Genomic DNA, 60,948 nt, shown 5'->3' on the forward strand with positions numbered 1-60,948 from the left:
TCACACGGTGTGAGTAGCTGCACTGCAGTAACTGACTAGATCGACTCGTATGCTTACTCGCACCGTCTGAACCCGGCTTGAGAGAGAGAGAGAGAGAAAGGGGGGGAAGAAGCAAAAAGTTTATGGGTCTTGGGGCACGGACGGAATCTTGACATAGGACTGTGATTGTATGTAGTAATTGAGGGGCTTAGAAGGAAAGGGATGTAAGTGACTTGATCGTTTTCTTTTCATCAATTTTTTCTTTGGTTAGTAACTCAACTGCAAAAAGGTTCCAATATGTGTTTGCTAAAGAATCCGATAGATGAGGTTCAGACCTATCTTACACATTGTCAAATACAGCTCGGAGTGTGGTTGTAGCGATGTTATGGCCAAAAGAGAAAGTCGATGATGCCACTTACACCACTTTCATTTTGAGTCCCTAAATTGCATTTGAATTGAGGTTATTCATTGTTCAAAATCTGGAGAAAAAAACCGTTTTCTGTATGAACTTGTATCCTTTCAATGGGTTGGATAAGATAACGTGGTAGAATCAACATTCTGTTCATAAATGTGCACAAAAATACCATTAAAGCTATTACTACCCTTTTCTTCTGTTTATTCAATTATGCAGAAGAACACAAAGAGTCATCATGTATCATTTGTGGTCACAGAGTCATCATGTATCGGAGGAATGTGGTCACCCTAAGGAACATGGTCATTTCCTGTGTCCACATACCACTAAAATTTCCGTTCTTCGAAGAATATTGTAGCTCAACTAATTGTAGTTCAAGATAGTAAGCGGTTTTTATCATGAAAATTGAAAATAGTACATTTTTCATTATTAGAAAAAAGGTTGAAAAATCGAACATATTTTTAACGAGGTCACTCGCACATATCACGCTAGATGAGATAGATTTATACGTGTTTTCTTGGCCAAATTTGTTTAAATCATTATTGAAATAGTAGGTACATGTATGAAATGAGCTAGGCCTATTCACCTAGAATCGTAATTGAAATTTTCTCATACGTACAAAAACATAGTAGGAAACACATAACACAAACACAAACACACAAAATGAGGTTTGGTTTAGGTTGGGGTGGAATATTTTTCCTGGGTCAAAACCACAAAAGGGACCCCTTTGGGAGCAGAAGGTGATAAGGTATATCAGCTTTTGAAAACAGAACATTGTCAGTAGTAATCCTCCACTGACCAGGTTGCCCCCCAAATAACGAAATACGAAAAATGCGAAATAATCGCTGAAATTGAACAAAATATCTGTTCACCTCCCCTAGAATATGTGAACAGTCGCCCAAACTGTTGATTTCTCGCAAATATCATGTAAAATAAACTAAATTTCACTAGAAATTCCGCACAAAAAAACGGCCGAATGGCTGCCGAGAGAGCATTTTTTATTTTTATTTATTTCTTTACATGCGACAGCTCCACTGTAATACAGGGTGACTCAAAAGTCTTAAAATTCTTCAAACATAAGATGACTATCAATAGGGTGTCAATAGTCAATAGTTATACTACCAAACAAGCAGGTGACCACTTTACCCCCACTACCCCTATGCGTGAGTATACCTTTTCGATCTTCGAAATCAGCAGCCAGTTAAATTTATTAATTGTATTTTTCACATAATCAAATAACATGCTCGATATTATGACATCCTGGACCACAATTACATAAATTGTTAGTAGCAAGACCTACACAATAAAGACGTGAATTGAGCACGAATTGATTGGGCAACATACAATACAATAGGTCGTATGAATAAAAAAAAGTATTTACTTATTCTGCCCGTTTCCAAGTAAAGTAAACTTTCCTAGTATTTACTTGAATCCTTATGAATAAAAGTTTACTTTACTAATTTGATTTTCGAATTCGAACATAGTTTTTACTTTGTCAAACATCTATCAACTGATTGTTTAGGTTCCGTTTCAAAACGTTTTTTTTTTCGGACAAAGCGTGAATTCGCGATGAAAAAGGAATAGTGTCGACGTCTGGCGGTGACTTTCAATTAGGGACCATAGTTTGGGTCCCTATCTCGTTAGTGTAATACCTATGATATTAGAAAACACGAAGCCAGTTTTCAACTGTTTGAATTGTTAATGTTAAAATTTGAATGAAAATGTTCACATCAAGTTATTTAATCACTTAAAACACTTTTTTCCGAAATGCTAGATAAATTTCCTGTCTAATAGTGTATAACACAACATATGTCGCAATAACGATTATGAGTAATATGCGTTTGAAAACTCTTAATAAATCGTTACATTTTTCGTAGAGTAATCCCCCTGTATAGAAATCAAAGTTATAGTCCTATGTCAAAACTTAGCTGACGCCGACAGTAATGCGGGCGATTCCTGCTCAGACCAATAATGCCGGCGATTCCTTTCTTGATGAAATTACTGCTACGCTTTCATGTGAAATAACATGAGATATCGGCCCCACATAATTCGCGATAAAAATAAAACACTGGAATTTATTCTAATCGTGCACACGAGAATCGTACACATGTCATAACACGAAATCGCAGGAGCCGGCGAACGACCAAACTAAAACATGCACACACACATGAAGACGACTTGACTGGTGAACAAATCAATATTTTTCACGACGGTTTAAGGGTCAATATGCGGAAGATTGACATAAATCTCCCTGTAATTAGTTTATCGGGAAAGAGAAAACATTTTTTAACGGGTTTGAAACAACTCCCGAAACAAAAACGTTCGGCGAAAAAACATTTAACGTACGGAGCAGCGAAAACAAACTTCTACACCTGATGCCTGCTCGATCGAGACTCCAGTTTTTGATACATCCCCTTAAAGTCATAAAACTCCTTTCTCACATAAAAAGAATAAAATTATCCAGTATCACTCAGGAAGTAATAGACGATAATGTTTGATAAAAAAAAACCTTCTACGCATATGTTCGAATTTCAACAATCACAGAGTTATTGAACCTCTTGGTTTTGGTTTTGAGCTCTGTTAGCTTAAACTGGTTCTACTTCAAAAAGTACGCTACGTAGAATGATTATGTTTTTTTTCATTCAAACAATAAGAAAATTTATTACAGGATATAGTTGTGAAACATCTAAATTAATGGATTGAAATAACATTAGAGGTTAGTAGTTTCGAAAGTGTTAATACTAATTTTACCCCACAAATGGTTAATAAACATGTTTATTTCTATCAACCAAATTGAAGCTATCAAACCACTATATAAATTTTCCTTTGACACCCAACTTCTATGTTGTTTAAATACTTAGAAGAAGTTCTAACGTAATATTTCTTCCACAAATCTCTTTGCATTTTCGTCAAAACATTATCCATAATATCAAATCATTATCAGTGACAATTTTCGTTCAACATTATTCCGCACTTGCACGGAATGTGTTATCCTTTTACACAGAAGACATATTAGCGACTATCTTATTTTTCCGTAGAGTCCTTTTTTCTTTTATACATTTTGTTCTAAAAGCGTGTTCATTTCACCCGAAAATTCATTGCCATTTTCGCTTCACAAGAATAGTCAATTACATGGCAAGGTTGCCACATTTGCACAACTCGATTGAACTTGAGTGGCGATCCGCTCAGGTAATTCTGATTCGATTGAATTTCAGAATACAGGAGAATAATTGTTCGGTAGATGGATGTGGAATTCTCGAGGAAACTACTCTATTCTTTTGCTCAGAGCAAACGTGTGATTTTGTACTAGAGTTCATTAAAGACTTAATTTCTCTTGTTTGAACACACGTGCTGTTGTTTGAGCAAAGGCTGTGTCGGTGTTGCTCATGATAGCGTCTCGCAAGTGAATTTATTCTGTCGATTATGTCATGGGAATCACAATCGTTCCCTCTCTACCTTTGCGTATTCATTGACCATAGAATATTGGCACAGCTTAAGACATCGTAGAATGACGTTGTTTCGACTGCGTAAATAAAAAAACAACACAAATTAGAAATTAGAACAAATTAGAACAATATTAATTCAAAATGAGTGATGATATTGTTAATGATTGAAGTAACTGTGACGCATTGGATCTACACACGTTTTTCGTTTTTTTTTATCAGGATTGACGACAATAGCGTGGTTGTTATTTCGCATTTCGAGCATGTGTGTGATTAGAATAATTTCAATAATTCATTGAAAAACACTTCCAGCTCGCCGGCGATGCGCCTGGCTTTACTCGAATTGAGGTTACTTACGTATGTGTGGTGTGAAAGTTCGATGAAGAGGACGAAATGCCATCTGACATTTAACAACGCAAATAAATACGTCCTGTTTGAGAAACGAACCGCGGATCATTTACTTGGTATTGTTTATATAAAAATACAAATATCGCGATTAAAAATAGGAGTTAGAGGTGAATATGGTTTGATACGGTTATATGTATTTCTTAAATTTATGCAAAAATACAAAAACAAAAATATTCAGAAATTTTTGTTCTTGCATAGGACCACCCTAATCGGTATTAAAAATAGAATAATCGATATCCTAGCGGTAAACTATATAGTTTACGACCTATGCTCATGCCTAGCAAGTTTTTTGAGTATAATTTCATTAAAATCGATCGAGTCGCTTCGGAGGAGTTCGGCCACGAACATCGCGACATGAGATTTGTATATATATACTAGCTGACCTGGCAAAGTTCGTCCCGCCCAAAATTTGTTTTTTTTTGTTATCAATACCTTCAAATATTCACGTTTTCTTTCTAAGCGCAAGTTGATGAGTCCAATCGCAGAACTGTTCATTGATTGATCTTCTAATCGACCCCGTTGAATTTACCTTTTACTAAAAAAATTCCTAGTACTAGTACTACCAAAACTCATCATTATAATATCAGATTACTTTCAGACAAAATTCTCGTTCAAGATTTTTCAACCACTTGCAAATAACATGTTTCTCCGTTTCATGGAATAAATGTTTGATACAGAAAATATGATAGAATAAAGACAGACCCCTCCCCTCTTCTCCCCTTAGAGAGGGGGGAGGAGTGTGTATTCACCATAGAAACGTTTCGTGCCCCTAAAATCTTCACATGCGAAATTTGGCTCCATTTGCTTGATTAGTTCTCGAGTTCTGCAGAAATTTGTTTTTCATTTGTAAGACGGCTCACCCTAAGAGAGGGGGGAGGAGTTTCGAACCACCACAGAAACATTTATTGCATCCTGAAACCTCCACATGCCAAATTTGGTTTCGTTTTCTTGATTAGTTCTCGAGTTATGCAAAAATTTGTGTTTCATTTGTATGGGAGACCCCCTTAGAGGGGAGGAAGAGCGTCGAACCTTAGAAATGTTTCTTCCCTATAACACCTCCACATGCCATATTCAGTTCCGTTTGCTTGATTAGTTCTTGAATTATGCGGAAATGTATGCTTCATTTGTATGGCAACCAGGGCTTGGAAATATTGAGCTTGTTAAGTAATATTGAAAATATATTTGTATCAGTGTAACGCGTTTATTTTGCTTGTCGATGCTGCTGTCATTCATCCGACGGCAAACAAATCTACAACTGTGTTCATTCATATTCATTCTGTGCTATCTGAGCTTCCCTTAAAGCTCGAGTCATGAGAATTCATTCATATTTATTCATTACCATTGAATTGTCAGGAATGTTGTGACTGTTCATTTTCAATATCCCGATATGTGTGTGATTTTCTCATTGAGTCAGAGCCTTGCTCATTCAGTTATTTTTGAAGTTGCTCCGAAAGGGCAACGCAAATCGGTGGTGCAAGCGGAAATGCCAACAAAAGAGGAAGATCTGCATGCACACTCACAGCTAAGGATTGCATAGGCTTGGAGGGCGAGGAGGCATTATGCAGCACGATCCGGGTAGCGAATGCAAACTTTGTCAGCCAAAGCTGGATGTTGGCAATTTCATCCGCTAATCCTATAGCACAGTTTGATTCGTTTGCCAAAGAAAGCTCGAAATATTCCCATTGCGGTCGTGTCTTGGACACCACCATTTTATGTTCGTCTGTTCGAAATTTGGCTCAAAAACTAAATGTTTAAAATTTGAGTCAAGACAATATTTTTTTAGGTTAGAACAATTGAGTTTGTGAATTGAGTTAGCCAGTGGTGCGTTCCGTACACGAAAGCAAAAACGCGCCCCGACTGCGTGCACCGGACCACATACGTGAATAAGTGGAGTGCGCAAGCAAATCTCAGTCAACGAGAGGAGAAATTATTCCACAGCGAGCGCTGTAATCTTTTGTTCGTGCATCGGCATTGATTGCCCGTTCGACACCAATACACTGACGATAGTGTGGAGAGCGTGGTCAGCGGAAGCAGTCATTGAATCATACGCAGTGTGTGTAAATTTAGGTATAGTCATAAAAAAATAATTATAAGATATAGTTTTTTTTTGTTTTTTTCATTATTTTTATTTCATTATTATTTTCTATATATTATATACAAAAATCATAATTAGAATTAAAGTTCCACGTAATGGCAGAGGGTGGTGGGGAGTCTCCTTATGTGGAGATCTCCGACATGGAAACAAGTGACTCCCCCTTATGTATGAAAAAGGAAACAGGAAGAGCACTCAAACGCGATAACTCTTCCGGGGACGAGTCAACTCACCCTACTAAGCCCCCCTCGAAAAAACTCGCAAGTCTCCCTCCCCAACTTTCCGATTCTCCCACTCTCCCTCCTCAGCCCTCCAATACTCCCAGTCTCCCTCCCCCTTCCACGGTTTCGCTTCCTCCTTCTGATATTACCGTTACAACTCAATCCTCGTCCTCGTCTTCTCCCTCTGTTGTCTCCGCTCCACGTATCAGAGTCTATCCAGAAGATGCACCTGGAACTGGCCCGTGGGTTGTTTTCTTCCGGCCAAAACCAAATGGAAAAGGCCTTAACGTGATTCAGATCATGAAAGATCTGACCAGATACACTTCCGTAGAAGAAATTTTCAAGGTCAGACCGAACAAATTACGAGTTGTCGTGTCTGAACGGAAGGATGCAAACGAGATTGTTGCTGATAAGCATTTCATCCTCGAATATCGCGTATGGATTCCCTCCAATGACGTAGAAATCGGGGGGGGGGGTGATAACTGAAACGGGTCTGACGTGCGAAAACATTAGAAGTGAAGGAGTTGGCAAGTTCAAGAAGCTCCCTTCGGCGGAAGTCATAATCTTGAACTGTCGCCAACTCGGTAAAGTCTCCCAAGAAAAGGAAATAACAAAATTCACGCCGTCCGACTCGTTTAGAGTAACTTTTGCTGGTTCCGCTCTCCCGGACTACGTTATGGTGGACAAATTGAGGCTACCGGTGCGACTCTTCGTGCCAAAGCCCATGACTTGCCAAAAATGCAAGTCAGTCGGCCACACTTCAGCTTATTGTGGCAACAAGGAGCGCTGTGCAACTTGCGGAGAGCAACATGTGGGCGAATCTTGCAGTGCGACTGAGCATAAGTGTCCATATTGTGGGGGGACTCCACATGTGCTCTCAGCTTGTGAAACTTACAAGAGTCGCTGGGAGAAACAGAAGCGCTCTTTAAAGGAACGCTCGAAGCGCACTTTTGCGGAAATTTTGAAGGGCGCTTCTCCACTGGCCCAACAACAACAACAATCAATATCGACACACAATACCTTTTCCACGTTGCCAGTTGACGAAATGGAAGCGGACACAGCTAGCGGGGGCACACCGTGTATTTTCAAAGGGAATCCCCGGCGCAAAAATGTGACCACTCTCAAATTTCAAGAACAAGTCCCCCCGGTGAAAACCCCTGTTAGCTTGCCTAAAAAATCGAGTGCAGCGGACAAGCCAAATCAGGTTCCTCCTGGCTTCCGTGGGAATAGTTCACCTTCGAACGACCCAGCACTCGAGGGGACATCAAAAACCCCAAATGTCCCTTTTTTTGCGTCCAGCTCAACTTCCCAACCGGGATTTATAAAGTTGACTGACCTTGTGGATCAAATCTTCACGTGTTTTAATGTTTCCGACTCCATCAGAACCATTGTCATCTCAATGCTTCCAGTATTAAAGACAATTCTGCAACAATTGATGCAAACATGGCCCCTCCTTGCAATGATTATCTCTCTTGATGTCTAATTCAAATAGAGAGGTCGGAGATATCACTGTTTTACAGTGGAATTGTCGTAGTCTTATACCTAAATTGGATACGTTCAAATTTTTAATTCATAACTTCAACTGTGATGTTTTTGCTCTGTCCGAAACTTGGCTCTCTTCTCAAAATGATCTCTCTTTCCACGATTTTAATATTATACGCTTGGACCGTGATGACAGATACGGAGGGGTGCTATTGGGGATCAATAAGTGCCACTCATTTTTTCGAATTGACCTTCCACCTATTGGAGGGATCGAAGCTGTTGCTTGTCATGCAAACATCAGAGGCAAAGACCTCTGTATTGTCAGCTTGTATTGGCCTCCGAGAGCTGCGGTTTGCCGCAAGCAACTTGCTGACATGTGCTCACTCCTTCCTGAGCCACGATTGATCTTGGGAGACTTCAACTCTCACGGAACTGCCTGGGGGGAACAGTACGATGACAATCGTTCATTGTTGATATATGACCTTTGTAACAGCTTCAATATGACCGTTTTAAACACTGGGGAAACAACACGTGTTCCTAAACCTCCTGCTAAACCAAGTGCTCTTGACCTCTCGCTTTGCTCGAATTCACTATCGTTAGATTGCAAGTGGAATGTAATCCAGGACCCCAACGGTAGTGATCACTTGCCAATCAAAATTTCCATCACCATTGGGTCGAATTCTTCAGAATCTATAAACATGGCATATGACCTCACAAGACACATTGACTGGAAAAAATATGCGGACGCGATTGCTCTAGCCATCAATTCCAGAGATGGTTTGCCTCCATTGGAGGAGTATAACTTCATTTCTCGTTTGATATATGACAGCGCGGTTCGCGCTCAAACGAAACCCATCCCAGGCTCCACTATTCGTCGAAGGCCTCCCAATCCATGGTGGGATGGCCAATGTTCCAAGCTTTATCAGGATAAATCGAATGCATTTAAAGCTTTTCGGAAACGTGGAACCCCTGAAAATTTTCAAACGTATTTAGCCCTTGAGAATCAGTTCAAAAATTTGATCAAAGGGAAAAAACGTGCTTATTGGCGAAATTTCGTGGGAGGTTTATCACGAGAAACGTCAATGAAAAAATTATGGAAAGTGGCTCGAAACATGAGAAATCGCTCTTCATCGAATGAAAGCGAGGAATATTCACATCGATGGATTTTTAATTTTGCACGGAAGGTTTGTCCTGATTCCGCACCTGTGCAAAAAAATGTTCGAGGTATACCACAAGATAGGTACGATCTTGATTCCGAGTTTTCGATGGTAGAATTCTCTCTTGCTCTCCTTTCTTGTAACAATTCTGCTCCGGGATTGGATAGAATTAAGTTCAACTTGCTGAAAAACCTCCCTGATGTGGCGAAACATCGCTTGTTGAATTTATTCAATCGGTTTCTGGAGCATAATGTTGTTCCAGATGATTGGAGACAAGTGCGAATTATAGCTATTCAAAAACCCGGAAAACCCGCGTCCGACTTCAATTCGTACCGCCCAATAGCAATGCTGTCTTGTATACGGAAATTGTTGGAGAAAATGATTGTTTCGCCTTGATCGATGGGTTGAAACGAATGGCCTACTCTCAGATACACAATATGGGTTCCGCAGGGGCAAGGGGACGAATGATTGTCTTGCGTTGCTTTCTTCAGAAATTCAAATGGCTTACGCCGAAAAAAAACAAATGGCTTCAGTATTCTTGGACATAAAGGGGGCCTTTGATTCTGTTTCAATAGAGGTTTTGTCAGACAAATTACACTCTCGGGGTCTGCCGCCTCTATTGAATAATATGTTATATAATTTGCTTTGTGAGAAACATTTGAATTTTTCTCACGGGGATTCGACAGTAAATCGGGTCTCCTACATGGGCCTCCCCCAGGGCTCATGTTTAAGCCCCCTTTTGTACAACTTCTATGTAAGCGACATCGACAATTGTCTTACACAAAATTGCAGCCTAAGACAACTTGCAGATGACGGATTGGTGTCTGCCGTAGGATCAAACGAATCCGACCTGCAAGGACCCTTACAAGATACTTTGAACAATTTTTCAACCTGGGCCATTGGGCTAGGGATCGAATTCTCCACGGAGAAAACAGAGATGGTGGTTTTTTCTAGGAAGCATAGACCAGCAAAACCAAAGCTTCAACTTTTGGGTAAACCGGTCACTCATGCTATGTCATTCAAGTATCTTGGGGTCTGGTTCGACTCCAAATGTACTTGGGGGGCCCATATTAGGTATCTGAGTAAAAAATGCCAACAAAGAATAAACTTTCTCCGTACAATTACCGGCACCTGGTGGGGAGCCCACCCAGAAGATCTTATAATGTTGTATCGAACAACTATTGTCTCAGTGATGGAGTATGGCAGTTTCTGTTTTCAATCAGCTGCCAAAACACACCTCATTAAACTCGAGCGAATTCAGTATCTTTGTCTCCGTATCGCGTTGGGATGTATGCACTCAACGCATACCATGAGTCTCGAGGTTTTGGCAGGCCTACTCCCACTAAAAGATCGCTTCAAATTATTATCTCTTCGGTTCCTCATCCGGTGTAAGGTTATGAATCCATTGGTGATCGAAAATTTTGAGCAATTGATCGAGCTAAATTTTCATTCTGGATTCATGAGTTCATACCATGAATTCACCTCTATGCAGGTTGTTCCTTCTTCGTATATTCCCAACCGTGTTTATTTTCCTGACTACATCAATTCCTCTGTGCATTTCGATCTGTTCATGAAGGAGAAAATCCATGAAAATACAGATTATCTTAGATTGGGGTTCGTTCCTACGATCTTCAATGCAAAGTATGGGCGTATCAATTGTGAGAATATATACTTTACTGATGGGTCCTCTATGAATGAGTCCACAGGATTTGGAGTGTTCAACGTATTTTTTTAGCACCTCACACAGTCTTCAGAATCCTTGCTCGGTATATATTGCTGAATTGGCAGCGATATACTGGGCGCTGGACAGCGTCGCCTCACGACCTGTTGAACACTATTACATTGTAACGGATAGTCTTAGCTCTGTCGAAGCTATCCGTTCAGTGAGGCCGGAAAAGCACTCGCCGTACTTCCTTGAGAGAATACGAAAAATTTTGAGTGCTTTATCCAGACGCTGTTATGTCATTACCTTTGTCTGGGTCCCTTCACATTGCTCAATTCCGGGTAATGAGAAGGCTGACTCATTGGCAAAGGTAGGTGCAATTGAAGGCGATATTTATCAGCGTCCAATCGCCTTCAATGAATTTTATTCTTTAGTCCGCAAAAATACCATCGCTAACTGGCAACGCAAGTGGAATGAAGATGAATTGGGCCGTTGGTTTCACTCGATTATCCCTAAGGTTAGCCTCAATCCGTGGTTCAAAAGTCTGGAATTGAGTCGGCACTTTATTCGCACCTTCTCCCGACTCATGTCCAATCACTGTTCTTTAGATGCACTACTCTTTCGTTTCAATCTTGCCAGCAGCAATCTCTGTGTTTGTGGCCAAGGTTATCGCGACATCGAGCACGTTGTTTGGTCGTGCGAGGTGTATCTGGTCGCCAGATCGAATTTAGAAAACTCCCTTCGGGCCCGAGGAAGACAGCCCAATGTGCCGGTGAGAAATGTGTTGGCTCGGTTAGACCTTGATTACATGTCCCATATATATGTTTTCCTTAAAGCTATCGATCTTCGTGTGTGATTGTCCCTATGTCCTTATACCCTCCTTTCCTTCCTTTGCGGGTAATTCGTCCCCTTGCTATAAATAGTATAATAAGTTGAAATGTAAAAACACTATAGATATACAAACAGATTTAAGAATTGAGTGTTCATCAACATTGTTACAGTTTTCTTATACCCCATCCTTCTCCTAAAAATATGTCACCCTTCTAAACTCGAGTACACCGCGAGTAATCGGTTTTCCACCTTACTAACCATAGATGTAAGAAAATTGTTTATATATATAGTTTTAAAATTATATTTAAGAATTCGGCTCCTTTAAACTTAAGTTACTGAGCCTGCAAAAATAAACGAATTAATAAAAAAAAAAATATATTTTTTTACATCGGAATTGGAGTCTATTGAAAAGCATTTCTGACAAATGGAATTGGAATTGCATACTTACTATGTAAAATGAACGCATTTTAATTGAGACGGAAACCTTGCATGCTTGAACAATTTAATTTCTTGTCACTATTGTGAGCATTCTGTACTTCGTTATCTTCCTCAACGAATTTCTCCGACTCGTCAGTGTCCTAGAAAGATGCTGATAGTGAATGAACTGGTATATTAATATCAATGAATGACAAAACTAGGGATATTTCCTTTTGCTCACATTCCGTGAACGCAGAACAGAACGAAAGAGAGAATGAACAAAACTGGATGAATCAACTGTGAGGAGCTTGCTGTGGTTGTGAGGTTCGGCGTTGGTTCATTTTCGGTATCCCGAATGCAATGGTATAATGATCAAGTGTGGTCGGAAATTCAGCTGAAAAGATTGATGAGAAGCAGATATTTCCAAGCACTGATGGCAACCCCCCTCCCCCTTCAGAGAGACGGTAGAAGTGTCTATTCGCCATAGACACGTTTTGTGTCCCCTAAAACCTTCGCATGCCAAATTTGGTATTTTCTTGATTAGTTTTCGAGTCATGCAGAAATTTGTCTTTCATTTGTATGGCAGCTCCCCCTTAGAAAGGGGGTGGAGTGTCTAACCACCGTGAAAACATTTATTGCGCCCTAAAACCTCTATACACCTAATTTGGTTTCGTTTGCTTGATTAATTCTCGAGTAATGCAGAAATTTGTGTTTATTTTGTATGGCCCCCCTTAGAGAGGGGGGTGGAGTGTCTAGCCACAATAGAAACATTTATTGCACTCTAAAACCTCCACATGCCAAATTTCGTTTCATTTGCTTGATTAATTCTCGAGTAATGCAGAAATTTGTGTTTCATTTGTATGGCAAACCAAAGCACCATCTTCCAATGGATACATGTCAAAATTTGACAGCAATCGATCGATTGGTTCGTGAGTTACAGCATTGAGAGTGAAGTAGCCTTTGTTATTGTAAAAAAATGGAAAAATCCGAATTTCTTGTGTAATTGCATGAATTGGGCTTCGAATTGCTTCCGCATTCACCGTATTCTCCAGATCTGGCCCCCAGCGACTATTTTCTGTTCGCAGACCTAAAGAGAATGCTTGCTGGCAAGAAATTTAAGACCGATGATGAAGTGATTACCGAAACTGAGGCCTATTTTAGAAAAATCGAAAGAGTACCCTAAAAATGGTATCGAAAAGTTGCAAGATCGCTATAATCGCAGTATCGCCCTCGAAGGCAATTATGTTGAATAATAAAATAGAATTTTGCAAAAAAAATAGTTTTACTGTGTTACCTTATAAACTTTTCAACCGAACTGTTAGTAGTTAATGCATCTAAAAGAGCATAATCAAATTGTTATAATCGTTTCTACACCTATCCTCCTAATAAAATCGCATCGGCAGATGTTTAGTGAAAGAATTCAGGAGGTATTATATATTGATAACCATTGGTATAGTACCAACAAGATAAACTTCTTCATAAGTAACATCGAATGTTTATTCCTTATGTCATAACAGCACAAAAATGTAAATAAATTTACTTTAGGAAACAACATGAAGTATCGACAAATACGAAGCCATCGGAAAGTTTCACTGCAAACAAATTCATGAGCCCGCATCTTCACTTTACATATGGACACAAACAAACACGTTGAAAGCCCCAGAAGATTTGACTCGAGATTCTTACAAAAATAAGTTTTTTGGCGCTGAGCTATTTTCGTTCATCAAGCAAGCCACCAAAAATAGCATCTCAGGAATCACTCAGCCAATCTTTGGGCAGGATATTTGTCTAAAATTTATTGTTTGGATTGATCTCTGCATACAACGAAATTGCTTTCAGCGCAGTTCAATGGTTCAATGAAATTTGCTCACGGAAGTGCAAATTGTTCCGTTGGGCAAATCATTTCTGTAAGTTTATTTTCAGCGCCATATATACGCTTTACTCTCACTACCGAAAGCATTCCCCTTCTCCAATTTAATTACACTTCCATTGCCTCCGAAGTCATAAGCACTAATTCAAAAGCCTTCGGCGATAAAGAATATCCAAATTAAGATAAATATGATAGCGCATCGTGAAAAGGCACCAGTTCCCTGCATCATTCCCACCTCCCCCTATTTCACTTACTCCGTCCTGCCGTCATACAGCATCCTTAATTCTCGCGTACTGCTTACCTCTTCCCCTCTAATTTCCACCACTTGTACGATGTAACCAGGCAAGGGGGAGACGAAAAAATGGTTAATACCACGTCTCGACGCACACTTGTTCACCGAGTAGTCGTCGTCGTCACCCATTCGCCTTTCGCGTTCATTCGCCGTTATTAGCGTACGGCTAGCCTCCACCCAACCACCCAACCACCCACCACAACAACCCACCGACGGAAACTTCAATGAGGCAAAGAGAAAGCGAGAGAAAGAGTGTATAAATTTTTATAGCCGCCAGAAGTGCCGCGATGCTTTTTCGTCCTGGCGCACTCCGTCCTGCTTCGACTCATTTGCGTTCGGTCCGCGCTTTTTCCCGGCCTTTGCTTATTTAAATTTTGCTTAGAGGGTTGAAATCTCGATGACGACTAGAAGATGCCTATGTACTCTGTTGCTCGAGCGCGGAGAACCTAGGGATGCTCGCAATTATAATTTTTCGTGGAGCATGATTCTTACGGTTGATCCAGGAATGATCAACCCCACCTTCACGGTGTCGACATTGTTTCCTTGGTAGTGGTGATGGTCCATTGCCATGTAAAAAAAAATTACTTCGCCAAGCGCAAAAGGCTTTCCCTCTTCGGAAGAACGATCAAAAAAAGAGTAGCCGAAAGCGTCCAAACTGTGTACTTTGCGTTTTAATTTTATCTCCGCTTTTGCCACCCACCGCCACAGTGGGTTGGGGATGAAACTGGGAGAAAGAACGACTCCGGTGGGGCCTTAATGTATCTCAAGCCTCCCGCTCCCAACTATTCTCTGTTTTATTTTTCCGCATGTTCATCCACCCGGAGAAGAAGCGAACGAAAAAAAAACGAAAGGCAGCTTCTTATTACCCCAACCCATCCGCGCATTTACAGGACTCTCGCAGGACACTGGAGCCGATTCCTTTCTTCCTTTTCCTCCCTCACCCACCTACCTGCTACACGTCGCAGCTTTTTCCTTTAATCCTTAGAATGGGTTCAAAAGTGTTCCCGGGAAACCTTGAAAGGGGAAGAAAAAAAGAGAGAGAGAGCACGTTGGAAAAATAACACGCTTTGAAAATTTGAATAATTTAACTGTAATTAGATTCCTGCGCGCGTTTCAACAACCGGACCTTTCTTTTTTCGCGTCGTCGAATCTGCCGCATCCGTGAGTTTTCCCTTTCATTTAAGTATCGCGTAGGCGACCAGAGCTGGGGGGGAAAATGTAGACGCCAACGTTTCGAAAGGATGGCGTTTTTTTGCTTTCCGTGAAGTTGATGAAGTGTTGTTTCAACCATTCGAAACGCTTATTGGTGGCTGTCGAATTGTATTTTGGGAGAAAAAATCGGAAAAAAATCATAATTAAAATACTGGAAAATCGTATTCGCAACTTTGTGAGAAATTCTCAGAGAATATGGCTTCTGTTTCCTGAAACGAATTTTTCAATGGCAAACAAAATCTTAAACAACACACAACACAGAGTATAACTTAAGGACTATTTCACATGATTAATCAAAAAACTTTGACAGTTTGCATAACATAACCATTTCTATTTGTATAGTTTACCGCCATTTCTGAACACATTCGTTCTAAACTATTTCAACTATGACAAAGTTATTGAACTTTTCCCGAACACAAACTGTTTGCATTAATCTTCGGCTAGTCGGAATGATTAACTGTTCGGCTGAAAAGTTTATAAGGTAACACAGTAAAACAATTTTTTTTTGCAAGATTCAATTTTATTATTCAACATAATTGCCTTCGAGGGCGATACTGCGATTATAGCGTTCTTGCAACTTTTCGATACCATTTTTAGGGTACTCTTTCGATTTTTCTAAAATAGGCCTCGGTTTCGGTAATCACTTCATCATCGGTCTTAAATTTCATGCCAGCGAGCGTTCTCTTCAGGTCTGCGAACAGAAAATAGTCGCTGGAAGCAATTCGAGGCTCAATTCATGCAATTACACACGAAATTCGGATTTTTCCATTTTTTTTCACAATAACAAAAGTTGCTTCACTCTCAATGCTGTTACTCACGAACCAATCGACCGATTGTAGTCAAATTTTTTCACACGTATCCATTCAACCTTATGAACTTTTCAGCAGAACTGTTTTTTTGCTTTCAATTAATAAAAGACAAAATTAGTCATTAAATATTTGAATTAGTGGAATTAAGTACCATTGGAGAAATAAAAAAGTTAAGAGAAAGTATTTTTAGGGGTTTTTATCAATTTTTTCCCAAAAATGCACTTGCTTGTTTTTATCAACAAAATTAAATACTAGTAGGAAATTAATATTTCGGAAACAGTCTTTTGAGGCCATGAAATGATAAACTTGTTAGGCTTCTACGATCTAAACATTTAGAACGAAGAATCACGAATATATTTAAATCTTGCTAACGCTAGACAATCTGCATTTGATTTAACTATTTCTACAGACGTTTGCAGTAATCATGTATGAGGAACTCTTGAAGAACCCTCATTTGTCAATCATTATGCAGAACTAAGTCTATTGAGATACCAATCCCTCTTCCCTCTAGTGAAGGGGTTCCAAAACTATTTTGGGCAAGAGACCCCTTTTCCAGAATGAAGTCATACCTCAGACCCCTATAACCAAATTTCTTCGAAAATACTATCTTTAGTATTTTATTCTTACTAAATAATTATTAATTTAAAAACATTGCAGTTATTTTTTTTTTTATTTAAATCGTTTATTTTTACAGGCTCAGTTACATAGGTTTAAAGGAGCCGAACTCCTTACTGTATTGTTACTAGTATATAAACATTTTTCCTTAATTCTAATGTTAATAATATAGGAAACCGATTACTCGCGGTCGACTCGAGTTTAGAAGGGTGACATATTTTCTTCAGGAAAAGGAGGGGATATGAGGATATATTGACAATGATCACACTCACACTCTCAATCACACTCATCACACTCAATTCTTAAACCTATCTTATATCTAATATGTATTTACATTTCATCTTATTCTTAAGAAGGGATCCGATCTCTCACAAAGGAAAAGGAAAAGGAAAAACTAAGGGTGTAAGGATAATCACACACGAAGATCGATAGCTTTAAGGAATACATATATTTGGGACATGTAATCAAGGTCTAACCGAGCCAACACGTCTCTCACCGGAATCATGGGCTGCCTTCCTCGGGCCCGAAGGGTGACTACTAAATTCGATCTGGCGACAAGATACAGCTCGCACAACCAAACAACGTGCTCGATGTCATGGTAACCGTGGCCACAAACACAAAGATTGCTGTCGGCAAGATTAATACGAAAGAGTAGCGCGTCTAACGAACAGTGGTTGGACATGAGTCGGGAGAAGGTGCGAATAAAGTCCCGACTCAAGTCCAGACTTTTGAACCACGGTTTGAGGCTAACCTTAGGGATAATCGAGTGGAGCCACCGGCCCAATTCATCTTCGTTCCATTTGCGTTGCCAGTTAGCGATGGTATTTTTGCGGACTAAAGAATAAAATTCATTGAAGGCGATTTGACGCTGATAAATATCGCCTTCAATTGCACCTACCTTTGCTAATGAGTCAGCCCTCTCATTACCCGGAATGGAGCAATGTGAAGGGACCCAGACAAAGGTAATGACATAACAGCGTCTGGATAAAGCACTCAAAATTTCTCGTATTCTCTCAAGGAAGTACGGCGAGTGCTTTTCCGGCCTCACTGAACGGATAGCTTCGACAGAGCTAAGACTATCCGTTACAATGTAATAGTGTTCAACAGGTCGTGAGGCGACGCTGTCCAGCGCCCAATGAATTGCTGCCAATTCAGCAATATACACTGAGCAAGGATTCTGAAGACTGTGTGAGGTGCTAAAAAATTCGTTGAACACTCCAAATCCTGTGGACTCATTTATAGAGGACCCATCAGTAAAGTACATATTATCACAATTGATATCCCCATACTTTGCATCGAAGATCGTTGGAACGATCCTCGATCGAAGATAGTCTGATGTTCCATGGATATCCTGCTTCATGGTCAGATCAAAATGCACAGAGAAATTGATGTAGTCAGGAAAACAAACACGGTTGGGAATATACGAAGAAGGATTAACCTGCATAGAGACGAATTCATGATATGAGCTTATGAATCCAGAATGAAAATTTAGCTCGATCAGCTGCTCAAAATTTCCGATCACCAATGGGTTCATAACCTTACACCGGATGAGGAACCGAAGAGATAATAAATTGAAGCGATCTTTTAGTGGGAGTAGGCCTGCCAAAACCTCGAGACTCATGGTATGCGTTGAGGGCATACATCCCAACGCGATACGGAGACAAAGATACTGAATTCGCTCGAGTTTAATGAGGTGTGTTTTGGCAGCTGATTGAAAACAGAAACTGCCATACTCCATCACTGAGAGAATAGTTGTTCGATACAACATTATAAGATCTTCGGGATGGGCTCCCCACCAGGTGCCGGTAATTGTACGGAGAAAGTTTATTCTTTGTTGGCATTTTTTACTCAGATACCTAATATGGGCCCCCCAAGTACATTTGGAGTCGAACCAGACCCCAAGATACTTGAATGACATAGCATGAGTGATCGGTTTACCCAAAAGTTGAAGCTTTGGTTTTGCTGGTCTATGCTTCCTAGAAAAAACCACCATCTCTGTTTTCTCCGTGGAGAATTCGATCCCTAGCCCAATGGCCCAGGTTGAAAAATTGTTCAAAGTATCTTGTAAGGATTCTTGCAGGTCGGATTCGTTTGATCCTACGACAGACACCACTCCATCATCTGCAAGTTGTCTTAGGCTGCAATTTTGTGTAAGGCAATTGTCAATGTCGCTTACGTAGAAGTTGTACAAAAGGGGGCTTAAACATGAGCCCTGGGGGAGTCCCATGTAAGAGACCCGACTTACTGCCGAATCTCCGTGAGAAAAGTTCAAATGTTTCTCACAAAGCAGGTTATATAACATATTATTCAATAGAGGCGGCAGACCCCGAGATTGTAATTTGTCTGACAAAACCTCTATTGAAACAGAATCAAAGGCCCCCTTTATGTCCAAGAATACTGAAGCCATTTGTTTTTTTTCGGCGTAAGCCATTTGAATTTCTGAAGAAAGCAACGCAAGACAATCATTCGTCCCCTTGCCCCTGCGGAACCCATATTGTGTATCTGAGAGTAGGCCATTCGTTTCAACCCATCGATCAAGGCGAAACAATCATTTTCTCCAACAATTTCCGTATACAAGACAGCATTGCTATTGGGCGGTACGAATTGAAGTCGGACGCGGGTTTTCCGGGTTTTTGAATAGCTATAACTCGTACTTGTCTCCAATCATCTGGAACAATATTATGCTCCAGAAACCGATTGAATAAGTTCAACAAGCGATGTTTCGCCACATCAGGGAGATTTTTCAGCAAGTTGAACTTAATTCTATCCGATCCCGGAGCAGAATTGTTACATGAAAGGAGAGCAAGAGAGAATTCTACCATCGAAAACTCGGAATCAAGATCGCACCTATCTTGTGGTATATCTCGAATAATTCTTTGCACTGGAGCGGAATCGGGACAAACCTTTCGTGCAAAATTAAAAATCCATCGATGTGAATATTCCTCGCTTTCATTGGGTGAAGAGCGATTTCTCATGTTTCGAGCCACTTTCCATAATTTTTTTCATTGACGTTTCTCGTGATAAACCTCCCACGAAATTTCGCCAATAAGCACGTTTTTTCCCTTTGATCAAGTTTTTAAATTGATTTTCAAGGTCCAAATACGTTTGAAAATTCTCAATAGTTCCACGTTTTCGAAAAGCTTTAAATGCGTTCGATTTATCCTGATAAAGCTTGGAACATTGGCTATCCCACCATGGATTGGGAGGCCTTCGACGAATAGTGGAACCTGGGATGGGTTTCGTTTGAGCGCGAACCGCGCTGTCGTAGATCAAACGAGAAATGAAGTTATACTCCTCCAATGGAGGCAAACCATCTCTGGAATTGATGGCTAGAGCAATCGCGTCCGCATATTTTTTCCAGTCAATGTGTCTTGTGAGGTCGTATGCCATGTTTATTGATTCAGAAGAATTCAACCCATTGGTGATAGAAATTTTGATTGGCAAGTGATCACTACCGTTGGGATCCTGGATTACATTCCACTTGCAATCTAACGATAGTGAATTCGAGCAAAGCGAGAGGTCAAGAGCACTTGGTTTAGCAGGAGGTTTAGGTACACGTGTTGTTTCCCCAGTGTTCAAAACGGTCATATTGAAGCTGTTACAAAGGTCATATATCAACGATGAACGATTATCGTCGTACGGTTCCCCCCAGGCAGTTCCGTGAGAGTTGAAGTCTCCCAAGATCAATCGTGGCTCAGGAAGGAGTGAGCACATGTCAACAAGTTGCTTGCGGCTAACCGCAGCTCTCGGAGGCCAATACAAGCTGACTATACAGAGGTCTTTGCCTCTGATGTTTGCATGACAAGCAACAGCTTCGATCCCTCCAATAGGTGGAAGGTCAATTCTAAAAAATGAGTGACACTTATTGATCCCCAATAGTACCCCTCCGTATCTGTCATCGCGGTCCAAGCGTATTATATTAAAATCGTGGAAAGAGAGATCATTTTGAGAAGAGAGCCAGGTTTCGGACAGAGCAAAAACATCACAATTGAGTTTATGAATTAGAAATTTGAATGTATCCAATTTAGGGATAAGACTACGACAATTCCACTGTAAAACAGTGATATCTCCGACCTCTCTATTTAAATTAGACATCAAGAGAGATAATCATTGCAAGGAGGGGCCATGTTTGCATCAATTGCTGCAAAATTGTCTTTAGTACTGGAAGCATTGCGGTGACAATGGTTCTGATGGAGTCGGAAACATTAAAACACGTGAAGATTTGATCCACAAGGTCAGACAACTTTATAAATCCCGATTGGGAAGTTGAACTTGACGGAAAAACAGGGACAGTTGGGGTTTTTGATGTCCCCTCGAGTGCTGGGTCGTTCGAAGGTGAACTATTACCACGGAGGTCAGGAGGGACCTGATTTTGCTTATCCGCTGCACTCGATTTTTTGGGCAAGCTAACAGGGGGTATCACCGGAGGGACTTGTCCTTGAACTTTGGGAGTGGTCACATTTTTGCGCCGGGGATTCCCTTAAGAAATAAACGGCGTGCCCCCGTTAGCTGTATCCGCTTCCATTTCGTCAACTGGCAACGTAGCGAAGACATTGTGTGTATTGATTGGTTGTTGTTCTTGAGCCAGTGGAGAAGCGCCCTTCAAAATTTCTGCGAAAGTGCGTTTAGAGCGTTCCCTCAAAGAGCGCTTCTGTTTCTCCCAGCGAGCCTTGTATGTTTCACAAGCTGAGAGCACGTGTGGGGATCCCCCGCAATATGGACACTTATGCTCAGTCGCACTGCAGGATTTCCCCTCATGTTGTTCTCTGCAAGTGGCACATCGTTCTTTATTGGCACAATAAGCAGCCGTGTGACCAACTGACTTGCACTTTAGACAAGTCATTGGTTTTGGAATAAAAAGTCGCACGGCTAACCTCAATTTATCTACCATCACGTAGTCAGGGAGAGCTGAACCAGCGATGGTGACTCGAAACGAGTTGGACGGCGTAAATTTCTTTTCTTCTCCTTCATGGGAGACTGTTCCGATCTGGCGGCAACCCAAGATCTTAACAGTCGTCGAGGGCAGTTTTTTAAAACGGCCGGTACCTTCACTCGTAATGTATTCGCACGTCAAGCCCGTTTCGGTTATCACACCCTCAATTTCGACTATGTGAGAGGGAATGTAGACCCGATACTCAATTGTAAAATGCTGATCGACAACAATCTTGTTTGCGTCTTTTCGATCATTCACGACAACTCGCAATTTGTTTGGTCTAACCTTCGAAATTTCCGAAACGGAGGTATACCTTGCCAGATCTTTCGCGATCTGCATGACTCTCAACGCCTTTCCATTTGGCTTAGGCCTGAAGAGAACAACCCAGGGACCAGTTCCGGGCGCATCTTCTGGATAGACCTTTACACGGGGAGTGGGAATAACAGGGGGGGAAGGCGAGGACGGGGATTGAGAGTGGGAAGACGAAGGTTGAGAAGGAGCGGGAAGAACAGAGGGAGAAGACGAGGTTGAAGGTAGAGTGGGATCGTTAAGGGCAGATGGGAGATTTGCTAGTTTTTTGGAGGGAGGCTTTGTAGGGTTAGCTGACTCGTCCCCAGAAGAAGTATCTTCCGTATTTGGTACGCGTTTGAGTGACTTTTTTTTATCACTTAGGAGGGAACTAGAGTAAGAGACCTCCATATACGAAGGTCCCCCACCCTCTGCCATTTTAAAATTGGCACTTATATTCTAAGTATTTTTTTTTTAAATAATATTTCACAATAATAATAATTCACAAAAACAAACAAAAAAAAAACTTATAATTAATAAATATTTTCTCTCAAAATATTCAATCTTATTCACCTATGAACGCACTCCAGTGCAGATGAACGGGAGCGTGCTGAAAGCTCGTTGGTGGTGGGAATGTGCCTACGACACCACTACACACAGTCGTCGGTGAAAGCTTACCCGCACTGTCACTGTTGGCACGATGACTCGGCGAAATCTCCAATGTCGGCGAAGCAGCGACAAAACAAAAACCAATGCTTGGCTTTCCGAGGATGAAAGCCTCTATCCACTTGCAGGCAGGGCACTTCACTCACTATCCAGATAACGAAATGAACTCTTCAGCGGCAAAAAAACAACAATCACGCGGTAACCGATAACGGAACTTGGACGCGACTTTCCTTCGTCTGGTTACTTCGGGCAATCGGCGAAGAATGACGGATGAAACATTGCAGTTAGTTAAATAAGTAAACTTCACATTATTTTCTGATGGAGACAATCTGGCGTAGTGGTAACATTCGTACCTCTCACGCAAAAGGTCACGAGTTCAATTCACACTACCGACATTCTTCTAATAAATTAGGGGTAATACGACAAACTAGCCAAAAGAGTTGAAAGTCACACTGATAGGAAAAAAAAAATCTCATCGTATTCAACAAAATAAATAGACATAAAACTATGAAAAATATCAAGTGTATTTAATTAATTATCAAATGTAATTAATAATTATTAATACAAATTACTCACAAACTATAATAACATTCAAATCGCAAACCAATCTATCCGCAACTACCAAAATATTAAAATACGGTTTAATATTGGTTAGATAAAGCCTTAAATCTCCGCGTTCTTTGATTTTTAAATGATTTCTCCGGTTTCGGGTTGTTTGTAACCACACTGAAGCCTTTTTTCGACAAAGAATGACGATGGAAGAACGAGAAGATATTTTTCAGCACATTGCAGGATACTGTGTTTCAATGTTGCGTTGCAACCCGAACTTATGACAACTTTGGTTGTGCTCCTGCTTGAGCTCCTCATCTGCGCTGATGATAATCAACTTTTCTTACCTGATCATTATGGCTCATTCCATAGCTGCGATATAGTACGGACATATTCACCATTGAAGAAATTGGAAAATTTTAAAAATCCTTAAAAAATCTTAGTGAAATCTTTGTGTAATGCCATCAAGTGAGTGACATATGATAATATAACATGGTCTTGAAGCTGTGAATAATCTTTTCTGCTCAAATTTTATTTCTAAAGTTTTGTCAGAAAGGCCAATGATATAGTTTCAATCGAGTTGAAATCGTCACCCTGCAACTGAAACACAAATTCAAAAAAGCTGAAAATCTTGCTAAGAGGCTCTTGATAGCTGAGCAAATAATCGAGTGTTCAAAGAATTGCTTCGAAGCTTTTTGATAGCACTTACAAATCCAAATCAACCAAATCCAAATGTGACAAATGTTTGACAAATCCAAATCAACCAACCCAAAGTCTTCCATGGAAAAGCTTTGCGATCTTGACGGATCGATTTTCTTAACGGCGTAAGGATCGATTTACCGATTAAATCGGTACAAAAGAATCGATCTTTGAAAAATCGAAGGCCTTTTTCCAATTTATCTACTTGTTCAATATAACTGTTTTCTTTTCTTTAAAAATGGTATAAACATTTCACATTTTTATTCAAACATTAAAGGAATTTGATCTTGATTCTCAGAATGAAACCCACAAAAAAAATATTTAAAATCCAGAAAAACAGTACAGTAGAACCCCGATTATCCGCGAGCGGTTGATCCGCGGTGCAGATCATTCGCGACAGCGAGTTCTATAGTGAATCTTTAGGCCTTCCCGGAATTTGTCAGTGAGTGATAGACTCATACTCTTTTTTTGGTGGTCATGGCTTTTATATTTTTTCGCCATTGGTGTACACGACCTGATGAATAGTTTAATTTTAATTGAAATTGTTTATATTGTTTGAAATTGTTTAACTGAAAATTATTATCAGAAATTCAACTGCTGATATTCATCCAGAACTCCACTAACAATAATCCATAAAACCATAAAAAAGTAAACCATAAACCATAAAGCCATAAAATCCAAACGTGCCATACGATGCCATACGTCGAAATCTTGGTGGTAGTCCCAGTTCTAGAAAAGAACGCTTCTCCTGGACCCCTTTGTCACCATCCAATTTCGCCATAGTTTTCACTGCCAGAATGTGAATGTGTATGTGATGGTGTAGCTGACCTGGCAAACTTCGTCCAAAATTTATTTTTCGTTATCACATCCACGTTTTTTTTTTAGTAAGCGCACGTTCATGGATCCAATCGCAAAACTGTTCATTGATTGATCTTCTAATCTACTTCTCCCAAAACTCGACATTATAATATCAAATTATTTTCAGACACAATTCTCGTGCAAGATTTTTCATCCACTTGCAAAAACCATGTTTCTCCGTTACATGAAATTAATGTTTGATACAGAAAATATGACAAAATGAAGACAGCCCTAAAGCTGACTTTTCTCGAGTTTTGCTCTTATCAACACATTCGGCGATCCATTTCTATTTATATAGATAGAAGACGATATAGGAGTGCATTTTATCAGAGAGAGAGAGAGAGAGAGAGAGAGGAGTGTCTGTCCACCATATAAACGTTTCATGTCCCCTAAAACCTTCGCATGCCAAATTTGGCTCCATTTGCTTCATTAGTTTTCGAGTTATGCAGAAATTTGTCTTTCATTTGTATAGCAGCTCCCCCTTAGAGAGGGGGGTAGAGGGTCTAAGCACCGTAAAAACATTTATTGCACCTTAAAACCTCTATATGCCTAATTTGGTTTCATTTGCTTGATTAGTTCTCGAGTTATGCAGAAATTTGGGTTTCATTAGTATGGCAGCCCCGCCTATAGAGAGGGGAGGAGTATCTAACCACCATAGAAACATTTACTGCACCCTTAAACCTCCATTTGCCTAACTTGGTTTCATTTGCTGGATTAGTTCTCGAGTAATGCAGAAATTTGTGTTTCATTTGTATGGTAGCCCCCCCTTAGAGAGAGGGGAGTGGTCTCGAACTATCATAAAAACCTTCCCGCCCCCAAAAACCCCTACATACCAATTTTCATGTCGATCGGTTCAGTAGTTTCCAAGTCCATAAGAATCAAACAGACAGACAGAAATCCATTTTTAGGGGAGAGGGAGGCAAGTTGGCGAGGGAGACAAGATGACGAATCGATAATTTGACCCGTTGTAATGAAGGTGGCGCCACCTACTTTTTACTGAAGATACATCATAACAAGGCCAAATTTTGTACTCAGTAACTCTGCCGAAAACATTATCACAAAAAAGTGAAAAACAAAAATGAGAAAAATCGTGATATTGTTTTTTTCCGTTTTTTTTTAAATTTCATTATCCACTTTATGAGAAAAGTTAAAATTTCAAAATAATTTTATACATAATATAGGTACTCTATTGTACATAATCTGTTTGTTTCCGGCGAGTTTCAATCATGAATTTTTTTTAGCTAAATTTTTTTTATTGAAAAAGTCGCTTAGGGGCAAGTTGGCGAACTGCAACATTTTGTTAATTTTTGGTTTTTTTTTGCAGATGGCTAGAACTTACAAGCGAAAAAGAGACCAAAATTAGTCGGACACCAGTTTGGAGAATGTTATAGAAGAAGGTTTGTCTGTTCTGGGTGCTTCAAAACAGTTCGGTGTGCCAGAACCAACTTTGAGACGCTATCGACGAACATATCCAGACATGGAGGTTAGATTTTCAATTCAGCATTTGCGTTTCCAGGTTCTTTATGCAAGAAATATTAAATCTGTATCAATTTCAGGATACGTCGTCCAATAAAGGCCGTTTTAAAGCCACATTCAGGTCCAGCTTCGAAGAATTGTATATTTGTTTGCGGTTAAAAAGGGCATAGAGCACTCGTTCAAAGGAACATGCGCTGGACGGATATGGGTTGAAATGTTTATGAAGGCTCATAAGCTATCTCTGTGAAATCCAGAAAATACCTCAATAAAGAATCAATAATAAAAATAATTAAAAGATTCTTCAATAAAGAATCAATAATAAAAATAAAAAATAAAAAATAGTTCACAATAAAGAAAATTGTGAACTATTTTTTCGAACTTTGGGAGATATACGAGCTCAGTATCGTTTTCCTGCGTGTGACATTTACAGTGTTGATGAAAATGGCATATCCACTGTTCCAACCAAGGATAAATAAATAATTGTTATTGCATTTTGTCGATTTTTAGATGGCCAAACCATATTCGCCAACTTGCCTCCAGGCATTCGACGCTTTTTGCGCAATGCTTTTGGGTGGACAAGTTTTTTAGTTTTTTAGCCCATCCAATAGATAATATGATAGAAAACACTTCAGGCTATATAAATCAGCATCAACATTAAAAAAAAAATAATTCCAAGATCCAGGACTCGCCAACTTGCCTCCCTCTCCCCTATATATATAGAAGATGACCACTTGTTTTGTAATGACCAAATCTACAAATCTGCTACTGACGGATTCCGCGCCTACTCGACCAGATGTTGGCATGGCCCTCTCAGAACTCAATTAAACTTTCTGGGCGTTAAGACCTTACCTAATTAAGCAACTTGGCATACTTAATTTTCCGAAAATTTATCTAGACTAACATATATGACCTCACGAAAAATATTGACTGGAGAAAATTTGCAGAATTAATATCTGAAGCAATCATTTCGATGCATGAACTTCCTCCCCTTTTTTTTTTTATCCAAAATATATATTTTTATTAAGGCTCATATGGCGTCATACCTGACGGGGCCGGGAGTTCAATATTTCGACAAGGTTTCCCTTATAACTATGTTAGTAATATGTAACCGATTACTCGCGGTTGGCTCGAGGTTAGTATTACAAGTGTTTTCGTAATTGTGATGTTGCTGTCTCAAATGCTCTGTACCTGTGCCCGACACGGGATACTTCCTTTTGGGATGCAGCTGACCATTAATCAGCAACGCCCCCTAGTCTGTACCCCATATCTAGCGTGGTGCGTCTTCTCGACTCGATGAATCAAGGATAGAATGGTCACTAGCCGGCGCAAACATCAGCTCGTGTAGAGTTGTCATGAGCGATACAACCTTTGGCTCTTGTTGAATGATCAGTGGACTGCACAACCTTTGGCCCGTGTTTCTGTAAAGAGTGTGTGTATGTATTGCCGCGACTAAGTAAAAGTTTATCGATCGGATAGGAGGGATATGAAACGGGGACACAACGAAGGAAACATCATTAAACGTTGACATCGGCGTTTCTGAGGAACAGGTATAGATGAAGCAGCAGATCAGGATCACGACTACCTAAGATATCCCGGACGGGGATATCCGATTGTCTGCCTTGTGCTCTCAGTGCTCTAGAGAGCTGAGAGCGAGCAGCATGGAACCGGATACACGACCAGACAACATGCTCGATGTCGTGGTAGCCATCGCCACGATCACAAAGATTGTTTGCTGCGAGCCCAATGCGATAGAGATGCGCGTTTAGGTTGTAGTGATTGGACATAAGCCGAGATATCACGCGAATGAAATCACGACCTACATTCAATCCCTTGAACCATGCACTCGTCGAGACCTTAGGGATAATCGTGTGTAACCAACGACCGAACTCATCACCACTCCACATGCACTGCCAACTTACGAGCGTGTACTGACGAGGAATGTGGAAAAATTCATTATAAGCAATTTGCCTTTCAAAAAGTGTGCCTTCTAAAGCGCCCACCTTAGCTAGCGAGTCCGCTTTCTCATTCCCCGGAATCGAGCAATGAGAGGGAACCCATGCTAAGGTAATCTTGAATAATTTTACGACCAAAACACTCAATAGTTGTCTTATTCTTGTTAGGAAATAAGATGAGCGTTTATCAACCTTCATTGAGCGGATTGCCTCTAATGAGCTGAGACTGTCTGAAAAAATAAAATAGTGGTCGATGGGCAATGTTTCAATGATCCCCAGTGCGTAGTATATCGCACCCAGTTCAGCAACATACACGGAACAAGGATCTTTGAGTTTGAAAGAGGCACTGGAATTTTCATTGAAGATGCCAAAGCCAGTGGACCCGTTTATGAATGAACCGTCAGTAAAGAACATTTTATCAGATCTAACTTTCCCATATTCTGCCGAAAATATCGGCGAAATAGAATCGGAGCGTAGGTGATCTGGGATTCCATGGATTTTTTGTCGCATGGACAGATCAAAAGTGACAGAGGAATTGCAGAAGTATGGGAAGCAAACTGGGTTGGAGATGCCTGGTGAAGGGTGCACGACGTGGGTAAGATACTCATGGTATAAAGACATAAAACTTGACTGAGGAGTCAGTTGGAGTAGATTTTCGAAGTTATCAATCACCAATGGATTCATGATCTTGCAACGGATGAGAAATCTGTAGGATAATTCTGTGAACCGAAGAGTAAGCGGGGGTACTCCTGCCGAAACTTCGAGACTCATCGTATGTGTCGAATGCAAACACCCCATGGCTATACGCAAGCAACGATATTGTATTCTCTCCAGCTTGAGAATATGAATCCTGGCAGCTGATCGGAAGCAAAAACTGCCATATTCTAACACTGATAATATCGTTGTTTTGTACAACTGAATGAGGTCTCCTGGATGGGCACCCCACCATGTTCCGGTAATTGTTTGGAGAAAATTGATTCTTTGCTGGCATTTCTGTTTCAAATACGCAATGTGTCTCCCCCAGGTACACTTAGAATCAAAATATACACCCAGGTATTTGAAAAACATAGAGTGTTGGATCGTTTTGCCGGATGTTGAAGTATAGTAAATTTACATTTAAAAATGAAGTGTTTGTAATTTGAGACTGTTCGGAATATGAGACAAAACGGTAATAGATAGTAAAGATATTCTTTGTTTTATTTTTACGGAGCTCGAAAAAACGTCCGAAATTCATGTCTATACACTAGAATACTAGGGATTGTAAACCGGTTTTACCGTTGCCGGTTTTACCGTTACAGATTTTACCGGTAATACCGGGTCATTTTCCATTACCGAGTTACCGGTAATTTTACAATCATTAACCGGTAATTTCGGTAATTTTTTTTCGCCATAAATAATATTTGCCTTTATGCCGCTTTGAAATATTACTCGAGAATCAAATAAGATCTATGACTTCCGACCTACAACCAAAAAACTTCAGTTCAAAAATCGCTGCTCGATCTGAAAACGAAACACAAAATTCAGCTCCAGCGTTGAAGAACTGATAGCGATAAAGAAATTGGTTGATGCCCTCGAACCAGTTCTGGTCGCTGTTGAACTGCTATTGCTGAAGAAATGCACCCTTTATGAAGCTGACGTCAGATTGCAATTTATGCTGGAATAGCTATCGGAGCAATTATAGGAAATTTCGAAGCAGCTGCTCGAAGCCCCGATTGGAAGGATTGCAGAAAGACGTTTCGTATATGCAGATTTGTTCCCGTATATCAGGGATGGCCAAACAGTAGTCCTCGGTCTACCGTTCGCCCGCATATGTACTCCTAGGCTTCGATTTTGAAAACTGCGAATGCAAGTTTTATTGAAGTATTGTTATTTTTATTTTAAAACTATGTGAATGTGATTTAATTATGCAGATTTCTTTCATGAATTTCAATCATGAATAGAACAACATTGATGAACGAGAAACTAAAAATTTCTGAAATTAAATATCGAATTATGAAAAATAGAATTATGCTCTATTTTGTAGTCGGGTGAAAGCTGTTGGTATAATTCGAGCTGATAATTATTTTTATTTTGTAGAATAATTTATTATTGAGTTTTTATTAGTATGACCTATTTTTTTTCCTTCAATTCCTTCAAATCCATCCTGTACTCGAGCTCACGATCTCACATACCGGGAATCAATAATTCTTAGTTCTTAAAAGGCTGAATGGAGTTGAAGAAAAAATATTTTCTGGAGTTTGAAGATTCAATTTTATATTTCTTTTATTTTAATTAAATACCATCACGCCTAGAAAAACACAATAGCAAAATTACAGTCTGTGACACCGTGCGCGAATATACGAGTTATGATTTTGCGCGCGAGTACAGGAGAGTTAAAACTAGAGATAAAACAGACATCCAGTAGCTATCTGGCCAATATTTGCTACCCGGCCGGGTACCGGGTACCGGATATCGGATATTACAAAAAAAAATCTTATTAACTTAAGATAAATCATAAGACAATAAACAAAAAAAAATCTTGCACAAGTAAGTAAGGTGTGATTACTGACATGTCAGAAATGTTATTATGTTATTAATGTGTTATAATTTTGTTATATATTAAATATCAATCATTTTCAACTCATAACAGTATTAACTTTATAACAGGACTCGAAATTAACCAGTGGTAAATTATGATGAATAATGATGATGATGAAATAATAAATTTCCAGCAGAACACCGAAGTGAGATCGGTGTTCTTTAGGCGGTCTCGTCTCTGTCCAGACACTTTTCTGATGCAACAACATGCAAAATTACCTCGAATATATAAATGCTATAATAAAATATATAAAAGCGAACTAATTCAACCGCCAGTCGCCGGTCATAATAATTTAGATTTGATTTGTAGTGAAGTAAGCGTACCCCCTCTCAGATTACCATCTCTGAAGACAACTCTAAGTACAACTTATATAAATCTCAATATTATGATATAATCATTATCAGGAAAAAAAATGTCCCAGATTCTTTGTAGAAAACTTGATACACTATTAAATAGGATATTTATTCTGAACGAAAAATTTAATATTCGTTCATAATTCTTATTTAAAAATGTGTTTATTTATTTCTAAAATTAAACGCTTCATTTGCCTCATATTCGCCTGTCATTTCTCTTAGTCTTGTATAAGCTTATAATGGGATGAGACTCGAGGCTGGCCGGATATCTGTTATCTGGTATCCGGTCAAACCACTATCCATTTCATCACTAGCTAAACTTTGTTTTATCGTCTTGTGCTACATTCAATTTCTAATGACTTTCTAATACAGTCAACGTTGGTTGGTGGTGTAATTATAACTTACTAGCTGACCCGGCAAATTCGTCCCGCCCAAAATTTATTTTTCGTTATCACATTCACGTTTTTTTAATAAGCGCACGTTCATGGGTCCAATCGCAGAACTGTTCACTGATTGATCTTTTAATCTACCCTTTAAAATTATTTTTTTCTATTAAATTTCAGTAATTCTACCAAAACTCGACATTATAACATCAAATTATTTTGAGACACGATTCTCGTGCAAGACTTTTCATCCACTTGTAAAAACCATGTTTCTCCGTTACATGAAATAAATGTTTGATACAGAAAATATGATAGAAAGAAGACAGCTCTAAATCGGACAATCCCTTTCTCAAGTTTTGCTCTTATAAACACATTCGGCGAACCATTTCTATTTATATAGATAGAAAACGATATAGGAGTGCATTTTATCAGAGAGAGAGAGAGAGAGAGAGAGAGAGAGAGAGAGAGAGCCATATAAACGTTTCATGTCCCCTAAAACCTTCGCATAAAATTTGCAGAAATTTGTCTTTCATTTGTATGGCAGCTCCTCCTTAGAGAGGTGGGTGGAGGGTCTAAGCACCGTAAAAACATTTATTGCACCCTAAAACCTCCATATGCTTAATTTGGTTCCATTTGCTTGATTAGTTCTCGAGTAATGCAGAAATTTGTGTTTCATTTGTATGGCAGCCCCCCTAAGAGAGGGGAGAGGAGTATCTAACCACCATAGAATCATTTATTTCACCCTAAAACATGCACATGCCAAATTTCGTTTCATTTGCTTGATTAATTATCGAGTAATGTAGAAAATTGTGTTTCATTTGTATGGTAGCCCCCCCTTAGGGAGGGAGGTGGAGTGTCTAACCACCGTAAAAATATTTATTGCACCCTAAAACCTTCACATGCCAAATGTTGCTCCATTTGCTTCATTAATTCTCGAGTGATGCAGAAATTTGTGTTTCATTTGTATGGCAGCCCCCCCTCAGAGAGAGGGGAGGGGTCTCGAACTATCATAAGAACCTTCCCCGCCCCCAAAAACCCTTACATACCCAATTTCATGTCGATCGGTTCAGTAGTTTCCGAGTCCATAAGAATCAGACAGACAGAAATCCATTTATATATATTAGGCTGTCAAAAAAGTCCTGCGGTATTTCTGCGAGGTGTCGTTGTAAGCGCGTAGTTCTAGTTGTATTCATTGTATCGAGTCATACTATAGCTTGTTGGAAAGGTATTTTTGCTATAATATAGTCACTAACAGTGTTTTGTTTGGTTAAGTCGTTCGTGAGTTATAGTGTCGCAAATATGGAGCAAAATAAAGAGAAAATCCGACATATTTTACAGTACTACTATGACAAAGACAAAAATGCATCTCAAGCTGCCAATAAAATTTGTGCAGTTTATGGACCCGATACAGTTTCCATTTCCACCGCACAACGATGGTTCAACGTCAACGTTTTCGTTCTGGTGTAGAGGTCGTCGAAGATGCGCCACGCTCCGGAAGGCCTGTCGTCAAAAATTGCGACAAAATCGCTGAATTAGCCGAGAAAGACCGGCATAGTAGCAGCCGTAGCATCGGGCAAGAGCTGGGGATAAGTCATCAAACCGTTATTAACCATTTGAAGAAGCTTGGATTCACAAAGAAGCTCGATGTATGGGTGCCACACACGTTGACGCAAAAAAAAACATCTTTGACCGTATCGACGCATGTGAATCTCTGCTGAATCGCAACAAAATCGACCCGTTTCTGAAGCGGATGGTGACTGGCGATGAAAAGTGGGTCACTTACGACAACGTGAAGCGCAAACGGTCGTGGTCGAAGCCCGCTGAAGCGGCTCAGACGGTGGCCAAGCCCTCATTAACGGCCAGGAAGGTTCTGCTGTGTGTTTGGTGCAATTGTCAAGGAATAATCTATTATGAGCTGCTTCCCTATGGCCAAACGCTCAATTCGGACCTGTACTGCCAACAACTGGACCGCTTGAAGGTAGCACTCATGAAGAAGAGGCCATCTTTGATAAACAGAGGCCGCATTGTCTTCCATCAGGACAACGCCAGGCCACACACTTTTTGGTGACGCGCCAGAAGCTCCGGGAGCTCAAATGGGAGGTTCTTTTGCATCCGCCGGATAGTCCGGACCTTGCACCAAGTGACTACCACCTGTTTTTGTCCATGGCGTACGAGCTAGGTAGTCAGAAGTTAGCCACAAAAGAGGCCTGTGAATATTGGCTATCCGAGTTTTTTGCCAATAAGGAAGCGAGCTTCTATAACAGGGGTATTATGAAGTTGGCATCTCGTTGGGAACAAGTCATCGAACAAAACGGCGCATATTTGACTTAAAACAGATGATTGTAACTAATTTTATGAACAAAGGAAAATTCAAAAAAAAATACCGCAGGACTTTTATGACAGCCTAATATATAGAAGATGACCACTTGTTTTGTAATGACCAAATTTACAAATCTGCTTCTGACGGATTTCGTGCCTACTCGATCAGATGTTGGCATGACCAGGGGATTGTCAAGATGGCCGCCTCTTCGTAGTCAGCATAGAAAATCACGAGCATAAAAATCATAACCTTTGTTTTTGTTTATAAAATGTTTACAATCAAACTCATCATACGCAACGTACAACGTCATCAGATTGGTGCATTTCAACAGTTTCTACTCAAGTTGTCCAATATCACTACGATCGTATCTTATTGGAATAAATTAACATCAAAATAATAAAATGAAGTGCTTCGTGCGATCCTGCCACAGTGATTTTAATCGCAAATCAACAAATGAAACTTCCGGATGGGTATCCAAACATCGTTTCCCGAAGAAAACTGACCAACGGAATCGTTGGCTTCAAGCTATTGCAAATGCTGAAAATATTTGCATTAACATCGACTCCATTAACTTTAAAACAGTGAGAGTTTGTTCAAAACATTTCACTCGCAACTCCTACTATTCTCGCGCAACCCAACTTTATTTAACCGATGCAGCTGTTCCCACTGTTTTTAGTTTTTGCCAAAAACCTGACAGGTATTCATTTATTTACGTAAACGTACTGCAGGCTACAACTACCAAATATTGTTCATTTATTCCTAACACAAAGTGAGTTTCTCATATCCGATTCACTCAACGGAGCATGTGTTTATAGTTCGAAGGATTCATATAGTTCCTGTTTATCACACCAAAGTCACACCCACCGTAACGTATCTCTTCTGGATCCAGAAGTAGGACGCAAATCCGACGCATCAGGTACAACAATATGTTTCTTAGACTTCATATACAACCAAATTTTTTCGTTAAATTTAGCTACCGCCTTTGGCAATAAACATTCGTCTGAAAATATTAAAACGCTTGACGTATCAAACACATCAGACTCATTCAATCTGAATGATGAGCTCCAAGTTTCCGGCCATTCGAAATCCAATTCGTCGGGTTTATCCAGGGAAAATTTGCTTTTGCGTTCTCAAGATCCCGACCTGCAAACGCCAAGTATACCTACTGTGTTTGGCTTGAACAGTCAAGCTTATGAAGTTGGTGACATCAATCTTGAGAATTCGTACCTGTCAGGTGCATCCACCCAAGCCACCAGCAAATCTGATGAATCCGATTTACCAGGTTCAACCAGACGAGGCTACGAGCTAGGGAACAGTAACCAACATGCTTCCTCAAAAATGACATCCACTACAATTATTTCAGAGAAACAAAACCGTAAAAAGTATAGTTCGAGTAAAATAAAATATATTTTTTTCAAAATATATCCATTTATTAGGCGAATTCGATACGCTGGTGACATTATTGGTCAAGATCTTACGAACGTCTCTTCGAGTTGCTCCCATGGCTGTTGATTTTCCACGTGTGTCCTCCAAGCATTTATTGGTCGGGGAACTTACGTTACTTTCTCCTTATCATTTAGAAGTTTGAGAAACTAAACACAGTACAAATGTAGTTTGCTGCGATATGAAAAAAAACAAATAAGGTGCCTTTTTTTCAAATTTAAATACACTCGGATAGTCAATTTTCCAAAACAGTTATCAATCTGGTTATTGTTATCATGTTATTATAATGCGATTCAGATGCATAGATGCAGGAAATTTCTTTTCAAAACCGAAAGTTTATCCCCTAGTATAAGTTATTAGTTCCATTTTTTTCTGGTTCTAAATACAGGGACAAAACCATCCTGAAAAGTTCACTTGGTTCCGACAACGAAACCAAAATCCTACACTTGCTCACTTGTTTCCTTCTTTCCGTAGTTTTATCGGATTCAAAACCTGAGTCCCATTGATGTAATTATTGATAGTAACAAAGAAGAGCATAGTGTAAAGAAATGTGCGCATAGAAAGACAAGTCAGATAAAAGTTATACGTTGAGAAATTTGGCGTAAATGAGAGAAACAAACTTTTTTATGTTTTACATATGATTTACGTAGGAAGAATTTAACAGATATGGAACAAACGATTGGAGCTACAATAATGGTCATTTGTAATAACGTAAAGTTTAATACTTAATGAATACTGATCAAAGAATCGGGAGTTATGTCAACTTATTCACCCGAATAGTACGATACAATGATTATACGAACGAATGTAAGAACATCTGAAACATTTTTTTATAATTTTTTTTTTTGCAAATCGGTTGCGTGACTTGCTGGCAATATCAAGTGCTGTGCTCGAACAAAATTCCCTGGGTCGTATCCTCAAAACGACCCTTCGGACAAAACGGTGTATTCCATTTCGATCAGATTCTGCATCTCCCGAAGCTCCTGGAACTTTTCATGATCCGAATATGTGCATAATTTACTGCCAAGCACATATTGCACCAAACTGAGGATAATCAGCGAATAGCTTACAGTAGCGGTGATGAACATGATTTCACACTTTTCCACATCTTTGCAGAAAGCTTCAACCTTGCTCTGGTCACGAATTTTCATATCCTCTTGTTTGACCCCGGCAGAGAACATAAAATCTGAATTTAAAACAAATTCATCAACAAGCGTTTTTTCCACGAGTAATAATACACACTTACAAAATTACGTCAAAACTATATCGCTCCGATGGGACCGCAGATCCGGGTTTTCACAAATGTTCCAGAAAATAGTGAACACGAAAGTAACCATACTAAAGAGGCAAAGAATCAAAATCCAGGCGATCTCCAGTATGTAGATTATTTCCATAAACACGACGCAAGATATACAACCACCTACACGGGAGCCCCAGGCCCGATAAACCTTATACCGGGTGGCCCTGTTGCGATGAATCCAACGAAAAGTATCATCATCGAGGCGCCGATATCCACAAAAATCATTTGAACCGCCTCAGTCCTGGAATGAATTATAAATTCAGTGCGTAAGATCGTACTGATCGGAGCCATTAATCACCCTAAAAGACGTAGAAAACTTGCTCCGCTTGGTCCAGCATGATGATCGCAGGTGACCTTCGGCACAAAATTCCTTCGCTAACAAGGCATATAACCGGTGCTATCAGCGTAGCCTAACAAGATTAACATATGATTTCCAACAGCCGCCTCAAAAAAATTAAACATAACTTTGTAAGTTAACACGAAACGAAACACCGAAAACGCCATCAAAATATTGCGAAACAAACAAAATTAACCATGACAGTTCGATTGAATTATGTGCGAGGTACGTGAGCAACGTAAATAGAATACCAGGTATATTACATCGCCATATTGCTCTCCAATACAAAGAAGCTATTTTTAAAATCACTGCCACTGTTATCGCGGATTCTCCTAAAACTATTTTTTGCTTTTTTTCTTTGCCTACCACTACATGAAAAAAGCGGAGAGTAATATACCTGGTATTTTATTTACTTTGATACGTGAGCCGCGGGCCTAGTTTTATGCTGCCTACGCTAAATTTGCACTGGTTGAGATAGGGGTGCCAGGACTCTGGGCATGACCCTCTCAGAACTTTCTGGGCGTGAAGACCTTACCTAATTAAGCAGCTTGGCATACTTAATTTTCCGAAAATTTATCTAGACTAACATATGGAAAAGGCTAAATATTTTTTATCATTTTTTGATATTCTACACTGAAAAAAAATTATTTCAAAAACTAATAGTCGATAGATTAAAATTAATGTTCGCTGAAAAACAAATTTACAATCAAAAAGATAGGCAAGATCAATTTTCGCTTTTGGAGAACAAAGAATCGATCCAAAAAAATCGGAAATCGGAAAAGAAAATATCGATCTTCTGAATATCGATCTAAGATCACCCAATCCTATTCGCGACCCATCTCAAGTTTTCTGAAAAAAGTTTTTTTTTGTTACACCATGTTCATAGGTAATCAAACATTTTGTAGATTCTTTTACAATCACTTTATTTAGCTATGTAAACACGTTGTAATCTCTTGAACTAAATTAGAAGATAAGTATATTATCATTCAAGCTCCTACGTATTTCAGAACGCAAATGAACTTGCAACCTAAACTCAAGCACGTATTGCAGTAAAATATCAGGAGCATGTTCGGACACGGATTTGATGATGACTTCCTTCGTGTTAAATCGCGTATATGTTTAAAATACAGAGTAATTTAAAACGTGCCTGAAGGACTTGTACGCTCAAACACATTATCATGCACGAACCTCTTCAAGTTTTTTACTTTCCGAATTTTTTTCATCTTGTACTTTTTGTATTTTTTTCTTTTCATCTTGCATATGCTCATTGTCTTGTTGAGTTTTCAAAATGTACAGACGAATTTCATGCCAATTCGTCTTAGGAGATGGCAGCACCATCTCAGATAGAAGTGAAACGTTGTGGGTGTAAAGACATGGGTCATTCAAGCAATTAGACTACTTTTTGGAAAAAAACAATTTTTTTTTTCTTAATTTTTTACAAAAATTTATAACTTACAAACTATGATACCCACAAAACTCATGTCAAAGGATGAAATGTAGGAAATTGTTTAAATTTTCATTAAAAATAACCAAAAAAATTTCGCTGATAAAAAAGTTAATTTAAAAATTAAAATTCATTTTTCTCAAAAACGCATTTTTTGAAAATTTCAAAAAATATATATATATATATATGAATAGCCCTTAAAATTTCCAACAAGTCGCCCATAATTTGGAAGATGGGCACTATTACAGGGAAAAAGTTTTTCTAACAACAACATTTTCATGTTTTCTTTGAAAAAAATACAACTTATCCTCATTTTGTTTAAAGTCAAGATAGCGATATAGTGTATTCGAAAAAGTTTTAGATCTTGTTAAAAAATAAACTTTTGTCGAAGACATCAACTTTCTATCTTTTATATTTTTTGGAATATATGTCATTTTTGTATGAAGACTCCTGAAAAAAATAATGTTTTGCTCGTAACATTTTTGTGTGTAAATTCTCACGTTTGACATGTTCTTGACATGTTTCTAAATAGAGAAAAGTTAGCAGAGCATTTAAAATGCGATAATTTATACAAAAAAAATGTTACGAATTTAACATTATTAGCAATTTTTCAAAGATAAACATGAAAAAGTTGTTCGAAAAACTTTTTCCATGTAAATGTGCCCATCGTCCGATGTATTGAAAACTTGTCAGAAATTTTAAGGGCTATCTATATCTAATTCTTTCAGAATTAGATATAGCACATGTTCTTGAGAAAAATGAATTTTAATTTTTAAAATATTTTTTTTGAATGAAATTTTTTTCCAAAATTTTTTTTGATAATTTTTAATGAAAACCAAAATAATTTTCTATATTCCATTCTTTGACTAAAAATTTGTAGGTCTGATATTTTTTTTTGTAGTTTTTTTTTAAATTTTGAGTTTTTTCAACTTTTTTTTTAAAAAATCTTAATTTAAAAACTATAACATCTACAATTTTTTGGAAAAAAAATTCATTGGATCAAAAATATTTCTAAAATTAAAATTCTTTTTTCTCGAAAACATATGCTTTTAAAATTCTGAAATAAATAGATATAAATAGCCCTTAGAATTTCCAACTAGTTTTTATACATCGGACGACGGGCACATTTACATGGAAAAAGTTTTCCGAACAACAACTTTTTCATTTTTTTCTTTGAAAAAATACTATTAATGTTTATTTCGTTACATTTTTATGTATAAATTATCGCAATTCACATGCTCTGCGTGCTCTCTTTTCTCTATTCGGAAACATGCCAATAACATGTCAAACGTGAGAATTTACACACAAAAATGTTACGAGCAAAACATTATTTTTTATTCAGGAGTCTTCATACAAAAAATGACATACATTCCAAAAACTATAACAGATAGAAAGTTGACGCCTTCGACAAAAGTTCACATTTTAATATGATATAAAACTTTGTCGAATACACTATATCGCTATCTTGACTTCAAACAAAATTAGGATAAGTTGTATTTTTTTCAAAGAAAATATAGAGAAGTAGTTGTTAGAAATACTTTTTCCCTGTAAAATTGCCCATCTTCCGATATATGGACGACTTGTTGGAAATTTTAAGGGCTAATCATATATATATTTCTGGGAATTTAAAAAAAATACGTTTTTGAAAAAAATGAATTTTAATTTTTAAAATAACTTTTTTTTCAGCGAAATTTTTTTCCAAAAATTGTTTAGTATTTTTTCGTTAAAATTTAAACAATTTCCTACATTTTATCCTTTGATATAAATTTTGTAGGTATCATAGTTTTTGAGTTATAAATTTTTGTAAAAATTTAAGAAAAAAAATTTGGCTTTTTCCAAAAAGTAGTCTAATTGTCTTTCGAATATTTCAAGTATGCAAAGTTACTTAAATGACCCATGTCTTTACACCCACAACGTTTCTTTACTATCTGAGATGGTGCTGCCAACGGCCAGTCGAGTTGGCATGAAATTCGTCTACAGCAAAAATACTTTCTACTAAAATATTAGTCATTCTTATAGCAGGGTGGTTCACGTAACGCAACTTATGCAGCATCTTGAATATTTCAAATAAAAACTTGTGTTATTTCATAGGGGTCGATTTTCAGACCTCGTCGATCCCCAAAATCAAATTTATTTTTTGTCGACCCTTGAGAAACTGGAATCGATCACTTTGAGAAACTCTGCTCTAGTATGACTGTTCGGATCGAATGTTCTATTATACAGAATTAGCTACTTGATTTTAGTTTCAGAAAAGAAATGCCACAGTGGTTTCATTAGCACACATAATGCAGATAATACGATAACAAACATTTAAGAAAACTTAACCTTTATGCTTCGTTTGATATTGAGAACGAATACAAAGTAGGTGGAGGGGAGGAACATTCAGGTTCAACAGAAACGAATGAGGATGAGGAAATCAAGGTTGGTTAAGTGGAAACAATAGCTTCCTCTTGTACACACTTAGATTTTGGGTGGGTTTTACAAATATCGCCAAAAAGTACAGGCAAACCTCTTTGTGTGAGGGGGATAGGGACCGCACAAAGAATTTCATAAAAGATCGTGCAAAACTTAATTTAAACTTAATTAAAAATCGTGTAAGGTACACAATTTGAAAAAAAAACCTTTTTTTGTGCGGTAGATAGGGACATAAAAGAGTTTCCTCAAAAAAAATTATTTAACTCCACGCCGTTCACCGTTCGATTTCCTTCTATTTCCCTGCTTTACGATGGGAAAATTTGCCTTTTCGGTTGCGCGTGGCTGTTTGTGCTTTAGTTGCATGTCGAACTTTGTTGCTATTAGAAATCATGTCACGCGCAACTTAGAGCATTTGATGGATGGATGGGAATGATTTGAGAACTGGATAATTTAGTCGCAAGTATGTATAGTTTTGAAATAGGACTATGTCTTTGATTTCTATATAGGGGGGGCACTCTACGAAAAATGTAACGACTCATTTAGAGTTTTCAAACGCACATGATTCAAAATCGTTTTTGCGACATATGTTGTGTTATATACCATTAAACAGGAAATTTATCCAGAAATTTTTTTGCTTAAAACATGAACAGTGAATATAGTTAAAAAAGTTAACAATTTGACAATTAAAACGGGTATGTTTTTTTCGATTGCACTAACCACTCGCTTTCGTCTCCGACGCAACGAGTAATCTTTTTGCGTAAATTCGGGCGTTAGCTCACAATGCGAGTTGATGCGTATAATGAATTATTCTCCATTTACCAATAATAGGCATTTATCAGTTATTGTATTGTATGTGTCAATTCACGTTTTTATCGTGTAGGTCTTGCTACCAACATTTTATGTAATTGTGGTCCAGGATGTCATAATATCGAGCATGTTGTTTGGTTATGTAAAAAAATGCAAATAATGCATTTGATTGACTGCTGATTTAAAAGTTCGAAAGGGTATACTCACGCATATCAGATTATGATAGCTTGAGTAAAGGGTGTGTCACATTAAATTGCATCACGGAAAAAACGCTCTAGAAATTTAATTTTTAGGAATTATATCTTCAGCTTTCGCTTATAATCAGATAAGAGTGTATAGATCACGTTGGCCATGCTTCACTGTCAATTTTTCGTAAATTTGGAAAAATGTCGTCGAACGAAAAAGAGCGTCGTGAATTAATCCTGCGCACTCATTTCGATAATCCGGAGTTGTCACATCGAGACATCGGTAAGATGCTGGGAATCGTCCAATCCACGGTCAGCAGAGTACTAAAACGATACTTCGAGAACCTAACCATCGACCGGAAGGTGAAGAACGGCAAAAATGGATGCTCCGTCAATGAAAAAGATCCCAAGCGCGTAGTTAAGCAGTTTAGACGTGATCCGAGAAGTTCGGTCCGGGATGTCGCCAATAAGCTGAATTTGTCAAGTTCATTCGTCCAGCGGATCAAGCCTGCGTACCTACCAGGTTCAGAAGGCTCCTAACCACGACGAAAGGCAAAACATCGTGGGGAAGACGCGAGCCCGGAAGCTGTACACCGAAATGCTGACGAAGCCGTATTGCATGGTAATGGACGACGAAACCTACGTCAAAGCGGACTTTCGTCAGCTGCCGGGCCTGTTGTTCTTCTCCGCAGAGGACAAATTCAGCGTTCCGGAGGAAATTCGCAAGCAGAAACTATCCAAGTTTGCCAAAAAGTACATGGTGTGGCAAGCGATCTGCTCTTGCGGAAAGTGGAGCGCCCCCTTCGTGATGACCGGTACGGTAAACGGGCAGGTTTACCTTAAGGTGTGCCTACAGAAGCGCTTACTAACACTATTGAAGCAGCACGAGGGCCCGACCATCTTCTGGCCGGATCTCGCTTCGTGCCACTATTCAAAGGACGTATTGGAGTGGTACGAAGCCAACGGGGTCACCTTCGTGCCAAAGGAAATGAACCCGCCCAACGCGCCGGAGTTTCGCCCAATAGAGAAATATTGGGCGATTATGAAGCAGGCCCTCCGGAAGAACCCAAAAGTTGTCAAATCGGAGACGGACTTCAAGAGAAAATGGATTTCTGTTCAAAAAAAACTACAACCTGACGTTGTACAGAACCTTATGGACGGGGTAAAGAGGAAGGTGCGAGCATACGGGCTTGGGCTCGAAGTATGAATAAAAAGAAAATGCCAAAAGTTGTTTAATAGTTTTTATTTTACTGTCTAAAATTTTCAAAAGGATCGGTCTACTGGGCGAATTTCTACAGCGTTTTTTCCGTGATGCAATTTGATGTGACACACCCTTTAGTCGTTACTTCCTCACTTCCGCGAATGGACATGCTCATTCTCCTTTCCCTCTCCTATACATAAGTAGAACTTAATCAACCCTTAAACCCAATGAGATCAATTCACTACAGCAGATCATATAGTCATAGATTTATTTGACTTAGGCTTATATTTATGTAGATCTTAACTATTTAGACATGTGATTAAAAAAGATAAATGATTGTTCCTTGTTGTCTTCTGCATAATTGAATAAATAGATGAAGAGGGTAGTAATGGCTTTAATTGTATTTTTGTGTACATTCATGAACAGAATGTGGTTCCGGAATCTACCACGTTATCTCATCTAACCCATTTAATGGATACAGGAAACGGTTTTTTTCTAGGTTTCCGTTTGATGTATCAGAATAGAAAAAAATTACAGATTTTGAACATTGAAAAACTCAATTCAAATGCAATTACTACACACAATCACAGTCCTATGTCGACACCTTTTTTCGCAATGAAATACATATAAACTATCGAAAAAAACCAAATGGACGATAACTTCGTCATAGGGGAACCCGGGGCAAGAGTGCCCATCTGATTATTTTGCCTATTTCCATCTTTCACAATTATTTAACTACAGAACTTTGTTTTATACAGATACTGTATATATCTCACATATTATCAGCCAGAACCTTAAACATTTTTTATTGCAAAATAGACAAATACTAACTGAGCTTCTTACAACTGCAATCTATATAAGAACGCACAGGCGCAAATTAACGAAATACCCTCAGTTTCTATATGTTTGCATGACTCCACCCATAAATACAAATAGAATAATCATTTTTATTCAACTTACTGTATGAACTAATTTAAATCGTACGCGTTTATTTCAATAAAAAATATATGGGTTATCTCTCAAGTTCCGGGGCAGAAGGAGCCATTATTACCGGGGCAAAAATGCCATAGTCGTAACCTCGAATTCGATCCGTCAAACGCAAATAGTGTAATCGTGGTTGTGTTCGTTGTGGTCATGGTTTGTAAATATGAACGGATTTCGTTCCGAAACCAGTGGCAGATGGAAACTATGGTTGTTGCCGTACATTCTGTAAATCATGGAGACAAGCTGCGGAGGAACATAGTTTGCCCAGAAGAACATTGGCCAAATATGTGCAGAAGTTAGGCCGTTTTAAAACTGTGTTTTCAAAACAACAGGAGGAGTAACTCGTGAGTAACATCCTTAATATGCAGAAGTTATTTTATGGGCTGACAACACACGACATCCCGAACCTATGGTATAAAACCGCAGAGTGAAATTATTTAGATCACTCTTTCCATAAAACATCCAAATTGGCCGGAGAAGATTGGCTTGCCGGTTTTCGTGAACGCCACCAGAACTTGAGTTTGCATTCTTTGGAACCACCGTGAATTTCACAGTGCTTTTTTCATCAAAAATTATATTTTTATAAGATTGGCACTCTTGCCCCGTACTGGGAAAATACAAGTCAAAAACATCATTTTTGTAAATGAAATATTTTCATAGTAAACATAACTTTTGAACAATTTGATGCATAGCTACACCTAAATAGAAGTATAAATGAACAAACTCGCAAAAACAAATGGAAAAAATATAACAAAAGAGCATTCAAAAACGCGTATTAGCTTAAGGTGGCACTCTTGCCCCGGGTTCCCCTATATGCTTCTTTTCATATACCGCACAAAAAATATCGCACAAAAAAAACCGTTTCCTGTACATATATAAATTGCAAGAATTATATCATTACACTTTAATTTGGAGCAACTAATGCGTATACAAAAATATCGAACGTTATCATTGCGCGCCAGAAAAGAAAATGAAGTATTTACATTCCCTCTCACAAAGTGTACAACATCAAGAAGTATATTAAATCCACATGAAATATTATTAGCAAAAAAATGCCGTTTTTTTATTTACTATCGCCTCGGGATAACTGTTAAAAATCCACCAATGCCAGCTCTAATCCAAGTACAGCTTAATAGACCCCCAAATGCAACGGATGATTTGCGAGAGATATTCTACCGGTTTGTTACTTATTTTATGAAGCCAGCCAACAATCATTCCAAGATTTACGATCGGCCCATTTTGCGTTTTATCTGTCATAACATGCCGATTGCTTGTTGATAGACCCTGACAGGTGGTGGCGAAACATCATCACAGAGGCACTGATTTTATCTGTCCGTGAACGCCGTGCAAATATGACACACGGAGGAAACACGCGGGCGCGCGCGTCATATCAAAAATGACAGTTTGATTCGTTTCTTTGGGAGGTGGTGAAAGACACCGCAAACAGCTTATCCAACATTGCACAGGGAGTCAATAAACAAAAACCCCGGAAGCTCTGGGGAGATTTGCTGGTGGCCGAGAAAAGTGAAATTCCTATCCGGCCGCTATAATTGCATATCGGTGTCGCTCCATTCCCATATCAACATGTCATAATAACATTACATATGTTGGCAACAAAATGTAATGTCGGCTGATGGAATTTTTGAGCGCGAAAGTTTCCAAGTGCGCCGATCGGCATCATGATTTCCCTAAAGATTCATGAAAGCAGCCACCGCAGCCACACAGGCAGGCAGCAAAGTTCGTTATTCCCCCACTTTTCAACGCGTTTTGCCGATGATGGTGTCAATAAGTCAAAATTAACGCCTCTTTATATGCATGTGATGAAAACAAAAAAAAAATAAGGAAATTTGCGCGCCACGACAGTCCCCTCGGTATATGTATTTTTTTTTTTCGGAAGGTGCGATTTTGCGTTTGAATGTCCATTCTTTTATTGGGAAACGCGTTGAAAGCGTTTCCTGTCGATGTAGCGGAAAATATTGAATTTCAATCGATGAATGATTGAGTTGAACTTTGGGCAGGAGCAGAATTAAATCGTAACGAACGTTACCTGAAGCTGTCAGTCCCTTCATTAGTAAGAAATGTTGCATTGTTCGAACGGAACGAACCATTGTTTCGGGAATTGCCACATTTCACCACATGCGTTTTGTTAGGCAAATATTCGGGCGAGGTCAAAAAGCTGTCAAAATTTTTGATATGCCGCGTATTCGTTAGCACAAAGCAGTTTCTGGCGGAGAAAGTCGATTAATTTTAAATTGGTTCCCATTTATAACGCCTCTCGATAATTAGGAAACTGTGCTCTTGACTGACGTGTGAAGAGCTGTCGGACTGTTTTTCCGTAATCGTACTCCACCATGCAGATCTCTTTTCCCTTCTTTTGAAAGTCGAAAATGAGTTTTCGGAACATTCTATTTAGATAAAGTCACAGGGTCATATGAGAGTTAAAAGGTTTGCTATCTGTTTTCAGAATAATGGTTTTTATTTCTCTACAAATGGCGAATGTATGTGCTAATGTATGAAAATTGACTCAAACTCATAATCGTACACTGGTTGAAAACTCTACTCAATTTCGAAGGCGTTGGTCAATTTTCGAATTCCATCATGAGTATGGTAATCCTTATTCATTGCAACTACCTTTAGCTGTCTTTGGCCTTATCTATGAGTTTTTTGGTATATTCGGAAGGAGTATTTATCAATTTTTTCATCAAGTGGTTTTTAAAACCGTTATTTTTAGAAATTGAATGGTTTCTAAATTTCCTACACAGATAACATCCTCAGTTTTCTACTGGGATTGATGTCGGAAGATTGTGGAGGAATAAAGGGTGTGTCACATCAAATTGCATCACGGAAAAAACGCTGTAGAAATTTAATTTTTAGGAATTATATCTTCAGCTTTCGCTTATAATCAGATAAGAGTGTATAGATCACGTTGGCCATGCTTCACTGTCAATTTTTCGTAAATTTGGAAAAATGTCGTCGAACGAAAAAGAGCGTCGTGAATTAATCCTGCGCACTCATTTCGAGAATCCGGAGTTGTCACATCGGGACATCGGTAAGATGCTGAGAATCGTGCAATCCACGGTCAGCAGAGTACTAAAACGATACTTCGAGAACCTAACCATCGACCGGAAGGTGAAGAACAGCAAAAATGGATGCTCCATCAGTGAAAAAGATCACAAGCGCGTAGTTAAGCAGTTTAGACGTGATCCGAAAAGTTCGGTCCGGGACGTCGCCAATAAGCTGAATTTGTCAAGTTCATTCGTCCAGCGGACCAAGCAGCGGGAGGGCCTGCGTACATACAAGGTTCAGAGGCTCCTAACCGCGACGAAAGGCAAAACATGGTGGGGAAGACGCGAGCCCGGAAGCTGTACACCGAAATGCTGACGAAGCCGCATTGTCTGGTAATGGACGACGAAACCTACGTCAAAGCGGACTTTCGTCAGCTGCCGGGCCTGTTGTTCTTCTCCGCAGAGGACAAATTCAGCGTTCCGGAGGAGATTCGCAAGCAGAAACTATCCAAGTTTGCCAAAAAGTACATGGTGTGGCAAGCGATCTGCTCTTGCGGAAAGCGGAGCGCCCCCTTCGTGATGACCGGCACGGTAAACGGGCAGGTTTACCTGAAGGAGTGCCTACAGAAGCGCTTACTACCACTATTGAAGCAGCACGAAGGCCCGACCATCTTCTGGCCGGATCTCGCTTCGTGTCACTATTCAAAGGACGTGTTGGAGTGGTACGAAGCCAACGGGGTCACCTTCGTGCCAAAGGAAATGAACCCGCCCAACGCGCCGGAGCTTCGCCCAATAGAGAAATATTGGGCGATTATGAAGCAGGCCCTCCGGAAGAACCCAAAAGTTGTCAAATCGGAGGCGGACTTCAAGAGAAAATGGATTTCAGTTCAAAAAAAACTACAACCTGACGTTGTACAGAACCTTATGGACGGGGTAAAGAGGAAGGTGCGAGCATACGGGCTTGGGCTCGAAGTATGAATAAAAAGAAAATGCCAAAAGTTGTTTAATAGTTTTTATTTTACTGTCTAAAATTTTCAAAAGGATCGGTCTACTGGGAGAATTTCTACAGCGTTTTTTCCGTGATGCAATTTGATGTGACACACCCTTTATCAATAACTTTTGAGCAATTGTAATGTAACCATTTACGAACTTTATATGTCTTGAGCTCTGGGTCATTGGCTTGGCAAAACTTGAATCTTCGATTCCATCCCATTTTGTTGACACTTTGCTTCATATTTTCCTTCAGGATGTTCAAGTAAACATTCTGATCCATTACACCATCAAAAAAACTAATTGAACAAACAAAAAAAAATTGCAATGTGCCTAGGAAGGGTAACTTGAATGCCCAGCAAAAAGGGACAAACCGTTTCTCAGTAAAAAAAATCAGTAACTCCAATTTGATTATTCCAAACAGCATGAAACTCATCAATGTCTTACTGGTAAGATGTTATTTCCTTAGATGGGTCCTAATTCGATATTTTTGGCTCCGATTGTTTCGTATAAAGGAAGCCTACGACGAATTAAATGTAAAAAAAATATATAAGAGGTTGTGTCCAAGACACGACCGCATTGTTGACGTAGAACTACGCTGTTATTTTATTCAAGTCGCGGATATTATTTTATAATGCTGTGAATTATAACTGTTTGGTAGAATAGTTTGATCGCCCTGAAATGGTATTTAAAATTGTAGAAACAGTTGTTGATAATTCATTGATGATTCATTATCGCCCTCGCAGAACAATACCCTAATCCTATCGTATGTCACAATTTGTTTCATGTCATTGCATTAAAAATTTACCTCGAACGCTATTCCGGTGGCCTTTTTCGTAATTGACATAGACTCGGCTGCAGTCGATTATATATTTGTTGCACCAGTACCATTATTCCACATCATATAACTACATCCATATATCTTTGGCACCGTATGGAAACAACAACAAGAACAATATTCGCAAGTATCAAATATCATGCTACCTGTTATTTAGTATTGCCTCAGTGGAATCGCACCTCTAGGAATCGTTCGTACAACGTAAATCAAGCGCCAAACAAGCGTTTGTTATAGCATGCATACAGAGCCATACATTGATGGCTCAAAGCTACTAGAAATATAAACACTTCTCATGATTTTTCGCTATTCTCAAAAAAACGCTTCTGTTAATATTGGCTGGTCTCGAAAAAAGTAGCATTACTTTCTCATGCTCAAGATAAGCGCAGCTGTCATCCTTTCTAGCAAATGAGAAATAATAATACAACTAATTATTTCTCTCAGTGTGGCGATTAATCGATTAATCGATTATTTGGGCCGATTAATCGTATCGAATAACAAACTGCTGAAAACTATTCGATTAGCTGATGAACGATTAATTTCAAAAATCGGGGATCACTACACGGAGACTTTAAATCTTACGATTTCTCCTCGTTGCTCGTTATTGACAGCTCTGTTTGGGAAATCACACAAATGGACAGAACGAATGTATGGGGAAATGAGATTGCTTCCAATTTTCGTCAATTTAAACCATATACAGACAATGGGTAGTAATATATATTATATCAAACAAATTTTAGAGAATTCCCGATTCGATTGGTATGTAAATCGTGAAAATCCGTTCACAGCAAAAATAGTTATTAACGTTAACTTTATTTCATAAAAGCGTGACCTGTTTTCTGATTTGGCACCCTTAATGTAAGACGTAGTTCTACGTCAAAACTGAAAGCAACGTTTAAACATGGTGCTGGTGGAGGGATGATATGAGGGTGCATGTATAAGCAATATGGTTTTCATCGATGGTGTATTGGTTCAGAATGTTTACTTGAACATCCTGAAGGAAAATATGAAGCAAAGTGTCAACAAAATGGGATGGAATCGAGGATTCAAGTTTTGCCAAGCCAATGACCCAGAGCTCAAGACATATAAAGTTCGTAAATAATTACATTACAATTGCTCAAAAGTTATTGATATTCCTCCACAATCTTCCGACATCAATCCCGGCAAAAACTGAGGAAGTTATACGTGTAGGAAATTTAGAAACCATTAAATTTCTATAAATAACGGTTTTAAAAACCACTTGATGAAAAAAATGATAATTACTCCTTCCGAATATACCAAAAAACTCATAGATAAGGCCAAAGAAAGATTTGTAGAGAAATAAAAATCATTATTCCGAAAACAGATAGCAAACCTTTTAACTCTCATATGACACTATGACTTTATCTAAATAGAATGTTCCGAAAGCTCGTTTTCGACTTTCAAAAGAAGGGAAAAGAGATCTGCATGGTGAAGTACGATTACGGATTTGAGTCACTGTATGAATATTTAAAAAAAATAACGAAGGATGACACTGATGGTATAATTTCCAAACATAGACAATTCATTCATTCAACATGACTATCTTAGTTATTTTTACACACTAAAACTGAAGAGCCAAGAATAAAATCAAAGCTTATCACAATTGTAATTCTGTAACGGGTGATGCCTTTTCGAACACCCTTTCAAAAAATCCTGCAAAAAAATCCGCTGATTCTTCATATACAAAACTGGAGGGTGATTTCTCGTGTTGCAACCTAGTGACAGACATGTGATCCACAAACAATGGTCGCAACGAACCTCCATTTCGAAAGGCTCTCTCTGAATTAATCCAGTAGAATTCAATAGCACATATACCTTGTGCGAAAAGTGTTGATTTATTATTCAAATCAACTTTTAAGTTTTCTTTAACACTGAAAATTCTTTCATTTCCATATCAAAATGAATAGAAAGTAATTTCTATTCGATCAAGTTAAAGTATATATATAAAAACTAAACATAGCAAAAATTAAATTAAATTTTCAGGAATTCTTAACCAAACAATCTAGGAAAATATAGGTTTTGAAAAACTAGAAAAGTTTCTGTTTGCTCACGCAACACCTCAAGTTAGCGCAACACCAGTCTAACAAATATCCGAAACTCTTAATAACATAAAATAAGTAGAAAAAACTTTTTAAGTTAAACGGTTTAATTGTGATTAAACATAATAATGTACTAAAAGCTCGAAAATAATTATGCAAGTAGCAGTAAGGTAACCTAAAATTGAAAAACAAATCACGTATGTGTTACTTTCGGACTTTCCAAGGTAGTTCTCACATGCAAGAACCATACATTTTTCTACTTGTTTTTGATGGTGCTCTCGAATTTCCATCTTTGATTCAACCATTGTCAATATTTATACAATTTTCACTACTGAAATAGATAAGAAAATAACATGTTATATATAAAAATGCGCAGAATTAAATTTCTTAAAAACTCATCGCAATCAAATAATCTTTTATGATTATAACATTGTAATTTATGGAAAGAACTACAAACCTTCCATAAGCTCACATGGCAAAATTTAAAACCATCATCACTTTCACCGCAGCGCCGCCTAGGTGTAGATTAGTACGTTAGATCGCCAATTGGCGATCTAACGCAAAACGTAAACGATCGGTGAGACATCTGGATTTTGTTTTTGAACTAAGAAAATGATGCTAATGTAACCTAAAACTCAAAAACAAATCACGTATATTTTACTTCAGGGCTTTTCAAGGTAGTTCTCACTTGCACGAATCGTGCATTTTTCTACTTGTGTTTGTTTGTGCTCTCGAATTTCCTTCTTTAATTCAACCATTGTCAACATTTTTATAGTTTTCACTGCTGAAAGAGGTAAATAAATAACATGTTATATATAAAATTGCACAGAAATCAATTTCTTCCAAACTCATCGCAATCAAATAATCTATTATGATTATAACATTGTAATTTATGGAAAGAATTACAAACCTCCCATAAGCTCACATGGCAAAATTTAAAACCATCATCACTTTCACCGCAGCGCCGCCTAGGTGTAGATTTGTACGTTAGATCGCCAATTGCGCGTCGCAGTAACACGACATCTGACCCAGGGGTTAGACATCAATTGAATTTAGGGCTACCCAAAATCAAAATAAATATGGCGTAATTTGTTTATCAACATATCATTTACGAGGATCGAAATCGAAAAATGCGCTGCTTTATTCTAACTGCATGAGCGATTTTCATATTTCGGTTTCACATGGAAGTGTTTACATTTAACATGGAGTTTAAAGTTAGACACTATTCGACTATATAACCGGACCGAGATGTGAACAACAGTAATTGATTGAACCAAAATGTCAGTGAACCGCAGCAATATTGGGTACACTGGCAATATGAGGGATTTCACGTTTTAGTCGTACCCCTGATCTGACCCGGAGTAAACAAAATAACTCACTATATGCCCAGTGAAATTGGATTGAAAAATGTTTTTTTTTTCGAGTTTGAAAACCCAACTCGAAAAAAAACATTTTTGGGAGTATTTGCTATAACTTCGCGGAGCACAAATGTCCCGCGGAGCACTATTTAAAAACCCCTGGTCTAGGGCATTGATAAGACTAAAATAATAATAAAACTAAAAAATCGTGGGACATATGATGAAGTCGCTAATTGTGGATAATGGAAATCCAACGTGCCCCACGATTTTATTTTAGTTTTATCAATTCCATAGACTACGGAGTGCGACACCCGATCGAACGCGTGGTCTAGATCGTTTGAGATCAATTTTCCTCTCCTCTTTCTCGCGATAATCTCTGCTATTTTGTCTTTAATTGCGAGAGTAGCTTCGAATATCGAGTGCCCTGGATTGCAGCTTTTCTGCACTTCGCGTGGTAGCCGATGGATTCGGAGCACGTGTTCTAATCGAGTCTTCATTACACGACCGAGGATTTTGTAATCTTCATTCAGGAGTGTTATCGCACACAGGACCGGGACGGTTGATGACTACTGGAAGCAGTGGCCCGACTGTGGTGGGGGGATCAGGGGTTTCCATAGTGCAAACGGCGGTACGTCCCGGTTCTCGATGAACATCATTGATGCGCGCGGTGCGGACTCAGATTGACAATAGCTCGTGATAAATCGTATGACTAGTTGAAGAGTGTTGCCGATTGAACGGTGTATCGCTGAAACCAAACAGCGAATCAGGGGTAGATCTGGTCGAAATAAAATTATACATGCCTGACGGAACAGGCTGGACTGCCCTATCTCCAATATCGAACACAGGGCCGGGACGACTGCGGCAGGAACCGATGAAATAAGGCTCGACTGTGTCGAGAGGATAAGGGCAGTCCATAGAGCCTGTTAGTGTGCATCTCGAGTTGTCCTCAATGCTGAATGTCGGCTGTTCGATTTCTGCCACCTCTATGACAGTTTCGGACGAGTAGAAGCTGCGTCGTTTGATCAAAAGCTCGAACGGTAACTCCTTCTGGCCAGTACCATTGATCGCTGACCACATTGGACACAGATTTGCTGACGGACACTTTGAAAGAAACAAAGGACAGGTCCGCCAGGCTTTTCCCACGAGGAACTAGTTTCGCGACTTTTACCAACGATGAGTCCACATTTGCAATATCCAGAATTTGTTGCTTTACGTCATCCTCTTTTTGATCTGGAGTGAACGGAGTCACATAGAACGCTGCCATTTCGTCAGTATCCTGTCCAATTTTGGCAACACTCAGAATCCCCGTGCTAGGCCGGCAAACATTAGCACCGATTAAATTCTTGTTGCTGGACGAGGTACGATAACCGGAGATGACAGATTGCGGCTGGTTAGTTTTACCATTATCATGAGCAAAAGATGAAGACGAAGACTCGTTGACAGAAGGTTTACTCGAATTTTTTATTGGCACAGCCGGTGTAGATGCAACCGTTTGGAGAGTGGTTCGAGACTCTTGCTGCGATATAATTTGCACGCGCCGATTTCCGACAACAAGTCTGTCAGTTTGTTGTGCAACTGAACTGTTTGGACGAATTTCGTCCAACACTTCGAAAAAGGACGATTCATCGCAGGATCTCGAACGATTGATGGGGTCAATTGTGTCGTCAAGATTTAGTTCATCAATGTTCTGAAGAAATGTCGACTTATCTAATGTGCGGTTGGTTTGTCTGAGTTGCTGTTGTGTACCTCAAGACGGGTCTATGGTACTAGGTGAGGCCGTTTCGTCACTAAGTTGGGTAGGGGAGCGGTATATGAAAGCAGTACGGAAGAAAGCAGAAGGGGAATTATTTGCTTGTAGCGTGAAAGAGACAGACTGATCAGGAGCGAGCTTCGGCACTAGCGTATTGTGTTTTGTTTACAAACAAAACACAGTAGACTTCCAAGATGGCTGAAGAGTGGTTTTAGCAAGTTGGCCCACCTTAGGATATACTTCTACACGCCTTGGTGTACCTTAGAGTGTCTTGTTAATAATACCAGCCGGGTGCTATGATTGATGCTAGGATCGTTAGCAAAATCTCAAGCAGAACTGTCAGTGGGATACCCAATATGTTGGCTCCTGTCAGTTCAATGGGGGTTCTCTAAAGACGTCACCCGGCTGAATAATACGAAGATTATCGCCGTAGTTGCCTAAGCGCGATGTGCTGCCGATGTGCGTATGGCACGGAGAATCTCGGTGGTAGATATCTCTGCCATTAATGCAGTGTTTGTTTCGTCATTTTCAGGTATTATTCGATCGCATCTGAAAACATCGACATCTTGCTCTCCGCTTTCTGTTGCTGCATATAGTCCACTAAAGTAGTCTAACATGTTGTTTTCAATTTGTTGTGTGCTATGCAAAGTTTCTCCTCTCTCGGTTTGAAGTTTAGTAATCGTTGTTTTTCTCCGTCGTCTTTCCCCCAGTTGATAGATTGAGAGGTTTTCTCCACATAATACCAATATAACAGGCTCCCTCCCGGAGTGAAGGTAGCTCCTGGAGCATTCCAGCAAATGATAGACATCATGTTGGCAGGACTTCGCTTCACGTCGGAATCTGGATGATGGTGTCGTCGGTGGTAGGACCCCTGAAGAACATCAGCAAAACTTGCACGCAGTACTTCAGCGCATTCAAGAACTCGGGTTTACGATTCGACCAGAAAAGTGCTCTTTTGGACGGGAACAACTCGGATATTTGGGCCACTTGCTCGATAAAGACGGACCTCGCCCGAATCCGAATAAAATCAAGGGATTCCAGGACATGCCTCCCCCTCGCGATCTGATTGGTGTCCGTTCATTCTTGGGAGCCGTGAATTATTACGGGAAGTCTGTCCCGAATATGCGCTCGCTGAGATACCCGTTAGACGAACTCCTCATGCTCCACTATTGCGGATCTTCGGATCAAAGAAGGGTATAGCGGTATATACAGCTAATCGCCTCCAGCGCTGGGCCCTTACACTGTTGTCCTATGACTTCTCAATGGAATATGTCGCAACAGATAAATTCGGGAATGCGGATGTATTGTCGCGTCTAATTGATCAGCACATCAAACCCGATGAAGATTTTGTAGTAGCCTGCACAAACCTCGAAGAAGACCTAAAATCTGTAGCCAACAGCACAATCAGTCAGCTTCCACTCAGTTTTCGGATGGTAGAGCTAGCCACAAATTCCGATCCAGTTCTCCAGAAAGTCTACCGTTTCATCAAACACGGATGGCCGAAAAATCGTGCCGAAATTAAGGACCAAAAGTTACTGCGCTACTACGACCGCCAGGAAGCGCTGTCGATCGTCGATGGAAGTATTATGTTCAGTGACAGGTTGGCACTTTACAGAAAGCGATGCCTGAATCAACTGCATAAGTGATATCCAGGAGTCCAACGGATGAAGGCAATCGCGCGCAGCTTTGTCTATTGGCCTTGTTTGGACGATGAGATCACTAGCTACGTTCGAGCTTGTAACAGTCAGCAGCAAGATCTCCGCCAAAAGCAGCACCAGTACCATGGCCAAAACCCGTGGTTCCTTGGCAGACAATTCACGTCGATTATGCTGGCCCACTGGAAGGCGAGTACTATCTCATCGTAGTGAATGCATATAGTAAATGGCAGGAAATTCTTCCGACCAAGTCCATCACAGCGAAGGCTATAATTAACCTGCTACGAAGTGTGTTCACCAACAAAGGGATGCCAGAAGTCTTAGTGTCCGATAATGGCACGCATTTCACAAGCGCCGAATTCAAGGAGTTCTGCGTTGAAAATGGAGTGGAACACGTGACAACAGCACCATTCCATCCACAATCCAACGGCAAGCCGAAAGATTTGTGGACACCTTTAAGCGGGCGGTCAGGAAGATTCAGGAGGGAGAAGGTTCCATCAAAATGGCATTAGATACATTCCTACTTACCTACAGAACCACACCAAATCTGAATACGCCAGATGGAAGATCGCCTGCGGAGCTGATGTACAATCGTCAGCTCAGAACATCATTGGAACTTCTACGTGTACCGCACAACCAAGCACCGCCAATGCAGAATCAAGCCAATCCTCAATCCAGGTCGTTCGTTCCGAAGGATACCGTTTACGCCAAAGTGTACGTCAACAATAAGTGGACTTGGGCACCAGGAACGGTAGTGGAGAGGATCGGCTGTGTAATGTACAACGTATGGGTCGATAATAGGAAGTTGATCCGTTCTCACATAAACCAGTTGAAGAGCCGAGGTGCAATGACCCATCGAGAAAACAAGAAACTAAGTATACCGCTAGACATTCTGCTGAGTGAGTGCGACGTGAACACACCTGTAGTGATGCGTACTCCAGTCCCCTCACCGGAACACCGATTGGAATCATCGAATCGAGCGTCGTCCGGTTCGAAATCATTTCCGTTACCAAACGAAACAAATTCGACCCTCTCAACTGCGACGTCATCGACTGGTCGTGAACCAGCAGCTGAATTTTCGCAAGTGATACAAGCCCCTCGACGATCTTCTCGCGTCAGAAGAGCGCCGCAGTGGTTCAACGCTTACCATCTCGCCTACATCACAACAGAACGATAGATATTCGAATTTATAAACAACTCGAACGAAACAGGAAATGGGGTTTGCCAAGTCGATCGAAATACAGAATAGAACTGATCGGTTCGTCAGTGACATTGACATCGTTGCACAAACTTTCGATTTTTTCGTTTTCGGTGAAGAAATCGAGGTGGTCGATGAGTTCGTATGCTTAGGGTCACTGGTGACCGATGAGAATAACATCAGCAGAGAAATTCGAAGAAGCATGAAACCAGGAAATCGTGTTTACTTTGGGCTCCTAAAGACGATTAGATCAAATAAAGTCTACGTCTACGCACCAGACTAATCATCTACAAGACAGTCATCTAGCGCCACGAGACCTGCACCATTCTCGCGGAGGATCGACGCGTCCTTGCGGTTTTCGAACGTTCATCAACAGTGGAGTGCAAATGAAAGTTGGGACGTTAGTGAAGCGAATGAACCACGTACTGCATCTGTTCGGGAACGGATGGAATAACGCACGATTCTCGTTAGCGTAGTGCTTTAAGCTACAAAAAATATTTATTTCAGGAATTTACGTAATCTAAAGATATATATAAAAAAAAGAAATCCTTACAAATTCAGTGCTTTTTGTTTCCTTGTTCCAGAACAAATTAGTTTTAGGTTAAGCAATGGCGAATGTGATTGTGTATGAACACTAGAAAATATAATATTTTTTACGTTCAATTTAGAAATATAATCATTATTTCTATATTTCTATATGATGTACTGCTCACCTCGTATTTTAATATAAACAAATCAATCAGTGAAAATTTCCAATTAATAGAACCTATCTTCCTCTAGTTTAAGTAATCGTTTTTCTATTGTTTAATTCAACAATTGTGACAGTTCTAAGAACCTGGCACTTCGGTTCTGTTTGGTTGGTTTGGATGTGTAATCGGAAGCGTTGCCAGTAGCAACATCCCCCGCCTCGTAAAGATGGCTATCAGCTTCAGCTTTACCTATCTGGTCTATTTCCAATACCGACAACTTCGATACGGGTCGCCGGAACAATCCGTTCGACGTCTGGACTACTGCTTGTCTTACTCTACCATCTTTCCCTGGGGTCACCAACCATACTTTTCCCCGAACCCATCCGTTCCGCCTTGAATCGTCTATGATCACAACCAAATCTCCTGGCTGCACCATTTTCGTTTCCCCGAACCACCTTGTTCTCTTCGTTAATGTAGGAAGGTACTCCTTGATCCATCGTTTCCAGAAGAGATCAAGGGTGTGCTGCATCAATTTTCACGTGCTGCCTACTGCTGAAGAATGATCTCTCGTCTTCACGGTCGGATGTTTTACGCCACTTGAAGACCCGAGCAAAAAGTGGTTTGGCGTAAGCGCTTCTTGTTCAGCCGCGTCTAATGGCAAATAAGTCAATGGACGTGCGTTCACGATAGCTTCAGCTTCCACTGCTACGGTATACAGTGGTTCATCGTCCAACTTTTGCTCTTGGGGAAGGCTGCTCATTGCAATTTTGACAGACCTTACTAACCGCTCCCAGGAACCACCCATGTGAGGAGCGGAAGGTGGTATGAATATCCACTTTGTGTCGACGTTGGTGAAGACAACTGCTGAATCCTCATGAATCCGTCTAACCTGATCCTTCAGGATGCGCTCGGCTCCGATGAAATTTCTCCCATTATCGGAGTAGATCTCGATCGGGGCACCTCGTGTGCCTATGAAGCGTCGGATGCAGCAGATACAGCTCTTCGTAGATAAGTCGAAGGCTACCTCAACATGTACGGCCCGCACTGTGAGGCAAGTAAAAAGTGCGATCCATCTCTTAGCGTTCGCACGACCCACTTTCACGGCGATAGGACCAAAGTAGTCCAAGCCAACATAGCTGAATGGTCGAATAAAAGGGGACAGTCTTGCCGCAGGTAGGGGTGCCATTCTAGGAACGGATGGTCGAGCCTTTTGTATTTTGCACCACAGACACCGGTTGACTACGGTTTTTACCAGCACTCGCAGCCGTGGCACATAGAAACATTGGCGCACTTCGTTGACCACCGTCTCAGAATTGGCATGTAGATACTTTCGATGATAGCTATCCACAACCAAGAATGTCACCCGATGATGCCTTGGCAGTATGATGGGACATTTTTGATCTGCCGAAGCTACCTGTAGAGCACCTATGCGCCCATCAACGCGCAAAATTCCCTGATCATCCAGTGTCGACGTCAATTTAAAAAGCGCACTTGATTTGTCCACCGTTTGGTGTTCATCAATGGGCAATCGCTCGTTTTTCTGCAAAATGGTGATCTCATCTGTGTACGCATCTAGCTGAACAATTTTCCATAACAAATTTTCAGCGCTCTGCAATTCTTGCTGACTTAGGATTTCCTTCTTAAAGGGTTGCTGCATTTTCTTTTTGCTGGCGTTCACAAAACGTTTACTATAAGCTACAGTCCGTAGCAAGCGATGCCAGTTCGAAAAACGGTCAAATTGAATCAGTGATAGAGGTGCTACTTGATGGACATTGCATGGACGTAACTCTTCATCGGTAGAAGAAATCCCCTGTACCGACTGTGGCCAATTTAGTTCATTCGAGTACAAGAACTGAGGCCCGATAAACCAGCGACTGGAAGCGTCAAAGCAAGGGCCTTTCCCCCACTTGGTGGCTTCGTCCGCTACGTTCAGATTGCTTGGCAACTGTGGTAAACAGTCTATTCTGTATCTGTGAACTATAAATGTAAAGAGTAAATGTGAGAACAGAGAAACATCAGATATACGGGTTATGAAGTAGAGTACACACGTGTTTTATTTCGATCCTAAACCATCACAAAGTGGCGACGAGGATGGTATAGAATATTTTGTTGAAGTAGCTGTTTTGGTTGGTGTTTGGGAAAAAATACTCTGAGGTGAGGAAATAAGGACTGCTTATTGCTGGAATTTGGAGGTAAAATAAAAGTTTCATTGGATGAAAACAACGCTATCTTGTGTGGGATTGCGTGCGAGTATAAAAGCTTCTGAAAGAAATTCAGCCGATCGAAAGTAAACAAACATTGATTTTATTTAATTCATTTTTAATATTTATATATAGTTCTGTGTTCATTTCAAGCAGCATGGATAAATTCAAAGGTTTCTCGAACCTTCCACCTTTCTCCTATGCGGATGTGCCATTAGCAGAACGTCGCAGTAAATGGTATACCTGGAAGAGAGCATTCGAAATTTATCTGCGTGCCTCAAAAGTGACGGATACCAGTGAGAAAAAAGATCTGTTGCTCGCACAAGGGGGATTTGGACTACAAGAAATCTTTTTCAATATTCCTGGAGCGGATGTGGAAGAGGATATAAACAATGATATCGATCCATATGACGTAGCCATAAGAAAGCTGGATAATTACTTCGCTCCTCAGCGCCATGAAGCACATGAGCGATACCTTTTCTGGGCTATGCAACCAGAACCAGATGAAGGCTTGGAAAAATTCTTGATGAGAATACAAGTTCATGCGACCAAATGCAATTTTTGAACAACGGTTATGGAGAGTGCTGGTATCGCAGTTGTCGATAAGATGTTACAGTTTGTGCCTGTGCCGTTACGGGAAAAACTTCTTCAGGAATAAAATTTGACAATCGATGAAATGATCAGGCAAGTGAACGCATACGAGACCTCAAGGTCTGCCAGTGACCAGATCAGCGGAAAGAATATTTCACAACATATGCCTAGAACAACTGAAATAATGCAAAGCATTCGAACATCTTGTAAGTATTGCGGTCGCTCTCACGGGACAGATCAACGATGTCCAGCGTGGAACAAAACCTGTGGTCACTGCGGCATGAGAGGACATTTTCGTGTAACTTGTTTCAATCGTACTGGCAGAGGGTCAAGAAGTTTTCCATCGTCATCAAACCCCGTGACGTCATCATTTCACACGTCGTCTTCAAATAAACACTTATTCAAAAGAAATCATATGCAAGCTTTTCCTACCGCTGATTTATCGACTGGTAGGCCACCACAGAACAAGGTGAGTAAATATACACGGAAATTACATGCAATTGACGACACTGAAGCCGACAACGAAGAAATAGAACTTGTTG

At 39.6% G+C, this 60,948-nt stretch overlaps 2 protein-coding genes and 1 pseudogene across 2 annotated transcripts; 1 reads left to right on the forward strand and 2 right to left on the reverse strand.

The window, feature by feature from the left end:
• Nucleotides 1-35,394: 35,394 nt before the first annotated feature.
• Nucleotides 35,395-53,586, reverse strand: LOC129765587 (uncharacterized; annotated as a pseudogene).
• A 1,748-nt stretch (nt 53,587-55,334) lies between these two features.
• LOC129765588 (uncharacterized protein K02A2.6-like) lies at nt 55,335-56,904 on the forward strand. Its single transcript, XM_055766001.1, has 4 exons — nt 55,335-55,653; nt 55,726-55,916; nt 55,961-56,193; nt 56,262-56,904. Exons 1-4 carry the CDS (start codon nt 55,335-55,337, stop codon nt 56,902-56,904), a joined length of 1,386 nt encoding a protein of 461 aa, XP_055621976.1.
• Nucleotides 56,905-58,149: 1,245 nt separating this feature from the next.
• Nucleotides 58,150-59,271, reverse strand: LOC129765589 (uncharacterized). Its single transcript, XM_055766002.1, has one exon. The coding sequence runs from the start codon at nt 59,269-59,271 to the stop codon at nt 58,150-58,152; it is 1,122 nt and encodes a 373-aa protein (XP_055621977.1).
• Between the last annotated feature and the right edge of the window lie 1,677 nt (nt 59,272-60,948).

The sequence above is a fragment of the Toxorhynchites rutilus genome, chromosome 2, assembly GCF_029784135.1.
Source record: "Toxorhynchites rutilus septentrionalis strain SRP chromosome 2, ASM2978413v1, whole genome shotgun sequence".
Classification (NCBI taxonomy): Eukaryota; Metazoa; Arthropoda; class Insecta; order Diptera; family Culicidae; genus Toxorhynchites; species Toxorhynchites rutilus.

Excerpts from the sequence above, each read along its gene's own strand:
- LOC129765588 (XM_055766001.1), top strand. The coding sequence starts at position 55,335 with ATGGAATATGTCGCAACAGATAAATTCGGGAATGCGGATGTATTGTCG. Across the intron at positions 55,654-55,725 it reads GCTGTCGATCGTCGATGGAA|GAGTCCAACGGATGAAGGCA; the intron begins GTATTATGTTCA and ends AGTGATATCCAG. Across the intron at positions 55,917-55,960 it reads TTATGCTGGCCCACTGGAAG|GAAATTCTTCCGACCAAGTC; the intron begins GCGAGTACTATC and ends AGTAAATGGCAG.
- LOC129765589 (XM_055766002.1), bottom strand. The coding sequence starts at position 59,271 with ATGCAGCAACCCTTTAAGAAGGAAATCCTAAGTCAGCAAGAATTGCAG.